This window comes from Melanostigma gelatinosum, assembly GCF_949748355.1.
Source record: "Melanostigma gelatinosum genome assembly, chromosome: 7".
Lineage (NCBI taxonomy): Eukaryota > Metazoa > Chordata > Actinopteri > Perciformes > Zoarcidae > Melanostigma > Melanostigma gelatinosum.
The window spans coordinates 14,530,995-14,589,070 of NC_136640.1; the positions used below are offsets into that span (position 1 = coordinate 14,530,995).

Genomic DNA, 58,076 nt, shown 5'->3' on the forward strand with positions numbered 1-58,076 from the left:
TGAAAAAAAGTCCGCAGCTTTTCAGTTAAATTGTAGTCCATTCTTTCCTGAAATATTTATCAACTCCAATAAATTTGAAAAAAACACTGCAATCCATCACCTTCTAACTGAAATGCATTAACGTAATATAACATTGTTTAGTGGTGGTTAGCTATTGTGCTTCGCTGTCTCTGTTTGTTTTGAATGGTTACACTTACAGCAATTCAATTGTACGAAACATTGTCTTGTTTTAAATTAGCTGAAAACGTGAATGAGTGAAAGATGTGTTTGTCTCTCTGTCTGTCTGTCTGTCTCCTGCATTTTTCTTCTAAAATGAAAGCAATATTAACCCAATTAGTGCCATAATGCCACATAATCATGAGGTTTGTGCATGATGCACATGAGAGGTTGCAGAGTAGCCCACCACCCACCCTCGAGCTCTGTGTCGCTCACATGAAATATCATGCATCACCACTTTTAAATCAACTTCTCTTCCTCACCCACTCTCCCGTTCTGGCATTATCATAGCACTGATACATTCGAAGATGTGAAACATTTGATTGTATAATCTGTGAAATGAAAATGTGTGCAGCGTGTCCGCATTCATGGTGTCATCAACCATTTTCTAATTAAAGGAAATGCAGCTGCCCACACAGGCAACCACACAGATACAGTGAAAGAAGATCATTCGTGGTTGACATTAATTACTTTATTGTCTTTTGGTGTGAAAGATACATCTAGTTTCTGGGAAATTTCAGTTTCAATCTGTGTCTTGAGGAGTTTGTTTTCATCATCTGTCTCACATTAAATCCATATCCAATGTTTCTAAGCTTTGACAGAAATAGATTCAGTCTTGTCTTTGAGCAGGGCTCGGTTTGAAACATAAAAAGAAATCAACTGTGATTAGCTGAACTTTGTTTGAATTAGCAGTTGCTCGCAGAGTTTCGACTCAGCTGCCAATACTTTCATCTGTGTCATTATTTTGCAACGTGTGGACACAATCAATATCTCAGCTGGTGACACTGAATGCAACATATGGGGGATTGAAAATGAGCTGGAGTCAAAGCAAGGCAGGACAATCAGGAGAAACTATAAGGTAGGAAAGTGTAAAGGAACATGTTGAGAGGGAATCTGAGATGTATGGGGAGAGGGAGACATACCAGAAAGACTTTGTGGAGGGAGCCGTAACAACAAAAGGATATGATGTAAGAACGGACTGTTTCGTATGAGCCCCTTCCCCCCACTCCCCTTAGTGCTGTTGCGGATGCTTCTGCACACCTTGTTTTCATACCCTCAGGGCTAGCTGTGATGCATACAAATGATCTCTGACCCTCATGAATTATTTAACCGAGATGGAAAACCTCAGATTTTAGACATTGGCTGTTTTTTCCTCTCCTCTTCTGGTTCAGACGTACATTCTCAACAAAGCATGCTGTTCATTGATGCCGCATGTGTTGAGCTAGAGGTCTCAAGCAGTGCCATTGATGCTACATTTGTATGCAGGCTTACCTCCACCTTATTGCTTCAGCATAATGTGAGTGGGAGGTGAAAGTCCTTGGGCCAGAGATAAATGATACAACTTTAGGAATAGCTGCTGGCATATGTATTTACGTAATTAATAACTGCGTTTTAAATTTTATTTTACTTTTTGTTTGTGCTGCCATGTGCCCTTTACTCAAATTCTCTCCTGCTTTCCTACTATTTGCTTCCTGGTATCTCTCCCTCTACGCTCCTTCCACAAAGACATATTTAAATGTGCTCACAAACACAAGAATGAAATTCAATTTGTGAAACCTTCCGAAAAAACAAGAAACTATCATGTCTTTAGTGCTGATTTTATGTCAGCTGAAACACAGATAAGAGCATGAATACAATATCATACAGCGGTTGAGGATGAGTCATATTACTGTCATCCTAGGGGCACAACAACCAAACAACCAATGATGGTGGCGAACTAACTAGGTCAGTTTCTTTAAGTAGTTAATCACGTCACTGTATTTGCAGTACTTTGTGTAACCGAATCAGTTCAGATGGTTGACATGACTGAGTACGGTAAACACGCAGCTGTAAAGCTCATGTGAAAGTCTGAGTCTCTCACAAAAAAATGCAAATAGCAAGTTTATTGATCACAAGGTTTGATGAGACCAGAAGCTGAGCTGTTGTCCTGTCTGGAAGTGAAAATAAGCAGATGATCAAACTACTTCCACTCTGTGATTCTGCGGAGATGAAGCTATGCTCGGCTGAAAAAACTTTGGCACCATTAACAGCTGAAATGGTTGACATTGAAGACTACTTTACATTCAGTGTGATTCATACGCTTGTACATTATTCTCTTTTACATTTTGCCTGGGAGCTCTTGACATTGCAATGCAGTTGGAGGCAATTTTCTGGTATGAATCTTGAATGACAACATTCTGATGAAGTAGACTCTATAAAGGACAATTCAAACGCCAGCAAATAAAGTCCACAAAATGCCAATGTTGTGTTGAAGATCACGCAACCAAACGGCTGACGTATAAAAGACACCATAATAAAACAAACTTAAATATATATACATTAGTTACTCTAAAATACGAATTTTTACTATGTTACTGCAATTATATACACACAAATGTACATGTAAATGTGCATATAGATAATGGATACATCAACATTATTCGGGAAAGACAAGATTTATATGCTTCTGACAGATGTTCAGTCCATGTAACCATTCAAAAACAGTGCGGAAATAGGCCTACATATATACTATATATGAAAATTGTATTCCCGTCCTGAATATATGTCTTCAATAGAAAGTGAGAGGCCCAGTGGCTAACTGATTGGATGGGCAGATGAGCCCCCAAAGTGGCTCTGAAATGTACATTCATATGCTGCCTACTGTAGTAAAATATGCACACTGTCACTCATTTAAATTGCACTAAATGTGCATGAGGCAGAAAACTCCCCTGCAAAAGTATCCCATCGACCTCTTCTTCAATAATCACTTGCACTTTCCCTCATGTGCTCGGCCTCTCCTTTCATTTTTCAGATTTTCAGCGAGGATAGTGGTCTCTCTCTCATTTGATAGCGGCAACATTAATTGTGTAAATAGTACATAATGGTCACAGCACTTGGACGCAAAGTAAAACACACCACAGTTAAAATAAATATATGTAGAATAAGCACATTTATATAAAGGAAACATGTCAATACTTTTGGTGGCTGAAATTGCAAACCATTACTCTCATATGTCTCCCCCCAACCTTACCGGCGAGGCTACTTCTCACACGCACAAATGCAGAACAACACACACATGGGTGAGTCAGACACATGGGTCAGGTGACCCCCTGAGTCACCGCTGACGTAGTGCACAGGAGCCGCTTCACATTAGACGTGTGACTGGACCTTGGCCTCTCCTTTTCAACGTCTAAGTGGATTTCTCTCTTGCTGTATCTATTTTAGATATGTGACAGGCTGCCGTATGGTGAAACTCTCTCAAGGAATACAGATGCTCTGCTGGAATACTGTTTCTCCCTCCTGCCTCTCCCTGTTCTCTCTCTCTCTCTCTCTTGTTTACCCCAATTCACATCCATCTCTCTTCCTTTTCAGGCTAATCTATGTCTATGTATTCTACAGATAGGTGATGTAAGTGCCCTCATGATGCTACCTGAAGAGGAAGTACAAGAGTAGGCAAATAGACTTACATAACAGTCTAAATTTCTATTTCGGTCACCTCTCAGTTCAAGGGTGGTGATCGGAAAGTGGTGGTCGCGTGGAATGATTAGGAAATGTGTCTTTCAACCTCCTCCTGAGAGACACCCTCTTGGTATCCTGTATGTATGTCACTCTTCCCTCTCCCCAGCTTGCTTTCGGTAGGCCTCATTTAGCAGCTGTATCTCCTCACGATACCCTGAGTTCTCCTGCGTCTGCCGTCGGCTGTTCCGCCGGTGGGCCTCCACCGTGTCAGGTATCGTGATATTGATGGTCTCGGCCTCTGGGTTTCCACTGCTGGGGATGAGCAGAGAGTAGGACGCTGTCTCGCCCAGGTCACAGGAGACAAAGCGGTTCTCCCTTCGAGAGTAACGCAGCGACGGCGAGCGGGCGTGGGCGGACGACTGGCTGATGTTGGAGATGATGGAGACACTGTCCATGGCCTCTTCGTTGTCACAGATCTCCAGAACCTCAAGGTGAATCTTCACGTTGGTGTCCCTCACGCCAGCTCCTATACCCATCCCCAATCCGATCTCCATGCCCATCCCTACGCCGCTGACATTCACGTCTCCAGCGTGGCCTCCTGGTGCCGGGTCGTCTGCGCTGGGCTCGTGGCCAACTGATTTTGAGCGATACACTTCCACCTTTGAAGCAGAGGAAGATTTATAATTCAAGTTATTCACAAACAGTATGGGGTCACAATATAATTCATCATTAGTCCTGATTCAATGAACCCAATTCCACCACAGGGATCACTCATGGCTTACCATTAGTCATCTTGGAATGCAATGCATACAAGTCTATTTTCAGTGCATACATGTCTTATTTGACTTAACGTCCCATTTCAAATCACAGATTTTTTTTTCGGTCTATTTCATTTCTCTCTACTCCCAAATGCTTCCAGCTTTAAACTATTGCCCCCAGATGCCAATAGGACATTGACGAAGTCTATATAAACTAGTTATTTTTGACAGTAATTGGTCAAATTGAAGACTAAGTTAAAGGAACAGTTTGACATTTTGTGAATTACACTTTTTTTGCCGAGAGTTAGATGATTGAAATGACATATGACAGACTTGTGAAACTACAGAGCCAAGAATAGTTAGTTAGTTTAGCATAGAGACTGGGTGCTGAGGGATACAGCTGGTCGACCCAAAGCTTTTCTACAGCACACAACTCCCCGTCAATACACAACTTTTTGGTTCTGGTTTGAGCAGTTTCCTCCTGCTTCCAGTCTCTCTTTTTTTTAAGTCGCCTACCTTCATATAGTTCCAGACATGAGAGTAATATAATTGTTTTCCTTTAACTCTCAGCAAGAAAGCAATATGCATGAGTATTTCCCAAGTCATGTGATGAATTGCCTATAATCAACAGGAATTGAACCCTAAAAATGTTAGACTGCGGCGAGAGCCATTACCTTCTTTGTATAGTGGGGGGAGATTTTGAGTCCGTCACTGCTGACTTCATAGGTGGAGAGAGAGAGGGTTTTCCCCGTGGGTGATTGCAGAGATACGGTGCCCTGAAAGGCGCACAGGGGGATTGACAGACCTGATGACCGCTGCATAGGAAGACCAAAGCAAAGGGCAAAATAAAGTTCAGTCAACATCCACCACAACATTTCTATTCATCTATTAACTTGGCAGGTCTCATTTCTTGAGAATATTATCATGCAAATTACAAAATTTCAATTGTCTGCTCTCCATGTTATTGAGCAAAAAGTGTAATGGTCCTTTTGAATCTCGTTCCCTTTGTTCAAACGAATTAAGCTTACACCTTGTCCATGATGTCAACTTGTGACGGGCAGGGATATGAATGTGTTCGCATACATAAGAGCCCTGTCAACAGCACACTGCCGGTTACATGAGAGTTAGGGCTCCATGATATAGAGGCAACCAGAGACCTTTTAGGCTCACAGCAAAGATGTCTATATAATCTATGAACTCTTTAGTTGTTATCAGAATTCATATGATATGAATAATATAATTTCAGTGTGTAAAACATCTATCAAATTTCTTCTGGGTTTCTTATCACACTCATAATTTTTCAATTTCCGGGCTCATTTTTATCACTCACATTTGTAATCATATTTCATATTTTACGGTCTATTTTACGGTCTATTTGAAGATTATTTTCCAAGAGATGAATTCATCATACAGTACATCAAAGTGAGCTTCTGTCAACATGACGTGTTGGAGACGATGCATATTGCTGGCAGGGGGAAGGAGAGGCATCCTGCGGTTCGACAGTGGGAGACTGTGACAGGTCTCATAAAGTTGCCCGAATTATTTCGATTGGTTCAATATAACGATCTGATTCTGAGTGTGATGCACAATAGAAACGAAAGGGATGTCAATCTTGTGTCCTCCCTGACTCTGTCTGGTTTCCTGTCATTGTCTTTGTATCATTGTTAATGGAGAGGAACAGGGAGATAGAGAGAGCGAGTGAGAGAGAGTGAGAGACCACCATGTTGAGCTGAAACCACATCAAGTAAATCAAGTAATGCTTTGAGGATCAATGTAGGAAGTGCTTTGACGTGTGTGTGTGTGTGTGTGTGTGTGTGTGTGTGTGTGTGTGTGTGTGTGTGTGTGTGTGTGTGTGTGTGTGTGTGTGTGTGTGCACGTGTTCTGGGTATATTCTCATGAGATCACAATCACACAAGCGTTGGTGATCCCACTTTCATCCAGCCCCATAATCCTTGTGACCACTTGCAAAACGAATGACATTCCCATTAGTCTCAGCTGGACACTGTGTTTAATGTTAGCATGCTAACACACGTAACAAAGATGATGAACAAGGTAAATATGAAAACATCAAGATGTTATCATTGTGAGCGTGCTAAATTTAGCATTTAGTTCAAAGCACCGATCTGCCGAACTACATTGTCAGAGAGCTGCTGTCATGGACTCTTTTTGTGCCTATATTTTGACACATGAATAACATAAAGTATGAACACACCACCTATTTTATACAAGCAACACTGTCAGCTATCTGTTATTGGAGGCATACAGATCATAATGTTATATATGTGTCTTATTCTATTGTCCATTCCAAATCTATGTTTTTGTGTCTTCTTTCTCCATCTTGTAGTTTATTGGTGAGAATAACATTCATTTACAGTTTTGGATGTGCTCTCAGAAGGGTAAATAGGTTTCAGTTTCCTACGTTTGAACGCACATTCGATCTCTGTTTCCCCTCCGGGAGAGGGCTTGTGAACGCGCAACCCAGTCTGTGCTTTCTAGCAGAGAGCATAAAGTCACAGAGAGGGTAAAGATGTCTTTAAGCTGTAATTCCACCTCCCCCTGTGGATGCTGAAGGCTGGAAGGGCTGACAGTAAGGAGGATGGACGCCGGGTAATGACATCTAGGCTGCTAACGAGGAACAAGCCAGGAAGCGCAATAAATCCCAAACTATTTATGCTTGGCTTTCATCTGTCGTTTGGCTTTGTGTTTATACTGTTTATTGTATTTGTATACATCTGTGTTTGTTAGCTAATTTAGAGCTGTATGTCTATTACGACTGTGTTTGGCAAGGGGGGAGGTTGCTGGATCTGTGTAGCTTTGTTTCGTTTTTTTGTCTTGTTTGTATACAGTGTGTGGCTACACATACATATTGTATATTGGAGGCTTTTTGTTAGGGGTGTAACGGTTCACAAAATTCACGGTTCGGTTCGGTACGATACAGTGGAGCCACGGTTCGGTACGTTTCGGTACAGTAGAAAACTATAAATGCCAGAGAAATGTACTTGATTTTAAAATATATTTATTCATTACAACTAACATCATAAAGTTATTCTTTGACTTTGAACAATGATGGAACTATACCTGAGTGACCCATCTTCTGGGGTGTCTTCTTAGCAACACATAAGCATAAAAAACAAAAACTGCTCCTTAATGTTATGTAGTATTGTTACTTACATCTTGCAAAATAGATTTTTAATCTCAATGGGACTACCTGGTTAAATAAAGGTTTTTAATTAATTAATTAATTTTAATTTTAATTTTTTTAAATTCAAATGTATTCGGTTCGTCATGCGTACCGAACCGTGAGCCTCGTACCGAACGGTTCAATACGAATACGCTTATCGTTACACCCCTACTTATTGTATATCATGACCCTAATCAATGAATAAGGCCTAAGGGAGCATAGTATAGTTTGTTAGTAAGAAATTAAGAAGTAGGACAAACACACACAGCAGCAGCAGTGAGCAGCTCAGACTTATAAATGATGCAAAGTGAGTGCCAAAGGCAAGCTTCGTGGATTTTGCACCCTCTGGTGATTTTCAAACCAAAACATTTCAGACTGATAAGTAGAGCAGAGACAGAGAGGAAGAGAGACAGAGATAGTGAGTGTGTTTGTGCATTTGCGCATGTATGCACGCATGTTGCCACCGCCTGTTCATGTCCCAGTTAGTTTTGAAACAAGCTCATAGTGTCATTGCTCTAAAAGTCCCAGTTACTATGCTGTCATGCTGTTTAAAAAAAGGTTATGGATGTGGCTGCTCTGCTGTTTCTCTGGAACAGAGTGAGGCAGCTCTCTCATCTGTCTGGATTCTACAATTCCACAATACCTTTCATTTCGGCAAACAAAGCGAGGAGAGAATTAAGCTTTGTCTCGGCTATTACAAGATCACAGGATGTCAACAACAAAGAAAGAAATGGATTTAAAATGGATTAGTGGATAGTGTATCATGTGCTCGGAACATGTTTTGAGGAAATAATGCATGTACACATTATGAGTACTTAACTACAGATACATCGATACACAGCTTGTGTATGATTCAACTAAACCCTGAATCAAAAATGGTCTATCTCCATTCTATTTTCATATCAAACCACAGCTATGGACGAACATATTCATCAATACTGTGATTCAACCACCACTTAAGGTTAAAAGTCATCAATACTGATCTTCCAGGAAACCATAAGACTAAATCAATGAACTGAGTGGAGCCTTGAGAGTTGATCTGATTTTAGAGTGGAGCATCAATGAATGAATTATTTTGTTTAAAAAAAAGAAAATGACATTTGTTGCAAGTGGTATGCTGCTGATAGGATCTTGATCAGATACTCTAATTGACAAAATCCATTGATACTGAGCAGCAACAAAGAGAGGCAGAGAGAGGAGAGGAGAGAGGCTAAGGAAGAGGGGATTTTAACCATTTTATCTTAATCACATGCGCAGCTCCCAGTCTGTCAGCTTGATTATTAAGAGCCATATTTACAGATGCGGAACCAGAGATACAGACTACCAAACAGAGAGTCAGAAGGCCATTCAGACAGTCAGAAACACACAAATATGCACACACTTCTCTCTCGTCGCGTTATGTAAAGACTGCATCCTAGTCCAACAGCTGTGTGTCTCTGTATCTTTGTACAGGTGCACTGAGATAACACATCATTTAATTTCCCCTTTAAACAAAATGTAAACACAGAAATAATGATTGAGAGAGATTGAAAATCCATCCAGGTGTTTGGTCCTGGTATGCTAATCACTCCAAAACGATCATCTCTAGAGTACATCATATGTTGCAGGCTAATGCAGCAGTTGTTTGACTAGTTTAGGAAAGCAATATAGTGTGAGTGTGGAAGATCAATTATTGCCAGCCATAAACCACCGAATGACAGACATAAATGACTTAATTTAATGGTGAGACTAATAAACTGCTGACTCTGGACAGTGGTGTACCTGTCTGGGTATCCTCTCTGATTTGCTCCTGCACCACTCCCAGTCTGTCAGCTTGATTTTCCGACACTCCTCATGTGACAGCCTCTTCTCCGGGCCCTCGAACACAGACGACGTGTCAGTGAGATTGTGATCCTGCTCCCGGTGATGAGAAGGAAGCGAAGAGACACAGAGGAAGTCTCGATCATCTCCTTGGTTCTCATGAGGGAGTGAACAATCAGCCAGTGCCTCTCCTCCACCGGCCACCACTTCCAACGATAGGTCTGCATGAGAGGAGCTGTCCATAGGGCAGGTGGTGCTGAAATTAAAACCAGGCCCGAGGCTGGAGAGTCCCCCACTTTCTAGTGCATCAAGGCAGGTATCAGGGAAGTCACAGTTAAAGAGGCTGTGATAGGCAGGCTTCTCGAGGGGTGGACTGTTAGGAGACACGGTGGCATGGGACAACTTGTACACTCCATAGCCTTGTTGGAGGGAAAGGTTGAACTCAAATCTTCTTTTCATCACTGTGAAAACAGTTATTGGGAATAATGTACACCTTTAGTACCCTTTCTGCCATATAACAATGGGGGACTTGTTTAGGAATTCATTATGTTGAAACACACTTGATGCTGAATCGTTGGTACATTTCTATGACTTCATTTTTTTACCTGAGGGTTCCTGCGTTGGATCCCGTTTGCAGTTTATGAAGCAGCCACATGGCATGTGGATCCAGCGCTCAGACAGCACGAATAATGGAGTGACCACAGGGGCAAGCAGAGTGAGAAAGAAGCTCAGCGTCTCCAGGGAGTAGCTGCGTGCATTCACTGTGTGGCTTACCAGCACCAAAGTCTGTGAATGAAGGGGAAGGGGACATTAATTCACTGAGGAGTCTGTAATTTGGTATGCATGAGGAAGTGTGTGGTACACAACAATATGAGAGAGGAGCACTATTGTATTGTGTGTACTAAATTGAAAATAATTGGATACATTTATATTGCTTACTGGTGTAGGTGACTCAGCCATTTTGGTTACTGTTGTACTGATATTGACCTACACTTTTCCAAAAAATAATATAGCTGTAAATGATACAGATACAAATAATAAATATCTAAAGACAAACTATCGTGGGTTGACTTGTTTGTTGATCAAAGAAATAAAAAGAAAAAAAAGAAACTCATTGTGAATTTTCAAGTTGTATTCATTGAATTTGTATAATCAGTGAAATGTTGACATCTTCTGTGGTAATCATATCCAAGGTTGTTGCACATTCAGTGTTGAAAGTTTGGCATGCCAACTCTGTTTTCCCGTCATTGTCTGCTGGCTGCACAGCATTTTTCAACAAAGAATTTTGGGATTTGAGCCAGAACGATTGTTGAAACAGCAGTGCTCATTGTGTAGCAATCATGTAAAGTATTCCACAATGTACCCCAGTAAATGCTGCCCTTTAGGTACTGACTAAAACAAGCTGAATACTGTTCTCAAGGCCTTTAGGGGTAAATTAAATGGGACATTGGCTATGACAAAATCATTGCTGCTTGTTTGTTTAAATGTCAGTAAATCATATTTTAATGAGACTACAAACCATGACGAAGTGTCTAAATGCTTTCAAAACAGATTATTAACAAATTGAAGAAAATACTGTAGTTTTTCCGAAAGTGGCCTCAAGGGGTTCGTAATGGGTCTCCAACACCAGCAAAAATGACAGTATCATTTATTTATTTTTCATCACAGGATGACTAAAGATCCCACAACTTGTTACTTGAGCCCAAACTAAACCCTACCAGCTCATAGCCTGTATGCACAAGCTAAAACAGAAATGGTGGTCGGTTTGGAGATGTGTGGCATTGTTTGGCAGTCTTGTCATGTGCTACATTAGAGCCACGAGTTTCTAGTTGGCTGTTGAACACTTTTCTTACATCTCTCTGTTGCCCCTTCATGGAAACAATTCCCCATACTCCTTCATTCGTCTTTGGGGTAGAAAGTATAATTGGTTGAACAAAAGACAGATTAGTTCTGCTCACCTTCCCCATTAAGAACATACAAGTTGGTTGGGTGAGTCATGGTGCGAACAGGTTTAGGTTAAAGTGATTTTATTGAAAGATATATTCAATATAATAAGACAGTTATACTTGTTTGGTAATAGTTTTACTGCCATTTTTAACTAACACCTTTCAGCAAGTTGGAAATGAGTACAAACATAAGATGTTAACAAAAACATAAATAATTTGAAGACTATTGGATAACATGACCTGAGGCATAAGCTGAAAGTTCGTAAGCTGTTGTTAGAAAAAAAAATGTAATCGCTGCTCACCATCATTGGCATCCATAAAATGACCCGGACAACCGCCAGGATCATGGAGAAGCGCTTTTGTGCAAACACAACTGGTGTGTCCCCGACAGCTGCTGTCCTCTGTCCGCTGATGGACACCGGGGACACACCGCTGGCCTGTTTCTCCCTGAGCTCCGTCCCGCATGAACTCGGACTCAGCTCGTTGTAGGCACCGAAACTACTGTTCAGGCTGTCCCGGGGAAAAGAAGGAAGGTCACAGAGGGGAGCGGAGCCACTCAGGCCCCTCGCCATATCCAAATAGCTGGGGTACAGTACAGTCCTCTGGGGCTCCCTAGAGCACAGCAGCTGGTAGGTGAGGGAGATAAAGAAAAACAACAAGCCGCAGAAACACAGGGAATATAAAAAGAAAAGCAGCAGGGTGTAAAAACTATCGCTCTCTGGGAAACACCCGAGAGAGACCGGCTTAAAGCTGCCCCATCCGCACAAAGGCAACACGCTAACGGCAAGGCTGACCGCCCACACACCGGCAATGGCCCACATCACTCTTAGGGGCCGGCGGACAGATTGAAGAACTCCAAATCTCTTGGTGACATAAAAAGTGTAGGCTGCGATGAGGCAAGCCTTCATATTGCTAGAAACCCCCTGGAACACGTACAGAAGTCCAGATAAAGTGCACAGGCTGCCCGACCCTCCACCTCCAGTTGTCTCCCACTGTAAGAGCATGAAGAGGGAGAGAGGGACCACACTGAGCAGGTCGTCCACCGACATGGAAGCCACAATAAGACACAGGGAGGTTTTTCTCCTCATTCGGAGGAGAGAGAGCAGCGAATACACACCTCCGACAAAGGTGGCAGCGGCGAAGATTACGCACAAGCCGAAAATCACGAGGCGGATTTGCCTCTCCACCTCCGAGGGGACGTCTGTCTTCTCGTGAGCGGCCGTGGAAAGGTCGCTCTGGTTGGGCGCCGGGGAGCTGACGTGCGTCGTTGACATTTTCAATGAATTAACTTCTCTGTCTCCTTTGGCACTTTTAGTTGGTCAAATCGGACTCGTTATCAGTTTAACTCGCTGCAAAGATGTGAGGATGGCTCAACCTGCACCGCATCTTTTAAAAAATCACACCGTGGAGATGGTGAGAGAGACATTGGGCAATATCCCTCTCCGATCCAACTAGGAACGCACGCGTAATCAAAGCGTTCCGGTGCGTTGGATGTGGAGCCTCCGGGAACCGTTCTGGGAGGCACTTGTGTTCACCGTTCAAACCGCGTAACGAGGGCACCTCTCGTCTCCAGCTGCTGATTTACGCGCTGCCGTCATCATGGTCTCCTCTCACGGTAGTCATATGGGGCTGGGCCAAACGCTGCCTACTACTACTACCTTTTCTGTTTGGAATTGGTCACGTGCATCAGGCTGCGTGTTCGCATGGCTTGGCTCGACCTTCCTCAGGTCATGACAAATATTAACCCCCGCCCCCCACCCCCATGCAGATCTGCTTGCGAGTATCCATCTGTACAGGCGGGTCTGTGCGAGACAGTTTTAGAAGATTGGCTTTCATTGTTCCATTTTCAAAACGTTTCGGCTCAGGAAACAAAATACCACAGCCAAGGCTGAGCCAGACTGGAACAAAGTAAGGCCAGTTTACTGTCAGTGCATGCGTATTGTCAAAAAGGATCTAACAGTATCTGTATTTAATCCTGTGTGGTATCCTGTTATCAAGTGGAACAGCCCTTGGGAACACAGGAGGAATGTCCAAGGCAATGACGTACTTTAAAGTTATCATCCAAATGGAAACTGTCATAGAAAAACATTAACCTTGTTCGTCACTAGAGGCATGTGTTTTAAAAGTCAATTGAATCAATGATTAAGTTGTAATTAAACAGCTGGATAGTTTTATTAGATACAACATTAAAGCAGGTTTAGAGGGACACAAAAGTCCCTGTGGCTTGTCAGAGGCAGATTTGTTTGTGTTTGTCTTTATGTGAATCCTCTACCCTGTGTGTTGGCCTTCACTCACCCTTCCCGGTAGCTTTCAAGGATTTTCAGGCTGAAGGACTTCTCAGTTTATTTGGATGGTTCATGGGTGTCCTAGCAGTGGTCCATAGATTTGTAGTGCTCTATTTATCACTGGTGTTGTACTTTTGGACGCTCTTAAATGCAAACATGGATCTGGATGATGACAGCCCATGCTTGTTTATTTTCACCCCTCTAGCATGTAGCACTCAGAGTATTATATCACTATCTGTGGATGTTCAGCCTTTTCGGTATCTATGGATGGTCAGCTCTTTCAGCCTTATTCAACATATATCGATATGGATGCCAAACATGACTGTAAGTGCATCTGACTTCAGGTCTTGTAATTAAATTAGAGTTGGGGCTAAGGGACTTACAGCCAGTCTAATGACTAGACTCACAGAGAAGAACACAAGAGGACAAAACACAATCCACAAGGCTTAAAACACAAACACAGGTACACAAGCTGAGCTCAGCATCACACATCAAGGTGACCTACTTTGTGTGTTTATGCATACTGCATGAAAAGGCACAAGGTGAGAGAGCAACTCTGTAAAGGTTTTCATAAACAAGGAACAGACTAAGTGTAATGAAACAGAATCGGTTGGAACATAGGAAACATTGCATCGCATCATTTGTTCATGGAGGAAATGCGTGTTCTTGTTATATCAAGGTAGTTAGATGAAGAGCTGGAAAGGAAGAGATACACAAAAAACATTTACCATATGAGAATACATTTTGCATAATTAGCTCACCTAACTCTGGTTTAGATGCAAGCATATATGTTTCCCATATAGGGAAGAGGATTTGGTGCTGAAAGTAAGAAAAGAATATCGTGAAGGCATTACACATACTGTCCACTCATTTTGTTGCAGTAATGACCAATTTCCCCGAGCTGCCACGGTTGGCCAAGGCTGTCTCGTGCAAAAATGACAATCAGAGTCCTCTAGACAGACATCAGACTTTAAATCGTAAAATTCTTGACATTGATCACATGTCAACAGCGCGATGTTTTCTAGCTTTTACATTCACTTTCTACTGAATAGAATTAGATCAAAGAAATATGTTTCTCAATCCGCAGATTGAAACACATCCAGATGTTCCTGCCCGCTGATACTTGATACTCTAATGACAAACAGAGTCTAACCTCTGCAAACCTCTTTGGTAAACACTAACATAACCTTCCATTCCTGACAGATTGTGCAGTCCTTTGAAGAGAGTTATGATAATCTGTGAAATGAGGCCTGTTATGACCAATATCGTCCTTGTGTTAACACAGAAAAGGGTGTTTGCTAAAACCTTATATTTTCATCGCAGCATCTACTCCGATACACATTTAATTGAGTCATAAAATCAAATGACATGACATTAAAACTAATGAAGTGACAGTTTGATTGTGAGACTAACAGCCATCATCATTTATCCGTAATATTGGGTTGGGAATGACAATTAAACCATGGGAGTGTTATGAAGTAAAACCTCATTGTGTCTCTGCCTCAATTCATCACAACCATGAAATAGAAGCAGCTAATCAATGATAGCTGACTGCGATATGTTGTTTAAATACCCTTCAAATTCATTAATAATGTGCTCAGTTGTATGCTCATATATCTGCACACATGTTTGCACAAATCACACTACCATTTATCTGTCGCTTACTGGCCTTTGGTGGTTCATCCTAAATTCAGCACGGCACGGTTTGTAACTTTAAATTGTAGAACTGCTGGAGTGTCTCCCCCTCCCTCTCTCTGCCACCAAACCACACACACACACACACACACACACACACACACACACACACACACACACACACACACACACACACACACACACACACACAGTCTAAGTGCATCCTTATCCCAAGTCACATCAAATAGTAATGAAGTAGCACTTGACACAGAGATAGAAACAGAAACAGAACGGAACATTGTATTTACATAAAAGAGAGGAATAAAACTGAATGAGGACAGGAGGATGAATAGTTGTTGCCATGAATTCACAATGACTCAACCCTTAACTCCTTTTGGCTTACAGCATGTCAAATTCAGACAGTGCATGTTAAGGTCATTTAAGTGATGTTTTTTTGCACTGAATCAAATGCCGTTGAGAAAGGGATGTCTAGTAGTGCTGAAATCACAGACGACCATCACTTAACTGTTAAAGTGGAAATTCTAGTCTTGCTGGAACAGGTCATATTTTCTGTGAGTTGAGAGAGACTAAAGCAGACTTTAAAAGAGCGTGAATATTGGACTTGAATTTATTAGGTCAACATAAACATCACAATGAATGCTAATGCTCTGGGTGTGCAGGATGTGAGCATCTGTTTGAAAATGCACAGCCGTAACAACTTAAATCTATAAGTCATAAACATGGTCGATGTGTGTCTGACAGCTTGTTATGATGTCTTCTGCCTCCTAGTGGCCAAGGGCTAATTCATGCAGCTTCACGTTGTTAAATTGTCGAGATGATATTGACTTTAAGGGACAGAGACTGCATATTGTATTGTATATTTGGTCTTAAATTATTTATGGGAAAATATATTTACTCTCAGACTCTTGCAGAACATTTTCAAATGTTTTAAAATATTTAAAAAAAGTTACACTTCTGCAAGTTAATTAAAAAGTGAATTTGAAAAATAAAAGAGTTGTGTCCAGCTAATTGGCCTGTTGTGAATTTGCCTTGCACATTTTTTTTATTTTGTTGCATTATAACCTGGAATTAAAATGGATTATTTTTGGGATTTTATGTAACATAATAGTCATGATTGGTGAAGAGAAATGGAAAAAAAGTAAAACAAAAACAACAAAACAAAAGTTGGTATTCACCACCTTTGCTCGCAAGCCCTACTACCAATTACTTGCAGAAGTCACATGATTCGTCAAATAAAGTCCACCTGTGCACAGTCGAAGTGTCACATGATCTGTCACATGATCTAACAGAGCACCATTAAATCCATATTTAAAAATGTTACAGCATAAATATTGATAAATATGAGAAAATATTGGCTTTCACAGATGCATACAAATTCTGAATGCATTATTTAAATTATTAAAATCCAGTTGGCAACTCTTACACCATGCATTTGGGCGTCACCACTTATGTACACAAGTGTGTGTGTCCAAAAATATGCACCTGTGCACTTAGTACCCGATGACGACTGAAAGTGCGTGTGTGAGCATGTGACAGATTATGAGCTGTCATCTATAATACACAAGGAAGTGTGTTTGAAGATCATACTTGCCTTCCTGAGCATATTTCCATTACTTGTTGATTTATCTATTTCATCAGAATGAAAAAAAAAATAGCAAAATGATGCGGAGTGTAAAGATGTGCTTGTTCGTGTTTGCTTACGTGTGTTTATGTCTGTGTGTGTATAGCATTCAAAGCCACTCCTCGAAAATAATGTTAGATCACATATAATACACTGGAGTTTATTCCATGGAATTTTAACCGAGGTGAACAACATTACTTGAAGTTTTTAAAAGTTTTTCAAAGAGATTTAGTTTAGTGCAGAGTCAGGGTAACTTGCATTTGCAAAAAAATCTTTGCCTCGTCTTTGAATTGGAATAACTAATGTGGCTGTTAAAAATAAAGCTGGTCAAAATAAAGACAAGGTCAACATGTTATCTGCACACCATGGACCCCTGGCCAATATGTGTTTGACAAAGAAAAAGAGATTAAATAAAAGGAGAAAGGGACACTGTGTGGTTTGATGAGTATGAAAATGAAGATCACAGCCAAAGTAAACACCTGTGGGCTAAAGAGCACTCTCCACCACCACCAAATGCGGGGATATCTCATGGAGGAACGGCGGTCACCTCTCCTGTAGACTTTCTGTCTTGGAGACTTTATGTCAAGGAGCACTGCGAACGAGTATTTAAAAACGGTTTTAAAATGAACTGCATTCAACTTCACTCTGATTGGCTGTTCAGCTTAAGCGAGTCAGTGCATGAGAAGAGAAACAGAAGAGAGGAAAGCAAGCAAATGACCAAAGTCAAGAGGGTACACACAGAAGGCCCTTCTCATCGTTCATCTTCAGCTTATATATAAATATTAGAGAGGTGTGAAAAACGCCGGCACACGCTGCTTTGTTTCATGTATGTATCGCAACAATGGCTTGTATACCCACAATCATAGGTCTCTCTGTGTCAATGTCAGACTGCTGAAGCCACATGATTGCTTCAGACTTTGGAACATGTTTTTGCATAGAACGAGGACTGTGTATGTTGTGCCCCATTCCTTACGTTGTATTAAGCAGGGATCTCTTTAGGGCCAGTATGAACAGGAGAAATGATTGGAGAAGCACAAACTGTTTACATGGGCACATGGGCTATACCTGACCATTGTTCAAAGACAGACTGTGAAACAATTCTTTAAGTATTACCTGGTCACAGATAGTCATGATTTGTCCACCAGATGGACCTATTGCACTGTGGAGAATCTGGCCATGTGCGATGGACCAGAGTCAAACACAGGAAGCAGGTAACAAAGTATTGCCTAAAGCCAGTACAAGCTGAACAAAAACCAAAGCCAGACAACAATACATTCCTCTTTTAGTCTCATATTTTCTTTCCTGCAGGTTTGTAACCCTGCTAGTGTTATGTGAGGACTCTGCAAGTCCCGACTGCAAAGGATCCGACTTGATTTCAGGCGGGTCACAGCTACAGGCCTGCAGGGACAGAAATTATCAAGGCATCTGACTGTGAAGAAATGTGACTAATTAGTCTTTTTCTTTTTACCATCTCACTCCATGATCTTCAAACCTCCATGCCAACAACCTGTGCAACACTAATCAGCATAATGGATTCATCCAGCACGTCTGGCTTCATGGAATCAATTACTTGCTTGGAGGAGAAGAAACGATCTGACAAGAAAACAACCAACCCCCGAGTCATTTACCTGGATGGTTTCAGAGAGAACATGAAGGCAAACCTACCGTATGTAGCTTGTCTGAGTGTTCAGGCATAGAAACGAGTGATGATGATGATGATGATGAACTGTCATTTGTTTTCTTTGTTACTGGAGTGAAAGACAGCATTAACTGAAGGGAGAGAAAGGGCATAAAAGGAGAGGAATATAAGGAGGTAATGTGACAAACCCATCTGTTTATCTGTGAGTGTGTGAGTGTGTGTGTGTGTGTGTGCGCAAGCATTGAGTCTTCCTTCCTCTCGCTGACCGTGCGCATGATGTGTGTATATTTCTGCATTAATGAGCAGACTAAAGATTTTCATTAAGGTCCCATTAGTACCTCTTTTTCCCCCTCTGGGCCCCATCACTATGCACTGTCATTCATTCCTCTGATGCAATAACCATAAAGAGGCACACAGAGAGTGGTAGCGGACATGGCTCGCTATCACAGGAATTCAGTAAACTGCAATATTTCCTGCATTACTTTTACAACAGACTCTTTTGAACTCGAACATCAAAATGGGTTTTCAGAAAAAATGCATTCGCTTGAAATGAGGCAGAAAGGCAAAGTGGTGAGAGGTAAATTATGAAATATTTGATTGTTCATCAAATCAACATTTTTGCTTCAGGCGTTTTAAATCTGGAGCTAAATGTCTGACTTATCTACCGGTACTGTCATCTTGTCAGCAGTGTTTCGCCATCTACACACTGTTGACAAGCATGGCTGGGCAACTTTTAAAAACCTTTCAAGCAGGCTGCTATCAAACCAGCATGCGCTCTTCAAGACACCGTGGAAGGATTGCAACTCCCCAGCAAGTCAACTGGCAGCATATTTTATCTTGGGGAACTATGTTTTCAATCTTGGTCTTTCCAATCCACTGCACATCTCAGACAGAGATGAGCAGCTTGAAAAAAATTGTCTGGCGTAAAAGAAATCTCTCTTTTGAACATCACTAAAAAGAACAAGCGTGTTTGATCACAGGGGTTAACAGCTGAGAGTGGATGTTGCTGTGCCTTCATTACAGAACATTAGAGGGCAGTGGCTATACATAAAGCACCAAAGCAGCCTCAAGATCAACTAGAACCCTTTAAAATACATTGGAGAGGTAGAGAGCACTCAGTAGTTTGTGTTAACAAGTCTCCGCTGTGTGTTTTACCTTCATTCCTCCTTGACCTTATTTGCTACATGATTTTCATGACTCGACGAGCAGTGTGCTTCCTTACTGTTGACACTTTTAGGAAGATAGAAAATACAAATAGCAGTAATCCTCAGGTGCATTGAGTGTGACAGAGAAAAGGAGCGATGGACAAATTGTCTGTGTCTGTGCTGACTGTTCAGTCAAGTTGAGTAAAACATTTCCTGTCAGGGAATTTAGGACAGAGTGGAAGAAAGAGAGGGGGAGGAAACGGTGTAAAGCCAAGTAGAGGTGTAGGAATGTCAGCGGTGGACGACAGATCGTGTCCAAGTGTTAAGACAAATATTGCCTGAAACAGTACAATGTCACAGTCACATGTCTCACAGAACACAGAACACCACACAAAAGTGATCACAGCCAATGTTTTTGTTTACACGACCGTTTGTTACATAGTTACCATAGACTGTATATGTGATGTTGACGAAGTCACCGTGACGTCACCCATTTGTTTTGGGAGTACACTTTTGAAGCCTTGAGTTTTGCATTTTGGACATCGCCATCTTGGTTTTTGGAACTTGCCATCTTGTTTTTTTTTTTTTTTGCAAGTGATACCAGAGGGTGGAGCTAAGTACAACATAACGCTGAATAAGACATTTTTAGGCAAGAAAAAAAGTTTTGATCGTCTTTTATGAACTGAAAACACACTATGAAAGGGTTAAAGTTGTAAAAGGAACACACAGACAACTACCAGACAACTACAGGACAACGCTGTGGCAGCGAGGTTGCCCCGCCCTAAAACATACTGTCCCTTATGCGCTACTTTACTCTAAATGGGACCATAATTTATGAAATGAACATCGTGCTGTATTGAAGAAGACTTGAAACTATAGCGATTGCAACCATGAATTCATGTTTACAATGTTTAGTAATTATTCAAGTGAGAATTAGAACTTCTAAACAATTGGACTTCTTTTTGCAACCAGAAGTGTTGACCCTGCTGGCCATTAGAAAGAATACAAAACTGTGGCACTCATTCCCTTTTCAGAACCAGAGGTGTGCCCACCAGCTCAAACCGAAAAACCACAGCATTAACTTCAGCAATTATGGCGGTTCTCTGTCGCCAGAAAACTGTCATAAGAATCTGTCTGAACATGCCTTACATTTTTATCAGTGGCTGCTTTCAGTGAAATCCATCGTCAGGCTCAGGATTAGGATGAATCCCACCGTTCCATCTGCTTTGTCGTACACCCACGTTATGCCGTGCCCAGATTCCAGCTGAAACATGCAGCATGATGACAGAGCCAATATGAAGTGGCTCTGTGTTGAAATAAATTCATTGCTACCATGAGCAGAACTCCCTGTGCATGCATTGAAGTGGTTAATTAAATATTATTATTATTATTGATAACAAATCGTGCTCATTGCTTTAACTGAATAGATTTCTGAACATTTAAAGTTGCATTAGTTGAGGGGCAGCAGAAAAATACTGAGATCTTATCACCTTATAATGTTTTGGCTAATGTGTTAGCAAACAGTTACATATTTTCATATCCAGCAGGCACAGAGCAACATTAGCACTCATTTAGAGTCATGTTTCTGGTACCTGAAGCCCAACATTTGGCTCTTTTATGGTCTTCACCAATTTCGGAGGAAAATAACAGGCTTTTTACGTGCTTTTCTATGTTTACCTGCTAGTTGCACACCATGTCTGCTTTGGTGATGGCAGTGGATTTATCAGAATTCTTTATTAACAGCTGCCTGCTGAGTCTGGAAATCAGGTTGATGAGAGTACTGAGAAAGTGAACTAAAACCCAAATGGCTGTAGATCTAAAACAGCAAACTGAAAGATGCTAAAACCCTCGGTAAAGTTGATTTAGTGATAAGCCTCCGTACGTTCACCACTACAGGTGATCCTTTCCATATTGTCATTTGATCCATTGTTAAATACATCCATTAGTGCAGTTTTAAATACACTTATGATGCAAGTAAAATATTGATATTCTGAGTTCAAAGTGTATTTGTGTATTTTCTGGTAGGACACGCATTACGGTACATGCAAACTTCATGCTGAATACATAACTCTATTGTCCATGGCATCTTAACAAATTCAACATGTTTTGACATGAAGAAGATAAAAGCAGAGGGCAGTGGAGAGGATTGTTGGGAGAAACAAAGAGACATTTTAACACAACAGACAAGTGTGTGAATGCACAATGAGCATGAGGAGGGCATAGCATGTAGCACTCATTTATGAGTTTATTCAGTCTCAAAATATCTCACAATTTTTATCAGTGTAGAATTACGGATATTCGAGGAAGTTTATCTGATGTATGGGAGGTTCTTGAAATAAACTATCTACGTACGTCACTTGTCATTCCTTTCCACATCATCAGATTTCTACAGATGCCAACTCGCTGTGGTAAAAAAAGTACGGGCAAGTGAGGAAGGTAGTAAACAGTGAAAGGACATGTCTGTTTAGTTTTGGTTTTATTCATGACAGGTGATAATCATAAAAGCAATGACTCATGTAATTACAGGATGCATAATATTTTACCTACTTATGTATTTCCAATGAAATAGGAAAAACCTTGAGAACGTTGAATCAAAAACAATCTCTGCACAAATAATGTATCTATACATGTACCGGTATATAAACATGTGTGTGTGTGTGTGTGTGTGTGTGTGTGTGTGTGTGTGTGTGTGTGTGTGTGTGTGTGTGTGTGTGTGTGTGTGTGTGTGTGTGTGTGTGTGAGAGAGAGAAATGCCTGAATCACATTGTGGGAACAAACAGCTATACAGTCACAATACAGGGACTCACCTCCCATGTGGGGACAAAAGGTATTTAAAAAAAAAAACTCCTGAACTGTCCTTGCCTGTCTGGAAATATTGGGTGAGTTGTTACTTTTAACCATTTTCCTCTTCTTATCTGTCTCTCCGTCTTCTCCTAACCTCTTCCTGCTGCCTCATGACCGTCTGAAAGCCCCTCTCTCTGAGTGACAGCAGTGAGCTTATTAATGTGTGTGTAGTATGTGTGAGTCCTTGCCAGTGTGGGTATGTTTGTGTGCCTCTGTTTTGGTGCTAAATTGTGTGTGTGTGTGTGTGTGTGTGTTTATGTGAACTGACAGCAGACTTTGAGTAGAACTGGACAGCCCGTCTGTTGTTGATAGGACAGTTACTCCCCTGACAGTTCCTGAAGGGGGGTGCTGATAGAACAAGCCGTCTGAGTGACCTTGTTCCAACCAAAAAGCCCGGCGAAAAATAACTTCTTGGAACTGTGACACCCTGGCTGGTCCGTGTGATTCACAGGCATATAGACCAAATGCAGAACTTTACTTATTAGTCATGGTGTGTGCTTCCTTGCAATGCCAGTTCTTGAGTACACATCGTGTGTTGAAGGGTGGTAGCGAACAGTTGACAAGGCTGTCAATCATAACTCTGATGATGCATCACAGCTAAAGTAAACACGTACAGTTGTTTGTGCTCTCAAGAAAGGGACAATTAAAACCACATCTTTCAAGTCGGAGAGAGGCATGGTTCGCATCCAAATGTTACTGACGCAACGGCCATGTTGCCACATGATACGTGTGTATCTCTGCATTTCGCACTGGTTGGTTTCATTAAGAAATACAGGACCTAAAGAGTAATGTAGAGCGCATGCAAGCCTGTATCTGTGTTTGCACACATGTGCCTATATTTTTGCAGCAAAAGACTGTTTAATACCTGTGTCACCCCGAGCGCAGCGCAATTAAAATCCAATACGATCCAGGATTCCATAACTGGGTTTACCGACAGCCAACAGAGCTCAAATAGCCAACAGAGAAGGGGGGTTTTATTTGAAGAGCACAGCTACAAAATGATGGAAACTATGATCACAGAGGTTGCACTGCCGGCAAATGTGAACAACTTTTAGATGCACTGACAGGCAGCTGCTGTGAAAATTGCTGTCAGTTCAGCTTCACAGATATTGAAAAAGATATACACAGATGGATATTCTTTGGAGGGAAATCATGTCGTTTTCATGCAGAAGCAACGACACATGAATGGTGTTATAAGGTGACACAAATTGCTTCAACACATATCATTCAAGTGTAGCGTCGGTAAATTACAGTGGAGCTGCAAAGAGAGCATATGAGATGAAGTCTATAAGGACCACATGGGATGGTTTGGGATAAGATTTTTAAAAAAAAAGCAGTTTCCCAATCCTTAATCTCTAAGCATGGAAGCACAGTGGCAGTTGTCTTGGTTCAACTCCTGGCCGTACACTGTATGCAGCACTGTTGGACCTGACAGTTATATATGTGCTTCAATCAGGGGTTTGAATTGTTTTGTTTTAAGTGACATGTGTGGTGACCATCTCGCACGGTGTGGACCACATGCATGCCCCTTAACTTGGTACTTTGTTACTCAGGAAATGGTTGTATTTAAAAATGTTTCAGAAATGACTGCAAGCAATAATGCCACGATAAGGCTGTTGGACAACTACAACTCACTATGTTCATATCAATTATCTTTTAACAGGGGTTTTGCTGTATACACTTAATATCCATGAAGTGCATTGGTTTTTAAAAGCTCTTGATAACTCTGTGAGTAACCGCAATACATCACTTCATCACACTCTTCACCTGAACCAGCGCCAAACAGGGTCACTTCAGAGGGTTGCTTCACTGCCTCACTATATGTCATTGGCTGTATAAATATGGGATCTCGCCCCTGTGGATCACACTTGACCAATTGCACCGCGCAAGAGTCTGATGGGTCGTTTGAACTCAGCGATCCTCCGTGGGTATAGGCAGTTTTAGTGAAGGGTCTGTGCGCGCGTGTGTGTTTGTGTGAATGTGCACTCGTAGAATATAAAGCCAAAGACAGAAGAAGAATAAGGAGAGGGGGAAGAGAGAGAGAGAGAGAGAGGGAGAGGGAGAGGCGGGATCGGTTTGCGCCTTGTTGAAATCCAGGGTGAAGCAGAAACAATAATCTGAAACAGATCGATCAGCACTTCGCGCCCGCTTTTTGTAAATTTCCCGACACATCTGGTAAGTCGCTCACTCACCCGCTTCTTTTTCAACGCGGTGCCATCGGTGTGAGTCTCCGTCTGTGTGTGAGTGTGTGTGTGTGTGTGTGTGTGTGCGCGTGCGCGCGCGTGAGTGCATTATTTTTTGCGTGTGCCGGCTGGGTGACACTTGGAATTCCCGACGTGCAACAGGAGATGAGGGTCTGGCACGCATTTAACCGCGTCTTGCTCACCGTGTGTTCTGCAGCTGAATATTTGTATCACTGGAGTTTTAACATATTGCATTTGGTGCTATCAGAAAACATCTCAGTCTGCTGTCATAGAATCACAGCTGGGTGTCCAAGCTTGCTTTTTGGTTTTGGTTCACTATATAGCAGCTGTAAGTGCTATATCTCTTTATTTTTTCCGATTTCATTCACACTGCTATCACTACCATTAGGAAAGCAATTTAAGAGGTGGACTTCATTCCAGCTAGTTCACAGCACCTTTGGGCATAAAGTCTTTTTAAAGTGATTTCAGTCTGCAGTCTGCAGCTAAGCCAGTGCTGGAAGTCATATCCCAGAGAAGGTGTTATTTTAAGTTCAATAGGGCACATTCCTGTACTTATTCAAACTCAATTAAGAACATGACATGTTCATGGCTCTCAGAGATATAGGTTGTTAAAAAGTGACTTTGCACAAGCAGTGTGTGTACTTGTGTGTGTGTGCGTGCAGACGAATGGGTGTTTTCAGGCGTCTCAGTGAATGATGGGTTTCATTTTCAAGGGGGTTTGTGAGGTCCCACAAGACATGGGGACTGTTTATGTTTCAGATATATCATGACTGACAAAAACAAAAAAAAGTAAGAGAGAGTTTTTACACATACCTTCCAAAACACACTGAAGACTAATCATCAGAGCCACATCGAGACAAGTATAACCAGTGACTGCGTCGTCGTGCAACAGGAGCAGTCACACCAGCAGCAGAAAGGACAGCTCACTTTACAAATAACTCATGCACTCATATAAGGCCTTCTTACCTCATGGAGCAAACATCCTTAAAGCTGGCAGTGCTGTGGTCGTACACTAACAAGTTCCTTAATCCACCCAGAGGCAATGTTGAGAGGGAACTTGAATACTTGACTGTAAATGTGCACAATTCACATAGAGAAAGCATTATATATAAGGCTGATACGTGCATGTACAGTTAGAGCTCCTTTAGATACATATCTAACATGCCCTCAGCTCACTTACACATTTAGTACCTTTCTGTGTCAAGTGTCCATCTCTGTTTTTACGTCTCCCGCCATTTTTGCACATTCCTTTAGTCTCTGTTTATGTCCCTTTTCCTTTTCAATACATTTCACAGACGTTTTCATTTCTTGCCATGCAACTTGTCAGTATTAACGTAAATGAATATAATACACCTCTCCAAAGCTTACATGCACAAATGGTTTTATCAGAGCTGTGGGACTGCTGCCACTGTGAAGTGTGTGCTTGGCAACGTTTCTGCACCCTCCTGCAGCCAACCAGAGACAGGTTGACAGGAAGTTGAGATCATCAACTTGTGTCATTCCACTGTCCCGTCTCCTGTTTTTAGGCTTTCAATTATTCATTTTCTGCCCATAGTTTTAGTTGCCTTTATGCCTGTCGTAGAATCACATCGTTCCCACACAAACACTGCAACAATGATAGAGGATCTGACATTCAGCAGGTCTGTGGTTATTACAGGATGCCGTTGTGTGCATGTGGCTGTCTGCTCGTTCAAAGGAAGCTAACAGACTTTGTCCTTTGGTTGGGCGGCGCTCTCATCTCAGCCAGCATGCAGAGAGACCCACCCATCTGCACATATGCCTCATGACACCAGCTTGTAAAAGTGTGCGTGAGAGCATGACTGTGGATGTGTGCGTGCCGTAATTGCACAAGTGTGTGTGTGTGTGTGCGTGCATTCAGTCAGGGATTAAGGATTAATTGCCTTCAGAGATAGACTTAACTGCTTGTTCCATGAACTTTGTAAAGTTCTCACTTGGTCCCAGAGAGGAAAACAACAGTGAGGAGCAGAGGGAAGGTCTCTCTTGTTTTCCATTCTTCAGAAGTGTGTGTTTCTTGTTTTTGTCTGGAGTGTACCGCCACTAGAGGGTAAGAACTTCCATTGTTCTTGCCTTTTGCTACAATACTGGTTAAAAAAATAGTTTGTCTTTGTTGTTTTTTTTAGCTTATTTGCTTTCTTATCACTGCCAGGTGTCGTTTATCTCGCTTTCACTCTTTTCCTTTTCTTTTTTCAGCTTGTGTCTGAAGATTTAACTGAACGTTTGCCTTATCAATGTCAAAATGTATATGTTTTAATTAAAAATGGTATGTTGCAAAAAAGAGTAATATCCTCACATTTGAGAAATGTTTGGCATTTTTTGTTGATGGCTTCAAAGATGAATTGCTTTTTAGATTTTGAAATGATTCTGAAACGATGAAAATGTGTTCTTGACAAATTCTTCAGTTCATGTTTGGTTCATGAATTACACTTGTATTTGTTTTTCCACCAAACTTCTATGTTATCATCGATGTGTTATTGTCTTCTGTTTAGGGCTGCAACTAATGATTATTTTCATTGTCAGTGAATTTATCATTACTATTTTTCAATTCATCCATTGATCGATCGATAAAATGTCAGAAAAAAAGAGTCGAAGGATAAATCTTCAAACAGCTTGTTTTGTCCAACCTACAGTCCAAAACCCCCAAATACTCAGTATACAATTATATACACCAGAGAAGCAGCCCATTCTCACATCTAAGTGTTTGGCATGATTGCTTGGTGAATGTCGAATCATTGATCATCATAATTGTTGCTGACCGGTCGACAAATGGTTTCAGCTCTACCTCTGTGGTTCTCCCTCTCTCAGGTGAGTTGAAACAGCTGGCAGGTGAAGGAGGAGACCTGAGAATGACGGAGAGCAACCCCCCCAAGTCGGCTAAGAAGCCCCGCTGGACCTCCCTGGAGGTCGGCCTCATTACTATCGTCTCCTTGCTCTTCATCGTCATCGTCGCCCTCGCCATCCTCTTTGCCACACAGAAGACTGGTGCGTTTTGAAGAGCGAGCAGAGGACAGATACATGTAAACCCGAGTGGTTCCTCGATAAACAGACTTATGTTAACAAAAATGTAGGAAACATGAGAAACAAAAAGTCATGCAATCAAAAACTTTTATGTCGGGAGCCATTCAGCTAGAGGACATTCTTTGTTTTTCTGGTCACCGCAATATTAAGTGAGCCTTTAGGAACTTTTGAAGTTCAATTTCAGCTGAGTTCATGGTTAACGGCAAGCACGAAAGAGGGTGCTTGAGAGCAGCATTTTGTTCAGGTGAACTGAAGACACTTGAGCTGTGTGCTTTTAAAGCATAGGGCAAAAGTACAACCACTGAGCCAGAAAGAAGAATGCAGTGTGCAAAGGTCCTTTTTAGACTTTCCTTTCTGTTCTTAGGTATTTTCAAACAATCATGTACACCTCAAAACATTGCGCTTATTCTAAATGTTTGTGTAAATTATGAAAAATGATGTATCTAATATCTTGCTGTAAATGTCATCAATTCAAGTGGATCATTTAAATGAAATCAGTGAACTCAAACAGACACCCCCACCAATCTTTCCCCACTTTGGGAAACCAATCAAACCTGCTTCATTCAGATCAATTTCACAATAAGAGTATCAAATGGGTTTTTTAATTGTTAATATCCTGACCTTGCTGGCTTTTCCCACTTGTATAAAAATGTGTTAAACTAGTACTGACACAAATTCTTTGTTCGGTAACTGATGATTTATTAATCATTAGTAAGTCCAAGGATGATGGATCACCGAGATGTGGTACAAGAAAAGCTATGACATTGAAAGGTATAACCGCTTATTAATAAATCTACATATCCATTATTGACAAAAGGAACAACTTGTAAGTTCAGCAGGTCAAAAACCTGTCAAAAAGCCAATCAAATGTAATCTCACGACGCATACAACATTGGTTGTCCTATTTTTGTGTGTGTGTGTGTTGCGCTATTATTATCTTCTGCAATCTTGTGGTTGATAAATGTGTAAACTGCCATGTCAGTAAAATGAGAACGTCTAATGACTATGTTTGTACGTGTGTGTGCACTCAACTGTGTGCACACACATTCACACGTAACACATGAAGCAGTGTATTTATGGTCGAATGACAGCTCACTGGTGTGTGTGTGTGTGAATTTGATTAACAGTTTAGCACCTAAACAGAATGAAAGCCACACTTCTAAGTAGTTCAGGGTTATACGTGTGAGAAAGATGAGATGCAGATACTATGAAGTAAAAGGCTAAAATTAGATGAGAGAGATGAGATGAGAGAGTGAGCCTTTGAGGTGATGATGGATGACTGCAAAAATCCCTCTGAATAATGATTTGTTTTGCGTTTTCCTACAGATGCAATCTGCACATCAGCTGACTGCACGCAGTCAGGTAAGCATTGTGTCTGTTGTTTGTTTGTTCTTTTGTATGTTCTCTTCCTTGTCTCATTCTGAGGGCTTTGCTTTTTCCCAGAGGGGGAAAGATTGCGGAAATTGAGACTGCTGCAGAGACCCAGGGGATTTTTAGACACACTTAGAGAAAATAGCCACTTCATTTGTGAATATTTTGCCACTAAGTCAAAAACAGTAATCAAGCAGGAACAGTCCTGATCAGCTGAAACATGTTGCAAAGGGTTATTGTTCGCGGATCAAGAATTGTTCAGGAGAAGTTGTGAAACTGGTAATGTGTATAAGCATGTATGTACAGCTTATACGTGTGCAGCGTGTGTCCAAAACTGAAATATTTCCACACATCCAAGCTCTTATAACTTGACCACATGACCCCAGTAATGCTGCTGAAACCTTTTTGTATCACACAAACCCATTTTCAAATCATTTCAAAGTCTCTTGTAGCATTCCAGTGTATTGTCCGAACACTTCTTTTACTAATCCTTTATGCAACAACCTCTTAAATATCATTTGTTTCCCACTTCAGTAGACATTTTTCATAAAAACCACTACCATAGTAAATTAAAGATATATAATTCTTCCTCTAGTTTCCAGCAACAGACGACCAATCATTTGCGATGCATTTTTGGGAAACCAATGTCCCAATTCAGTCAGATGTGACAGACAGACTTGTCACTAGAGATCTGTCAGCTGCCTCATGTAATTTAATTGCGGCTCAAAAAGGTTCACACATTTCTAGGACTGGTGCCAAACTTAGCCCAATCAGTGCCATGATACTGTTTTACTTTTGCAAATGGCTGCATATTTTTGCAACTTTCTTTTCACAGGTCTATGTGTGATATTTTAAGGTATTTACATCTTTGAATGGGTTTTTGGGTAAATGTCGCTCACTACGAGAAGAGCATGAAACATATTTGTAAGCATCCACGATTGAAAGTGGTCCGATGAGAACATTGATTCCACTCTAACATCTGTCCAGTAACTGTAAGGCTTCATCCAGCAGCTACTTTTAATGGCTCAGCTCAACCATTAGAAACAGGTATTTGTAGTTTAAAAGCGGAAGTGTAAAACCAACACATTGTGGTTCATGTGCTGGGCCGGACAGGCACATTGACCTCCACTAAGGAAAGCTTAGTGAGCATTACAGTTGCTGGGGATTTTGGTACCGTTAGTCAGAACTTGTGAGCTTCCCTTGTGTTCCCAGCTAAGTTAAGCTAAGTTAACCAACTATTGACTGAAGCTTACTGAACTCTCCAAAATAAAACAAAAAATTATATTTCCCAACTATTAAATGATAAAAGGACGTCCCGCATACAAACAGTGTATGTAATTGTCCATAAAACTGATGAGAGGATGTCAGGATATTGTTAGAGTCGGTTGATTTCTCATCATTCTCCTTTATCCTGCAGTATATTGAGGTATTTTTAGGTAAGCATTTCCTCTAATTCTCAGAGCTTGTTTCCTCTCTGTCCTTGCAGCTTCTCGCCTCATTGAGAACATGGATGCCAGCGTGGACCCTTGTGACAACTTCTACCAGTACGCCTGTGGGGGCTGGCTGAAAAAGAACATCATCCCTGAGACCAGCTCTCGATACAGCACCTTTGACATCTTAGGAGACGAGCTGGAAGTCATTCTCAAAGGTCAGACACCTACTCGCACACCCACTCACACAAACAAGTTAAGATCCACATACAGAAAGGCCGTAACACATACAGGCAGGTGTACTCATTTGTGAGTATTGATGTATTTAGTCCATGGTTAAGAGTTTTAAAGCGAGACTAGTAAGTCCTCTTGCATTGTAAGAGGACGGAGAACAGCTTGATTAAGTTCCTTGAGAATCCGAGCTGAAGAGGACTGTCCTACAGGGACTGCAGCGCTATAGATTGCACGGATGCCATGGGAGTTTGGCTTCAGTAACACCATGTGAGTGGAGAATTTGTCAACAGAACTGACATTATCAGTGTGTGTGTGTTGCTTTGAGGCTGTTTTCTAAAGACGTCAACTAGGCTTTGAGAAACAATCTTCATTGCAAGTTTGTATGTGCGTGTGTGTCTCATGTGTTTTGCCAGCTTTCAGCAGACATTAGAGTCTTGTTAGTGTTCTTTTAGCATGGTTGATATAGAAAGGGTCACGTTACACTGCATACGCGAGAGCTCTCGTGGATATGTGTGTGCGCGCCAGGGTCCATACTTCACTTCGACTTGTCTGTGAGAAGGCCAGTCGAGTCCTGAGCAGTGGGTGCTAAATCTCCGAGGCGCACAAACTTTCCATGGACAACTGGAACTCTTCTTCTACCCTAAATTTACAATTTATATGCCGGTGCCTTTCACTATGAAAACGACAGTGCAGATATACTGCAGAGGAAATGGAGTGATTTAGAGGGTTGAGAAAGATGGATCCTTAGTGGGAAGTGAAAACCATGGGTTTAAAGTTCAGCCCGTCTTGTGGACTCAGATCATTTTTACCAGCACAAGCACTTCATCTGTCCAATCTACAGTAGATGGAAAAACACACCGTTGTGTCTTGGGACAGCATTCATTTTTTTTGCCATCTGGCCTGTGATGACAACTTATGTTTCATAAGGATAAAGCTGAATGTGGGGGGTAGTGGCTAGATGTCTTTATTCAATCCAAAATTAGATATGCATGATATTTAGTCTTAATTGATCATACCACATTATTGTTTGAAAGGATAGTGCTGCATATGAAATGCTATTTTCTTTCTTTCTGTACTGACAGCTACAGATCAATATTACATTCATCAGGGTTTAGAAGTTGCATGTAATGGTCAGTATTCACGTGTTTACCTTTTCTTTCGAAGTTTGCTTGTAATGGCAAAAGTGCATCTTCATTCCCTCTGCGTAGTGTAATTATAAAAGTGGGCTATTGAAACTCTGGCTCTTTTTCCTTCACAATTATTTGCTTGAACATGAGCTTCTATGTGAGTATATGTGATTCAGAGAGCTCTAATTCGATTTCTAACAAACATGACATGTGAAACTAATGATGAAATATTGGACAAAGTGCAAAGGTTTAAGTTTTAAAATGGTTGGCTTAAGTGATCTAAATTCTGCATTTACCGCAGAAAGGAATGGAGCAGCGAAAGAACTGGTCTTAATCATTCAACAGCTTAAATCTCCCCACCAACCGTTGTTGTTGTGCTCATTCCTTCAGGGTGTCTTCAGAGTTGGAACGCCTCCGAGTGTACTGTGCACACACATGTTCAGATTGAATTTGTGTGTTCGGGTCTGTGTGTGTTTCAGAGAGAAATAAAAAGGGAATGCTGTGTATCTAAGATCATACTTGATATTTCTAACCAGGGTACGTGTGCATTCTGTTTTCTTGAACATGTGCAGTAGCAACGAGACACACTAGCTGCCAGAATACATTTTTTTCTTAATGACTTGTGCGAGGCCTCAGTAGAGCTGCGACCTCTGACCTCGGGACTGGCTGCTGCCACCTGCTTGGATACCACCGCCCGCTGACAAGCAGATCCTTTTTCCTGTCAACAGCTGCAGGGGCCTGGAAACACCTGGACTCTGCAGCTCTCTAGGCTGCAAGACGGCAATAAAAAAAGACTGCGTGCATGTGTATGTGTGTGAACAGCTGTGTAGATTTGTGGTTGCTTGTAAATGCCTTGGATTGTTCTCTGCTGCTGTAAAAGGACATAAATGATTCATAATGAGGACACCGATTGTGACCACAGCTTTGTGTGTGCATGTGTTTGTATACGCGCCCGCGTGAGCTTGTTTTTCCACCTCCCCCTAGTCAGGTGTGGCATACTGTGCAAATTATTTAGCCAATTGACCGAGAGCATTTTAATTACTAGCTAGTTTGTGTCAGGACGGGGAAGGGAAGAAGGACAACAGACAAAAAAGAGGGAAAGTTTTTTCAAGACTTCAATACTGAGGGGAAATGAAGGACAAAAAAAGAGTGATGAATGAAAATAAAGTTGAGAAACTACACACAAGGTGCTTTGAGGGGAGGTGAGGAAGATCTCTGTAACCAGGAGGATAGGTCACGAAATGTGAAACAGCATGTGAAAGTAATCTCCAAGCTGTAAGCTCTATGTGCGGACATCCACCCGTGCTTGAGCATGAGCGTGTGAGCACACTGCATCTCTTCTGTATTACACAAGGTGCTTCTGACTCCAGGTCTAAATCTCATTGAACACAGAACATTCTCGCCAGAGGCAGGCAGCACTGGAACCAGCTTATGTTTCTTATACAATTTGGCATCACCGAGAGCATCAAAGCATGTCTGCGAGCTGGCTGTGACGATAGAATAGTGGTTGGATGTGAGCTGTTTGTCTGGCATGCAGCTAGCAGTCAGAGACAGAATGTCTGTGTTCTTCCTGTGAGAACAATAACTGAAACAAAACTTGCGTCAAACAATACAAACTATTATGTATTCACAAGACCTTCAAAATTCCAGTGAGAACCATTGCGCAACACTATTAACACTCTATTACTCATCAACATATCAAATAAAGAAAGCAGACCAGATCTTTGTGGCCAAGTAAAATAATATGACTATCGATGCAGCGATTCTTGGCCAACAAAAATAAATTGAATAAAAGATCCTGAATTGAATATGTTTTCTTGTCAGCAAGGATTATGAGTAACAGGAAAGAGCTTAGACTTCCACCAGGGTAAAGATCTGGCCTGTTAGCTGTTTCTCAGCCAATACTGGGTATTTATACTTTGACTGTAAACATGTTACTGAGTCAATGGCATAGTTGCTATATGGTGTGTGTAGATCCAATGTCCAATGTTTGTCTTGGTGACAGGGTCAGTGGGTGTTGTTGCTGAAAGCTTATATATTTCCCACAGGACACTGTTGAGCAGGAATACTGTTTTCAGCAACCACTGTAATGATGTCAGCTCACACCATCGTTTCAAAGTGGGATTGAACTGGTTTGTTCCTTTTTTTCTTACAAAAAGAATGTATATGAGCCTCAATCAAGTAGTTTGAGTGAGTTTCTATGGGCTGTTTTACTGGTTTGAATGGCAATTTAAACTTGTTCTCTGTTCTTTTGTCAAATTAGTTTCCTCTCAATGCAGTTTTTGTTTTGTCTTTTATGTTTTTATACCACACAAAGAGCAGTAAACAGCTCTGCTGTTACAGATTGAGACGAATCACTTGCATGAAGTGTCAACTCATTTCAGTCTCAACTTCATTGAAGGTTTCTGCATGTAGTATACTAAAATATATGCTTCACGATGATAAATTAGAAGCGGAACTCTCGTAGGAAAAACACTGCAAGTGAAATGCCATTTGGAACTAGAAGCAGTCAAGGATAAAATGGCAATGCAGAGAGAATAAACTCCAAATTCGGATTCCGTATCATGCTGAGTGGTTTGGCTGAAATTGACGCGATGTCTCAACCAAACATCGGGTGGCACAAAATCCATTCTCAAATAAATCCAAACACGCACACACATGGGGCGAGAGAGAGAGCGAGAGAGAGAGAGAGAAAGAGAGAGAGAGAGCGAGAGAGAGAGTGATAGGTTAAGCCTCTGCTGTGGTTAAACATTAGCACCAGGCAGTCGGTAATCCAATCATACACACATGATCTGTGCCCTTTTGCAGGAAGCGCCCTGTGAAGGGTCCCTATCTCAGAACTTCATTAAGATTAAATAAGCACATAAATAGTGCACACATAGTAATGAGAAAATGGAGATATTAGAAAAATGAAAGGCTAGAAAGAGGTAGAAGTGAAAGTCAGTCATGCAATGAGTGAAACAAGTAGACGTAAGGGATATGAATGACTCAAAGCACTGAGCAAATGAAAATAGTTGAAAAAGATTATGATTATATATGGAGTTCAATTTGGAATAACTTGGGGCTGCTAAATTAATGAGACTGGATATTTAATAAATTCTGCAATAACAAAAGGTGTTTTGAAGACACGATGATCTGATGTGATGAAATGAAATTGGAGCTGAAAGATAGGGATAAACCTTGTTTTAAATATGCATTATCTGAGTCTTTGTTGTGATTGGGCCTGTCATTATCTCCTGAAAATTACAAAGAAAGAAAAACAAAATCAAATTTTCCTCACTTTTATCTTTTGATCCCGACTCGCTGTGACACGAGCGATGGACTCAGGGGAGAGTTTGTTGCAGTTGGCTGTGTAATTCAAGATCCGTCCTCTTTCCTGTATTGATCTTGGCATTGCATTGATATGTGCTGTTGGACATCTGTTGATCCTGATGCAACATTCATAGGAGTTAACTTTATCTGTCTCCAGAAGTACTGAAACCATGAGTTGTGTGATCAAATCAAAGTCAAAAGGTTTTCCTACTTTCACGATACCCCTTTACAGTGTTTCCTTTTAATTGGTAAAGTTCATGATCTTCAGAAATACTTGATGATACCATCAAATCTGCCTACAAGCACTTCTAAATCTCTCCACTTTTATCTTGTTTGTTTAATCTGAACTGTATCTGATCATCATGTAATGCGAGGTTATAGACCTAGACCTATTATATATGTTTTTTTTCAACGAATATGCTGCGCATTCTGTCGCTGAAGCTGTCCACATTTAGCTCCAGAAGCTGTTTGAGTCGTTGACTCATAATGGTAGGCTAAGTTACCTGACCGAGGTAGTTAATTAACATTACTTGCGGCTGTTTCCTTCGAATAAAATGACATAACGTGAATAAACGTAACGTGAATAAAGCTTGAAAACATCATCTTGTCCTTGAACATGATTTCTAAATCACGTCAGGTAGATTTTCTTCGGCAATAGTGGTCGTTTAACAATGAGGACAACTATTCCCAGATCCCACTCTACTTCACGATGTCATCAAAGTCTGTCTTTTGTTATTGTTTTGATTGAGAGACACCTAGCGGCTGAAATTACGCACTGTGCATTTAAACAACTGTGTGCTGTACATCGTAATGGTGGGAACCAACTTGCTGAGGATTTGAGTTCCTAATCCCTGATTATACAAAATGTTGTGTTTTGCACCGATTGACTGATCATAAATTCAAGCTGAAGTTGAGCTAAAGCTTCAGGTACTCATGAAGTGGGTGTGAGGATTTCACCTAAGGGCACAAAGTTTTGGAACACTATCACAACAAAATACTCGCATTCACCATGGTGGTTTTCAGCAAATACCGAAATTACCATGTGGGTTGAATCTTGACGATCGCTCACTCTCACGATCGGTGCTGCTGAAAAGTGTCAGCGCATCCTGAAGGAATGGTTACTTTTTAAAGTTACAATATGCAACTTTGTGCCTTGGGTTAGAGCAGGAAAAGTGTATTGTTGATCCCACTCTCCTCCCCCTCAGTTGAGTACGTTTACATACGTATCACTCATTTTGATTCGCTGTCTACCTAGAAACTCTGACCTGAGGCTGACCTACTGGCGTTCATGCCCACAGCAGGTGTTGAAGAGACAATGAACGCAGGCAATAAAACAAGCAATGGTCTTCACTCTTGTTTTCAAATGGCCTTTTACTGCCACACCTTCAGCGTTGCTGCATCCTGATTTGGTTCCAGCTTCTTATTTTTGCTGTGACATCCCTGCTCTGAGGTCACATGGCCTCACCTCGATCACATGCTGAGAATTCATTTTATAGCAACCAGGGATGAAAATATGCATTGTATATTGCAATTTGTGTTCTATATGACAGTGTTGACCTTTACAACAAATGATCCAAATAATCGTAACCACTCAAATGCAAAGATCAATTGCACTGCAACTAATACATAGCTTGTGTTTAAATCATTTAGTCAAACCTTCAAAGCAAAGATTGGCCATGCATTAGTGTAAGGGAACCATTTTTGATTGTGCACTGGTGTACTTGGTTCCTGCTACCTGGTCTATAAATTAATTAATGCAACGTTTCAGTGCATTCAGTGTTTGATAAAACGTTTGATCTTTTCAAAGCTGTACTGTTGCACCACTTCCAGAATAGTGGAAACTGGTTGGCTATGTCTGTTTAGTAAGGGAAAGTGAGCATTAAAGTTGCAATGTGTAAGATCTTGCCAGAATTTGGGTTTTGTCCGTTTTGTCTATTGGATTATATCGGTAGAAACGAGAAAATGACTCGCACCCTTGCCTCATCCACCGCACAGCCAGGAGACTACTGAGCAGGTGTGGCAGCTTTGGGAGATGGACACAGACCTATAGTTAGTAGTCAGCTCAAATTCAGATTTCAGAGTAAATCCCAGCTCCGGCGGTCTGATCTGATTATTTTGCCGGCTGAATCTGGGTCGTCACAGCGACCCAACTGAAGCTCTGGATGCATCGCACGCTCCGCTGCCAGCAGTGCAGTCCCTCATAGGTGAGGACAATGAAATGAAACATAAGTCATTCCCTTATCTCTGCCACCCCGTACTCAAGCCAAGAAACAAACTCTCTTTTCTTTTCTTCAGTTTTTTTACCGATAACTGTACATGGACTGTATGGAGCCGGTAGTAGTGAAGTGCTGACCCCTATTTCTTTAGAGCAGGTAGCTGGGCGTTACACACTGCACATTTAAAGACCGTTTTGTTAATATACGCAATCTTCAAAAATGAAAAAAGTTTCTTCCTTAGTTTTTCAGGTAGCTGCTTGTTTCTTTTTCATCAGTTTCATAACATTTCTTTATGCAGGACAGCTTTAAAGTTGATTTTGAGTTTTTTGTGCGCCACATGTGCTTGTCCCCCCCCCCCCCCCCGCGCGGATTTATGTCATGTTGTGTGTTTTGTCACTGGTTGCTATGAATTGCCACAGTTTGAAGTCATCACTTTATTTTTGCTGGGGCTTTCTGACATATGGACAGACAACGTGCCTTAATTAAAATGATGAAATGCATCTGGACGACAGCTGGATGCTGTTTTGAATCAACGACGATGAAAGAATGATGGACCTGAAGTTCTTGCGCCCCTCTCTCTTTTCTCCACCCTCTGCTCCCATGTACGCTCATTCTTCCTTCATCATTCTGTCTTTGTCTTTATTTCGTTCCTTCATGCTTGCTCTGTTTCTTTGCTCTATTTGTAGGTGTCCTTGAAAAAACAGTGGAGGGTGAAGCCACTGCTCTCACCAAGGCTAAGACCCTTTACAAGTCCTGCACCAATGAGAGTGAGTCAACAGGCATCAGAATTCAACACAAATAGTCATTTTTTGTCTCTTCTATTGTCTTACAATTAACATTTGTCTTACAGTCATCGAAGGTTCTGTGTCTCATTTTGTTTATTGCATTGTCTATAATTACAAACCTGTAATCTTTATCAATTATTAGTTTTTAAATAATTATTGCGTGTTCAGTTTTACAGCATTAATTGATCCAAATAAATGCTTTCTCCAAAATATTTAGCTTTGAAGTGACATCAATAAACCCCTCAAATGTCCCCAAATAGGAATCGATTAATGAGGCTTGATAACAAGTGCAATATATGGACACGACTTCTTTTCTTTTTGCTGAATTTTGAGTGGCATAAAATAAATGTTCCCATTATTATAAACAGATTTTTGCTTGTTTGTGTACGTTTCATGGAAGGTTTAATCGAGCTCAGAGGAGGGGCTCCTTTGCTCGACATGCTGCCTGATGTGTTTGACTGGCCCATAGCTGTGGACAACTGGGAGACCGACTATGGTAGAGTATTGTTTTCCACTGTCACGCACAGAGGATGTTGTATACAGGCAATCCTTGTCTTTCTCACTTTTCCTTTCTTCTCCTTTACTCAGGTACAACATGGAAGCTGGAGAACGTCATCGCCAAGCTGAATGAGAAATATGGGACTCAACTCTTAGTCAACTTTTTTGTCGGCACCGATGACAGGGACTCCAATTCTCACATCATTCATGTAGGTGTGAAACTAGCAGAAAGCCCTTACCTCTCTCGCTCTCCATTGTATCGACCCACATCCGTACAAACACTCACACATCATATCCATCCTGCTGGAAAATACCACCACACCAATTTATTCCAATCTGATGTCTTTATCTCGATACATATGTATGTTTTCTTGTCTTCCTCTTTGCCAGTTTGACCAGCAGACAAGCCTCGGCCTCTTGTCCAGAGATTACTACGCTTGCACCGGACCCTACGCAGACGTAGGCTTAAAGTGTACACACATGCACACTCTTGTAATATAATTAAGGATTTCAACCGATGCACGATGATAACAGCTAAAAGTGTTAATCTGGGCCAGTGTCACTGCGTCGGGGTTCTATGTCCCCAGGAGTTTGTTACGGTAAATCTGATGCCCAAAAGATGATGAGGGCATCAGTTAAAAATAACTACCTGACATGACCTTGTGTTTATTTCTACACTTGCATGCATTCATGAGCAGGCGTGTATGGATAAATAAAAATGTGCTCTGAGGCAGTAAGTGATGATTCTCAATCCAGACCAGATGTGTGCAATTGGGCAAACATTCTCTGCTCTGGTCATTGGTTAAATTCAAACTAGCAACCTCCTGTCCTTCCTGTTAAAGTAAATTCAAGATATGATTATCATGAATGAGTGTGTGTTTGACAGGCATGTCGGGCCTATGAGCAGTTCATGGTTGACCTGGCAAAGCTGATTCGCTCAGACCGGAAATTGACCATCAATGAAACCCGCATCAGAGAAGAGGTGACACGAGTAATGGACCTGGAGAGGGACATCGCCAATGTAAGCATGCATTCACCCTTTTTTCCCCAGCAGAAGTAATGCATACCTTATCTTCTATCTTAGCTTCACACAACAGGAGGATTTTGAGAGCAAACGGCCTCTGACAGAATGACCTTCCACTCCTCCATTTGTAGCCCAAACCTCTCGCTCCTGCGTGTGTTTGTGGCTCCAGTCTGGAGCAGCTGCTGTGTAAAACAAGCCGTTAACCAGCTTGATCTACACAACAACTTTCCACACCAACAGGTTTCCACACTCCACGTTTGTCATTCTGCGCTGGTTCTGTGCTCTGCTCACTGCCACGCTTTACTTACCCTCTGCTCGGCTGCTGGCTTTTACAAGGCACTCACTCCGTTCAAGCCCTGACGTTTACAGACCTGAAGCCTTCTGGGACTCCAAATATGTTTGCTGCTGCTGAACCTGCACTGCAATTGTACACGTGTCAGGAAAGAGGGGAGTTATGTTGTGACAGCATTCTTGATTTTCTACCTCTCTGTCTTACTCACGCCAAGGCGACTGATACTCCAGAGGACCGGAACAACCCAGTGTTGCTTTACAACAAGATGGAGCTCGGTGATCTGAACGCCAACTTCACCCTTGAAGTTGAATCCCAGGTAAAAATAGACTCCTTGTGTGTCAGAATTTGCTGTTTCTTTTTCACCTCCTATCCTCTTTCTAATGCTGTTTTTTCCTTTGTCTGTGCTTTTGGACTTGAAGGTATTTAATTGGAGTTACTTTACAGCAAAGATCATGGATACAGTCAACATCAGCGTTCCTGACACAGAGAAGGTCATAAACTACTCCCCCAACTATTACAGACGACTCAACCTCGTCTTGGCCAGATACAACAAGAGGTGTTTGTGTTTGTATGAGTCTGCAGTTGTGTTTGTGTATGATAGCCTGATTGTGGGGGCGGGAGTGCACTGTGATGAAAACGGCACATTACTGTGATTTTTGTGTGAGTAAGGCAGTTTCTTTTAACATCCGTCCTCTCCTCGCAGGGATCTGCAGAACTACTTGGTGTGGCGTTTTGCTATGAACATGGTGGTGGGCCTGAGCAGACCTTACAGGGACACCAGGAAGGCCTTCCGCAGGGTACACTGCCACTTCATCTTTCTGTAGATAGCCTCTATAAAACGATTCTGCATATGATGCAATGGGACAAGATTTTGCAATCGTAAGCATTCTGGTTTCCATTTGTGGTTGACCAATAACGTTTGGGCAGGCTTTGGTTCCATGCAGGTAAACAATCCATGTGGAGAGCAAAAGAGGCGGACCGCATTGCCGGAAATGCTATCCTGTAACGCAGCAGCTACCGTTTTCCGATCATTTCGATTTTTATTGGCTTAACAATGAGCTTGTAAACTGATTGTGACAACATTCCAGTCGGTTTATTTATTTCTTTTTCAGGGAATGTCATTAGGATTGCAGGTATTTTGTCTTGAACCACAGTAGTGGGCAGGATCAAATTTTGACCTACCGGTGACGCTGCGTGAAAAGTCATGGTATCACCAAAATCAGTAAGATTCATCTTCTGGGACCATGAATATCTTCATTAAAAAACTCCAGTAGTCAGACAGTACTGGAGCTATTTCAATCTGGATTGAAGTTGTGCTGACATTGCCGTCCCTAGAGCAATGCTGCTAGCATAAACCTATCAGTGCCTTGGTGAATGAAAGAAAAACTATGCAAGACTGTTTCTGAATTATTCTTTACTGCAGTTCCTTGCTACAGTGCGTATAGTATCAGCTAATATATACAGTATCAGTTGGGCTCTAATAAACACTAGATTCCCCCTGCATTCATATTCTTCCTCCACATTTATAACTGAAAATGTCCCGTCCATCCTGTTTCTTATAGTGTAATGGTGATGCTACATGAAGGTGCAAATAAAGAATTATCACAAGTCTCTTTAACCAACATGCTGAGTGGTTTATGCTGCATCTCTATATTGATCGGTGCCTCGTAACTTTCCCTGCAGGCTTTGTCTGGTACAACGTCAGAGGCAGCAGTGTGGCGACAGTGTGCACTTTACGTCAACAACAACATGGACAATGCTGTGGGACGACTGTATGTGCAGGAGGCCTTCTCTGAAAAGAGCAAAGAACTGGTCAGTAGGGGGTGGATTATGCTGTAAAGATTCTGTGTCATGCATTATTGAATGTTAGATTATTACTATTAATCGTGTTATTGACACTTGGAACTACTACTGAATTATGGAAATGAATCTGCGTTTTTTTTTCAGTTATTGATAAATGGAGCATTGGAACATAGGTTTTGGATGTTAAGTGTGTTTTTGTGTCTTACTCATTTGTCACATTTGTATCAACCACAGTTCTGTATTTTCTGCTTGCACCCATTGAAAGCAGCTGAAGTTCTCCTTGTTATCACCCCCACACCAGTGTGGCTGTGTGTCAGATTGTGTGTCTCACATGCCGTACATCTTCTGGACCTTTCCCCAATCCCGCATGTGGATTTGCCATTGCACCCCGAGTACATGTTTGTGTGTTTGTGTGTCGAAAGTGACACACAGCTCCGAGTACGTACCGACACCCATTTGCCCAAATACATAGTCATAGATTGTAGGTGTGTCATTGTGCTGAGTTGACTTGCAGCTGGCACACATGCTGCACTCCTTACAAACCAACCTTTTCTCAGCCACACAGATTCATTTCAGATATGATCATTCGCGGAATGTTACTTTTTACAGTACTTTTACACAATTACTGTTCTTCTACTACTAGATTGTAGAGTTACTTATACTCTACTGGAGTAATTACATTTATGCTACTTAATACTGATACTACCTCAAGATGATTTAGAGGCAGACATTGCGAGATTTAGTCAATTAGCTATAGTTACTGCTGAAGTTCCTTTTTCTGATAAATATTTCACAAGCAAATGTCATCAGCCATCAGTTTTCCTATAGATAAAACAATTACAAACTAAAACAATAAAATACTACCGACACATCATATATATCATCTAAAATATAATATTAAATAATATCACACAATTTATTTTCAGCATGATGAGAACTTAAACTTTTAAAGGTTAGAATACATAATGACTGCTATTTATCAAATGTACTTACAAATTGTGTATGCACAACTTGTGTACTTGTCTATGATTTGGAGACAGAGTGAATTACATCGTTATCAATAGCAGTGGATTATTGCCCATAGTGGAAAATCATCACATTTCAAACTATCATGATACATACAGCTTAATTAAGGCGGACCATTGCATCATAAACCCTTCATTTGACCCATGTCATTGATATTACAGCATTTCACATGCAGATATATGCACACATTTGCATGCAACCACAAGCATCTATGCATGCATACAGTACAAACACATTTGTGCCTGCACACAGGGAGAAACACACACACACACAGAAAATGTGAAAAGGTTTTCAGAAAAGCCTCGTCGGTATTGTCCCTGGTGGTTTGTGGCGAACCACAGTGTATTGTCCGAGTGGTCATGGAGTGTGTAAGCGAGGGGTCTGCTGATGTGATGAGACACTGGAATGCCTCTGTCAGCTCGTTGCGGTCTCAAAGAACAACTTCAAGGGATGTAGAAGGTCGAGCTTCACTGTCACTGCAGTTTTTAGTTTTTTTCCCTTTCCTATTTGTCTTTCATTCTTGGTTCAGCAACTTTTTTGTGAAATATTCGAATTTTGTTTTTATTTGATATATTTTAGCCTTTTGCTCCCCGATGACCATGGTATAGTACATGGTTTGCACAGCGTTATGCCATCATGGTGGCGTCAGTCAGTCTGTCTCTCAGTATGCAGGCGCATTCTTGTAAATACTGTAACTCAAGAGCAATACATTATATAAACATTAAACATTGCACCACAGGTTCCCTCTGAAAATTGAGCTTTGGATGTTGATTTTGGGACACCTTACTGTGTGAATATGCATATAAAGCTAGAAAATCTCACTATTGTGAGAACTCTTCATTCGTGTGAATATGTTACATGAAGACAAGTCATAAAGCTTTGGATTATTTCAGCAACACAACATGCAACCCCAAACTGATATGCTCTATTTAGACAACACGTTGAGTCTTAAACGCTGTAGAAATGTCCCAAAACGTTTTTATTCGTATTTCATCTCTCCTATTATTCACATTACACATGACCACATGACCACTAATAATACCCAGGTTCACCACACTTCTACTAAGAGGGATTCTAACCCAAAGTGTGTCTTCTGTATGTGACTGTATAATGATGAGGACCGGCTCAGGGAAGTTTATTTTTCGACTGTGTTGCACAATATGTTGCAAGATTTTGTGTGTGTGCTTTCCACTGGATCCTCATGGCAGATCTTATGAGGAAAAACTCCCACACTACACTGACAGTTGGTGTCTTTTCATGATATACATTTGATTGTCAAATATCAGTGACCTATTTATGATTTATTATTCTCTCGTTGTGTTTGTGTGTGTGTGGGTGGGCATCAGATGGAGGAGATGATAAAAGATATTCGGGAAGTGTTCATTAGTGACCTTGATGACCTGACCTGGATGGATGCAGAGACCAAGATAGCAGCTGAGGAGAAGGTATTGGCCGTAATGAACTGTCTGTTGTATTGTACTCTATTTTACATGCGATGACTAAGAAGTTTGTTTGTCAAATTGTCTCCTCTACTTGTCTGCAGGCCCGAGCTATTCGAGAACGGATAGGCTATTCTGACAACATCATGGATGACACATATCTTAACAATGAGTACAAAGATGTGAGTGTCTGAAAATATGTGATTGTGAATGTTTTTCTTCTTTCGCGGAATTAGTGTAACAGAATACGGAGCGGGTTCATCGTGGCTGCGTATCAGCTCTGTGAAAACATCTCGGTGAATTCTTGGCTTTGATGAGTTTTGCTGGAGAATACATGAGCAAGTGTTGACAGCTCTCATCGAGGCTAATCCTCCTGTTTCTCTGGCTGTGTGTTGGTGCTAGCTGGGGTACAGTACAGAGGAGTACTTTGAAAACATCCTGCAGAACCTGGAGTATGTGCAGAAGAAACGCCTGCGGAAACTCAGAGTCAAAGTCAACAAAGAGGAGTAAGATCTAATTGATATAATTCTGGGGGCAGGATTAAATCATTGCTCTGTAAACAGCCACATACAAGTTGCGTAGTAATTTAAAGAGGCAATGTTAAGTGTTTAAGTTCTCAAAAATGCATGACTTATTTGCTTGTGGTCGACACACCATCTTGCATTTAGCACAGTGCATTCTCCCACACAAACTCCTACTCACACATACAGTTCAGCCTTCCACTAAGCACAGCAGCATTGCTAATATTAGCTCGCTGTTATTGATAACGGGTTAATTCTAATGTAAAATGTGAATCATGCTGAACTATAGTGCTCCTTACTCTATCATTCTTTAATTCCATCCTCCCTGTTTTCTGCAGGTGGGTAACTGGAGCTGCTGTTGTCAACGCCTTCTACTCATCCAGCAAAAACCAGATAGGTATTTTCACACATGTGCACATGCAAACATACATTTGTGCAATTATTCAGCATTCTACATTTTGTAAAGTTTCGTGAAGACATACCTATTTTGCTATTCCCTGGTGTCAGTTTTCCCTGCAGGTATCCTCCAGCCGCCTTTCTTCAGCAAAGGCCAGTCTAAATCTCTCAACTATGGTGGCATCGGCATGGTGATCGGTCACGAGATCACACATGGCTTTGATGACAATGGTATGATTTTCCACACTGTCGCTCTCTGTTTCTCCCAGAGGCAGCGTTGGCAGATTAAAATACTTTGGGGAGAAATATTTCCCTTTCTGTAACTGGTACCACAGAAAACAAGTCTTTTGAAATGTCATTTCTTTGGGCTGCCTCAGACCATTTTCCACAGCATTCATTTTCATTGGGATGTGTGAAGTTATTATGTCCAATGTCAGGATTATTTTATAATGATATCCACAACTGCAAGCCACCCAGACATCCATTGGGAATGGTGTTTGGGCTTACAGAAGTGTCACAATCCTCTTTTTTTTCTTGTTCATGAAATCCAACCAACCTGTCATGCATTTGGCTTATTTTCTTTTTTAGGTCGTAACTATGATAAGGATGGTGACCTGAAGGACTGGTGGACACCAGCCTCCACTAATAGGTTCCTCGACCTGTCGAAGTGCATCGTCAATCAGTATGGCAACTTTTCCTGGGACCTGGCTAATGGACTACATGTATGTCTTCATAGACAATCTCTCTCTCCTTCTTTCCGCAAGTTTTCATATAATGTAAATTTATTCAAAAGGTATTCCCAAATCGTTGCTCATTGTCTTATTTTTTTTTGCTTTCCTGTTATCTTTGCCAGCCTGTCCATTTCTTCCCTCAGTTTTGCAGGCTCATCTCTTCTCTGCTTCAGGTGCCTTTTAATATTCCGTGTTGACATATCAATCCCTCTCCCTCTCTTTTTTTCTCCTCCTCTGTCCTATTGCTTTGAACAATGGTTCATTTATCTGCTGGGACAAGCATTTGTTGTGTCCAAAAAAAAGTGATATCTGTGATTTGCTGACATTACAGTCGAAAAATGGCCAGCTCCCCGTGTCCCTTTTCACTGCCTATCTGTGTTTTCCCTCCTTATCTCTCCACTCTAGCTAAATGGTAACAACACCCTTGGGGAGAACATTGCTGACAATGGAGGGGTACGGCAGGCATATCAGGTAATGAGCCTGAACACAAAGAGGGGAACTCAGTTTATAAGCCCTTGTTTAAAGATGACAGAGGATGGGATTCAATATGTGGCTTGTTTTTGTCTTCTGCTTGCTAACATAAATAGATCAAGAGATAGATTAATAGGTCATTTTGCCAGGTCACCGACAGGCTCATTAGCTATTATAAGGACAGCAATAAAGGACAGTATGTTGCTGGTGATTTCATCAGTTTTTACCGTGGGTAAACAGAGAAAGGGCATTCACAGATTAATATGCAAGACTTGAGATAATTATTCTTTAGATCAGCTATGATTTTATGTCGTATTTGTATTTAATTTATTTACATTAAAATTGTCAATTTGAGGCAGTGGAGATTTGATTTCATTCATGAGTAACACAATTTCAAACAGGCAACATGCCAGTATTTTATTATTACAGTTTCACGCTGGCTTTCTATTACACAAAGTGACATAACAATAATTCAAATGCTGGAAATATAGATTATCATTAGATGCTGCAGCAACTTTCAAAATATCGCAATAAACCAATTGCAGTTGAGTTGACCAGGCGATTTCCCAAAACAACACAGTTGTATTTTTAGCACAAGTGCAATTCACCAAACAGCCCAGCATATGAACTGTATCAGAAGTACACAGGAAGTATGCACAGAAATATAACACGTTGATGAAGACAGCAGAATAACAACCAAAATTGGAACAATTGATATAAAATGTCTCATATTAACACTGCAGGCCTATAAAAACTATGTGGAGGAGCATGGAAAGGAGCCATCACTGCCTGGCATTGACCTCTCCCACAATCAACTCTTCTTCCTAAACTTTGCTCAGGTACTTCATGGATGTATGGTTGGATTGATTGATTACTTGACTGATTAATTTGCTTGATGCCTGATATATGGATGGAAGATTGTAAATAGTGCAGTGTATTGTAAATGACATTGGTCTAATGAAGTATGATCCGAATCTCTGTTATTTCAGGTGTGGTGTGGAACACATCGACCAGAGCAAGCTGTTAATTCCATTAAAGTAGATGTCCACAGTCCGGGGAAATTCAGGTAAGTTAAAACAAATCGTTTGTTTCTGTGCCATGTGAGGCAAAGGGCAGGAAACAAATGACAGTAGCTAACATTTTAAAACCTTGATGAAGAAAAAAAAAGAAAATAATTTAATTTCAAGGAACCTTCAAATACAGCAACTTAAACCCCAACCAACAATCTCCTCTGTGTGTGTTACAGAGTACTGGGCTCCCTTCAGAATTTCCCAGAATTTGCCAAAGCATTCAACTGCAACAAGAGCAGCTACATGGTCCCTGACAACATTTGCCGTGTGTGGTGATCCGCAGACGTTTGGGATGGGGACAGTTCTGACACGGGTCGTCCCTGTCCCGCTGTACCTCACCCCTCTGACTGTTGGAGCACTCATAGGGGCTACAGGGAAGTGGAAGCTCCCCTTAGCTCTTTACTGGATGGACCAGGGCTGGTGGACTGACACTGCAGTATGCACTTCCTCCGAGGAATAGCAGTGGACTGTACCCTCACAGACAAGCGGAGCACTGTCTCTTTGACTCTGATACTGTAGTTCATTCAATCAGCCTGATTATTCTGCTACTCACTGGATACAATCACTCCTTGTGTGTGTGTTTTTTTCTCTCTCCATTTTGATCTTGTTTTACTCATCATTTGTGAGTGCCAATGTGAGTGTGATTCAGTCAAAATACTGTACTTGTCAAGAGCGGGACGGACAGACAAATGTGCTCAAATCCGCTGGCATATGAATACACCACCCACCCACTCACACTCGTACACATCTAACAGGGCTGAACCACTGTGCTGTATGTGGGACTAAGCTGTATGCCTCTCATAAAACCTCAGCTGGTTTCAGCCTTCATCTACATGCTGATACGCTCTACAATGCATCCATAATGTACTCTTTGATAATTTGTATAACCAGATTAGATAAATTATTCCAGATAATCTGAATTTGCTGAATAGACCAGTATGTATTTAACCCTAATCATATATTAAACAATACTCTTCTATATTTAATGATAATGACTTAACTGCAGTTGAAAGGCGGCTGCTGTTCATCAGCAATATGTCTCATAAGCCAAATTAAAAATTTTACCTTTAATGTGACAGGTGGTCATGAATCATTGAGCTGACAATCGACACCGGACCCTTTTTATACGTTCACTGAGCCTCCTGTGTGTTTCTGCGTGGATGTATGTCTCAATGTGTTTTCCAGTCTTGCCTACTGTTTGTCAAGCAAATCGGTATGCCTTACATGATCTGCTGTGCTGCTGCGTCTGAGAGTGTGTTTGTGCAGGAGAACAAAGAATAAGACAGTGTATCATTAAAGCAATAGTTTGACCTTTTAACAAATCTGCTTCTTTTCTTGCAGAGAGTTAGATGACAATATCGCTACCACTCATGTCTTTCCTCGCCAGCCAGCAGACGGTTAACCGCTCTGTCCAAAGGCTAAAAAAAAATGGCTGCCAGCATCTCGAAAGCTCACTAATAACCACGTTACTTCTCGTTAGTTTAATGAGCACAAAAAACAAAGTGTGGAAACAATAGGTTGTGGTTTACAGGGCGTTATGTGCAGACTGTTTCCTGGCTGGGAGCAGCGACCTCCTAAAGTCTGCCTGGCAACCTGATGGTGGTGACAAATCTGAAGACCTTGAGTCTTTACCCTTCCATTTTTCTATGGATCAAATAAACCAAAATAATGTTAATTGATTAGCTTTGAACGTTTCAATTGATTTGGTCTTACCATTGGATAGAGCCAAGCTCGCAGTTTCCCCTGCTTCCAGTCTTTATGCTAAGCTAACCATCTCTGTACCTTTTATATTTATGAGAAAGATATGAGTGGTATCAATATTCTCAACTTACTCTCGGCAAAAAAACGTGAAGATGTGTAATTCACAAAATGTTGAACTATTGAAGCAAGGTGTAGAGATATCTCAGTTTGATTTTGGTTTAATCACATGAAGAGTGTCGTGTGACAAATCTTTCTTTTCTTTCTTTAAGACTTTGAAGCAAAAGTCAATTGACTGACGATAATATGATTCAGCTTTCGAGGGATTTATCTCTTTTACACTGCGGGCTGAGTCTTTGCTGGAACCTAATGGGATTTTCAACAGTGCATGCATTTTTCCAAATGCAGAAGGTTTTTATCAAGTTAGTGGATCACAGTTTAGCATTCGTGGTTTTGTATGGCTTCATTTTCAAAGTGTAACTGAGGCTGGTATCAATTGTGGAAATTTGAGCCTTTTGCCTTTTCTATTGAAATGAATGAATGCTGCGCCATGATCATGTAGACCACTTCTTCAGACAGTATACAACACCCTTTATGTCCTTGTGTTGTTTCCTCATGTTTTCATTGTATGTGCAATCTTTCTGTCCTTGTCACCGCCGCTCACTCCCTCAGGCTTTCTTTCTTCCTGCCGCTCTCTCTGTCACACTCCACCTGTAGAAAGACAGATATACCTCAGTTGCCTGTATTTAGATACTTTATAACAATGACTGATAATCATCTTGAGGAGCATTCTTTTTCTTTCAAAATAAATATTTAAATAACACGCTGAGGCTGCAGGTGAATGTTTGTCTATATATTTGTGTATATGTGTTTTCGCATTTGAATCCGGCACCAATATGAAAAATCTAAAATCTGATACAAAGACATGAAGGCATTGAACATTCCTTCAATGTCAGACTTAAATTATACACGGCATAACAGTGTGAGTGCACATAATATCTTGGTTCTGCTGACTTGACATATTTTTGGTCTGGATTTATAAGACTTTATATATAGAAATTGTATAGAAATGTTTAACATCAAAGCAGAAGTTGTTTACCTATAGTGCTGCCTGTGAAAAGGTTCAACTATAGAGAGACATTACATTCTGCTGCACTCATATGGTATTAACTGACTTCAGGGGAGTATTATGAATATGAGGGTTTAGTTTAATTTAGTAATTTCCACAGAGACAGGAAGAAGAAAAAAATCGATATGTCAATTTAAATGCAGCATTAGCCCAAACTCTTTCCTCACTACAAACAAATGAGCAATATCTTTACGGCTGCTCCCAAGCTGCCGACTGGTTAATACACCCCATGCTGCAATGAACCAGGAAGTGTATATCCTGGCATGGGGAAGGCTTGTACCTAGGCTGAAACTGGAGAGGCAGTCAGAGATGTATCGTGAATAAGAAAACAAAATGGAAAAAAAGAGAATATAAGGCAGGGGGGCCAAGTAGGAGCACCAGAAATATGACCAGACTTTGAGGCCGATGGGGGAGTGCAGGAGGGGCCAAAACCAACACACTTGTGCAAATACACTTACGTTAAGTTGGGAAGTTTATGACCTTTATTTCATTTATTTGTTCATTTAAAAAGAAAACATTCTTGCACCAATATTTTTAATAATTCCAACCAATTTGTGACCATTTGAGTTGTTTCGAGAAGTTGAGTTGTCTCAACAACTCAAATGAGAATACACTACCTCTAATTGGTGGAGCAGAACAAGAGCATTTTTGGGGTTTTACTTCACATTTCACAACACGTCATGATGACCAAAAAGACCAACATGGTAGTGTCAAATAGGCTGGTTTAAACAATCGACTACAGAGTGCATTTCTTAAACCTTTTCCAAATGTTAATTTGGTTATTCTTTATGTACGGTAAGTATAAAAACAAGCCTGTGCTATTGTGTGACTCTCTGAGACTCAATCAAGTATTGATTTCAGCTGAATATCAGTTGCAACTAGGGGTGTCACGGATCACAAACCTCACGGTTCGGATCACGGTTCAGGAGTCACGGTTCGGATCATTTTTCGGATCAACAAAGAAAAGGGGAGGAGACAAATATAACTTTGCTTTCCATTTATTAAAGAACTTCAAGAACACTTAAAGCAAAGAACTTTGGGCTATAGTCTTACACGAAAACAAAAATATTGAAGATGTCCAATTTGAAACAAAATGAAATAAATAAATAAAAATAATACATTCAAGAATTCTGTTAAGTTTAAGTGCAACATGAGGTATGTTGATATCCTCGTCCTTTCATCAATACTGAAAGAAAGAAACAGCCAGTGAGCTAGCTTCCACCGTTTACACTGAACTGAACTGCTCAGCAACAACTTGGGTCTGTGTTAACTTCCTGTCAGGTTATGTCATTCAAATACACAACAATGTTTACCATTACTGGGACATTATTTTCAAAAAGATGAGAATATCTCCATTGTCTGGGGAGAGGGTCGACCTTTCTGTGGTGACTGGAATATTATTGGGCCTGTCTAGCTTCACTCTGATACTTCTGTCAGCACCTGAACCAGGTGTGTGTCTGTGTGACGCTCACAGAGGGGGCGTGTCTACAGCACCTGAACCAGGTGTGTGTCTGTGTGACGCTCACAGAGGGGGCGTGTCTACAGCACCTGAACCAGGTGTGTATCTGTGTGACGCTCACAGAGGGGGCGTGTCTACAGCACCTGCCCCAGGTGTGTGTCTGTGTGACTCTCACAGAGGGGGCGTGTCTACAGCACCGGACTAAGAATCACTCTGCCATGGTGAAAGCGGTCTCTACAGTATTTTCCTTCTCATAGAGGTCTGGGACAGCATCACACTGAAGTGGGTGCGTGAGTGGACTTCGTAGCGTGGCTCAAGCATTTTAACCAGATTTAGAAATCCTTTGTTTTCTACACCGGAGTCGTCGCTGACATGCCCGATGTTTTGCCGTTGTCGTGTGTCTCTCTTTAAATAACGCCGACATACCGTAACGGTTTCGTCCACCACCCTCATCCGTCATTATACGTTACAGGGAAGACAAAATGTTCCCAAACTTGCGACTTAAATGACGCCGCGGCTTCTGACGTTCCTCCGCTCGCCATGACGTCACCGTTAAATGCTTCTAAGCTGCTCCGGTCACGTGAACACACTACTGCTTTATATCTGTTCACTGACACTCTGCATTGATATTCGGGGACTTGTTACTTGAAAAGGAACAGCAGCAGTATAACTTTACACACTATGATGATTACACTGTAAAAAATAAAATTTTTAAAAATACTGTTGTTCCGCGGTTCACGAGTGATCCGAACCGTGAGGGCTGATCCGCACGGATCACGGATCGATCCGTGACACGACTAGTTGCAACTGCTTATTTACATCTTGGTGTCCCGTTTAACCCTCGGTGGCTGGAACAACTTTGATAACTGAAGGTTCACACCACCCACTTTCCTCGTGCTCTCACCCTCCCTGTAATTAGCAGCAAAGCTTGCGAACATTACAACACCTCAGCATGTTCCTGGGAAGCAACACAGAATGTTTTGCACTTTGTACACCATAGGCGGCTGAGGTTTTGACCTGAAGTAACACAGAGCATGGGGGATGTTTGTAACTTTTAATCTTAACAAAAAAAGAGAAACATGCCTCTGAAATGCTTTTTAGTGTGTGTGTGTGGCAGTGTGTGGTGTCCGAGGTGTATGAAAGGGGGAGCACAGCACAATTACATGCATGTGTGCACACACACCACATGCACGCCTTTAAAAATACGTGCACAAAAGTACACATGTACGTATAGACATTTACATGTGCAAAGTTTTTTGGGTAATTAGAGTGGGCACTGTGCTATAACACACTTTATTTAAAAGGGGCTCTTATTGTGAAGTGCACTCTCATCGTGCTCTTATTGTTGTGCTCTTACAGCCACTGATCATCAGTTCTGAGGCTGAATTTTCTATAAAAGGTTTTAATTGCCGAGGCTTTTAATACCAATACTCTTTCAGGCACTGGTATTAAAGAAAAGTAACAATTATTTCCCATGCCCAAATAAAAAGTCTCATCATATTTGGTGCTCTTGATTTAATACCAAACAAAAGGACTTCTATTTAAAAACATGTTGCGGTTACTTAGTGAGTGCACTGGCAGCAAAAGTAAACAGCACACAGTCTTTTTTGAATCGTGTTAAAAATGTATGTATTTGAAATAAGAGACACGTTGTACACCGAGTGGTTTGCCTGTCAGATGTGACATAATCTGCATTGCAAATGTTGATACAACTACAAGCAGCACAGTGAGCTTCAAATAATCAATATGTACACAATATGTATCGCCTGTGAAAGAAATGCCTATTCAAAATATAAATATTACAGTCATGACTAACGATGAACCCTCTCATAATTGTTCTATTGATGGCCAACTTGTATCCATCAATTGGTAGCGAAAAGCTAGAAACTACAAGTTTCACTTGATATCCCAGAATACACAGTGTGTATCTCCTGTTTGAGCCATCACATGCTCACTCCATAATTAATGTAAGACAGTGACATCCTGTGGTTGTTCAACAGATCTGTGTTGTTTACTTAAAGCCAGCATCGAATTTCTTTACAATACATATCATTGTGTTCCTTCAAATGGCAAATATAAGCGATCTGTCGATTTCTGCATTGAATCTTATTTCTTCTTCACAGGTTAAGCTGCATGTCGGCTTTTTTCTAATGTACTTCAAGACACAAGTACTGACAGCTCACTGACGCCATTCATAATTTAGCAATCTGGGGCCATTCATGCTTTTCGCCTCACGTTTTGACCCGGCTACAGCAATGCACTTACCTTTTTACATTTATCCCATCCCCCACAAAAAGAGCATTAATCCCTCAAATCCAGGCGAGCACAGCTTTTATGTCAGGGTTTTGAAGTTGTTTCAAACCAGAGAATAGCTTCAATGAATCAAACACATTTGTCGAGAAATCCAATCTCGACAAAGGGTATTGTACAGTTACTGAGACTGCAGCCATTAAAGTAACCATTGATCGTCTGTTAGATGCAGACAGGTGAAAGATCAGTTTCATTACTTTTACGTCGTAGCGCAGTCAGTGACACTATGTAGCCTATGCAATTCAGATCAACCGCTTCAAGTTCGGGACTGACATGAAGGTCACAGCACCTTAATTGGTTCAGCTGAAGGAACACATTTCCGTTACAATCGGAAATGCCACATCTTTTTTGACATGCAGTACTCTGTGGGGCTACTTTAGGTCACAGTCTTAATTTGGCTAACCATTTCAATGCTCTTGTTAGGCCAAATAATCCATCAACACAGTACATAAGATTGGCATTTTATGTTGTTACAGACTGTTGATACCCAGATACAGCTGACGAGGCACTCTCAAAGACGGCATAAAGAGCCAGATGTTTGGAAAAAAATGTGGCTTTTAGAGAGACATGCAATCTTTCTTCGCCAACTTTTAATTATCTGAAGAAAGCCTTTTGTAGTTGAATCTCCTGGCATCCGGACTGGCTGTAATGCTAACATCATAATGTAGCTGCCGTGTAGTTGCACAACAACATCACATTACTCAAAGTGCGTTCTTTGGCATCTGGATTCATTTTAAGGTTTCAATGATCTCTTTTAAAGCACAGTTGGATCTGTCCTAAAGCTAGTGTTATAATCAACTTTGAGAATTTCTAATGAGTCAGGAAGGAGCATCACATCCACCTGCAAGGCCCTCTTTGCAGTCCCAACAAGTTTAGGACCAAAGGAAACCTGGCCTCTCCCAGGAAACTCCCCTTGGTTTTATATCGACCTGCTGTGGGCCGGGTTTTTGCAAGGCCATGTCAAAAAACACCACTATTACCACTACACTATACCTGTTACCAACGAATGCTACAACTATTAGAATATGAACGAAAACAACAGTATAATTTTATAGCAGATATTTTATTAAATGTCCATGATCAAAACAGTTTAACAAGCTGTAATTGTGTACAAATTACATTTATAATTATTACTACCATTTGTTGTTGTTGTTTTGCTATTGTTGATTTTAACAGATTGAACATGTTGACAGCCTAAACAAGTCTACCAGTTACAACAGCAACCCGATGCTGCATAATCACTTGAAGTTGTGTGTGTGCAGGCTTCGTTGTGCACGTGTATAAGTGAGAGCGATTGTATGTGTTAACATGTTTGCCTGCATGAAACTATGTATACGCCAAGTATATGTGATTATTTGGCCTGTGCAGGTTTATACGGCTTACACCTCCTGCTTACTGGGAAGTGGATGTGACACAACCTGCAGTAACGACCAGACAATCGAATTCCCTGTTGACTTGAAAAATGCTCTTTAAAGCTGACCACGCTACTATAACAGATTTGGAGGCTCAGTTGTAATGACAGGTTATAAGCTCACATGTCAGGCAAAACATAAATTACTTTGAGCTGAAATCCAAGTGTTAAGCTTAATTCAGTTTTAATATTGAGTTCTGTAGTGTGTCAAAAGTAAATCACTTCATCAAGCGCTTACATTTGATGAAACAAATTATGAGCAAAAAGTCCCCCGAGGCCGCCTCTGCACATAACAATTAAAGGTGTTTACGAAAGTGCAGCTCAATTTTATTTCCGTTGTTTTTCTCTCCTATGAGAGTGCGGGACTCCTCAAAATACAAAAATAAATAGACTTGTGGTAGCCATGGCAACGACATTGCCAGTCATAACACCCGATAGTTTTGATGCCCAGCAGTGTGACATGAATACACAGGAGAGACAGAAATGCAAACAGGCACACACACGCACACACACACAACCAGGTATGTCCATTCATCATTTGACTTGCCCTTTGTTACAAAACACTATCTGTTTTTTTTGTACTTTATATCTGAAAGGCTCAGTGCAGCAGCCTGAACACACAAAAACTGAAATGTATCACATCTGGCATTGGTCATAGTACACGATGTGTTCTCATTTGGTCATCTATTTGAGGAAAGGGCCGCAAACAGATAGATTATATTATGATGTTAAGATATGAAAATGCTGCGCTACCAGAGCCCTAAACGGCGTCGCTATGTCACTCCTCCGCAGTCCAAATATTGTAACTTCCGTTGACTGGTCGCAAAAAGCCAAGGTGGCGACAGCCGGAATCCAAGATGGCGACGGCCAAATCGCCGGGGCCTCGCTTGGGGCCTCAAAACGGCAGTCGACAAACCAGTGGATGAAATCATGATGTCTACGTCCACTTCTTATGTGTCTATGCTTACGACTCAGGCGACAAAAACGTTTACTTTTAGTCTCACACGGGACAAAAATGCCAGTCTGTTAGATTAATTAAAGTCCTGTGTTTGTTTGACACATTCATCACCACTCCCGCCTACTTAAACAGACTCAAACACATCTAATGCTACATCACATGCTATACCCGTCCAATAGGCCTCCATCGATTTACGATATTGGGTGGCATCGACCAACCGTTAGATCGGATGAGCGGGTCTCATGATGTGCGGAGAACACAGTCAGACACAGAGACAGAGAGACAGAGCTAAACATCATTACCACTGGACAATGGAAGATGTCCATTGCAATCCATTGCTCACTTTTAGCATTTCCAAATCTGCTTAAACAGCTGGCAGGTCATATCTAAAAGAAAATGAATATCAAAACATGAAGATGATCCTTTCGTCGCTGTGTCCCCTTTGAGGAGAACTTAATTTCTGTGCTGAATTCAATTTCTTCCCTGCGCACCTTTTTCTGGCAAAAGAAAGATAATCAAAATCCATTAGTAAAACAAACACACAGGCTGGAGCTGCAGTCTATCTGGCTGATAAGTTTTGAAAAATGACCAGTTTCAGTGAGTTAACATACTCGACAAAATGCTGACATTTTGACATTTAGCAACCATTTTCACCAAGGGAATGTAATTTTGAACTTCTAATGGTGATGAATTTAAGTGATTACCAAAGTTATTACAATCAGCCTGAGGGAGACAAAATATCTGTGTCAGACTTCATGGCAACACATCCAATTGTCACCATTTCACTCAAATCCACACATATCAAGATTCTATACTTGGAGGAACATGAATGTCTATTCAGAGTTTCACGTCGATCAATAGTTGTTGAGGTATTTAATTCTGGATCGAAGTGGTGGACAGTCTGACAGACAGACATTGCCATCGCCAAAGGACACACCTGATGATACATATACTGTATATACAAAGATATTATAAACTTTAAAGATGGAATAATTTACCCAAGCAAAAATGAAGACAAAGCAGACAACTGATATGCAGCCAGCAATCCATCCTACCATCAGCATAACAGGGAAGAGTTTGTTGGATGAAGCTGTCAGACAAATACAGAAAAAAATAACAAAGTTAGTTCGTTTTCTTTGCCCCAATATGTGGGTCCAAAGTGGGTTTCTTCTTACCTCTCTTGGACATGACACCTCTCTTTGCTCATCTTTTTGTTGTCATGGGTGCATCGCCAGGCTCCGTGCTGTGAAGAGTTCACGCTGGCATCCGGCAGGGAAGGGTGGAACAAATCCATCCTTAGCCTTTCATTGGTCCCATCTAACTCTATAGCCTGTTCCCTTCTCCTTAACATTCACAAAAAAACTTGTTCTTCAGTTAGCCTAATACAATGGGTCAATATCAGAGCCACAGAAAGACAAAACACATTTGTTCAAAATTCAGTTTTATGAGTAGCTGAAATGTTCTGTGTGAATTTTGACGTGTCTAGCTAAACAATACAGAAGCAAGAATCGTTTGACATTTTGAAAGATGTGCTTAATCTTCCCAATATTTAGATAAGATTGATACCGCTTTCATGTCTGTAGGATGAATATTAAG

General features: G+C 41.1%; 2 protein-coding genes across 3 annotated transcripts; one reads left to right on the top strand and one right to left on the bottom strand.

Annotated features, from left to right (window-relative positions):
• Window positions 1-3,249: 3,249 nt before the first annotated feature.
• Window positions 3,250-12,613, bottom strand: LOC306779494 (putative G-protein coupled receptor 149; the record flags this gene model as incomplete). Its single annotated transcript, XM_079271437.1, has 5 exons — window positions 3,250-4,313; window positions 5,087-5,227; window positions 9,355-9,854; window positions 9,999-10,179; window positions 11,642-12,613. The coding sequence occupies 5 exons, from the start codon at window positions 12,611-12,613 to the stop codon at window positions 3,801-3,803; spliced, it is 2,307 nt and encodes a 768-aa protein (XP_079127563.1). The 3' UTR covers window positions 3,250-3,800.
• An 11,856-nt stretch (window positions 12,614-24,469) lies between these two features.
• On the top strand, window positions 24,470-50,036 carry LOC306780254 (neprilysin-like). Of its 2 annotated transcripts, none has more exons than XM_079272556.1 (23): window positions 24,470-24,704; window positions 27,557-27,733; window positions 29,096-29,131; window positions 30,627-30,788; window positions 38,146-38,226; window positions 38,645-38,740; window positions 38,833-38,951; window positions 39,133-39,201; window positions 39,629-39,763; window positions 40,273-40,374; window positions 40,478-40,614; window positions 40,762-40,855; window positions 41,742-41,870; window positions 44,234-44,332; window positions 44,431-44,508; window positions 44,729-44,832; window positions 45,186-45,244; window positions 45,355-45,474; window positions 45,832-45,965; window positions 46,380-46,445; window positions 47,189-47,284; window positions 47,435-47,511; window positions 47,692-50,036. In XM_079272556.1, the coding sequence occupies exons 2-23, from the start codon at window positions 27,598-27,600 to the stop codon at window positions 47,789-47,791; spliced, it is 2,229 nt and encodes a 742-aa protein (XP_079128682.1). In that variant the 5' UTR covers window positions 24,470-24,704; window positions 27,557-27,597; the 3' UTR covers window positions 47,792-50,036. The 2 variants fall into 2 exon arrangements, with proteins under 2 accessions (XP_079128682.1, XP_079128683.1); XM_079272557.1 differs by lacking the exon at window positions 24,470-24,704 and adding an exon at window positions 26,678-26,798.
• The last annotated feature ends 8,040 nt before the right edge of the window (window positions 50,037-58,076 follow it).

Bases quoted from the DNA above. Each gene is read 5' to 3' on its own strand.
- LOC306780254 (XM_079272556.1), top strand. From the start codon at position 27,598: ATGACGGAGAGCAACCCCCCCAAGTCGGCTAAGAAGCCCCGCTGGACC. The intron at 39,202-39,628 runs GTAGGCTTAAAG...TGTGTTTGACAG, and splicing joins GCACCGGACCCTACGCAGAC to GCATGTCGGGCCTATGAGCA. The intron at 41,871-44,233 runs GTCAGTAGGGGG...GGTGGGCATCAG, and splicing joins CTGAAAAGAGCAAAGAACTG to ATGGAGGAGATGATAAAAGA.